A 72,089-nucleotide genomic window follows, 5' to 3' on the forward strand; every position below is an offset into this window, starting at 1 on the left:
GTTCTCTCTGCATATTAGCCACATTATGACACATTATTCCTGGTTTTCTTTGCTGTTTTTTGGCTCTGATGTTCCTACTTGCATCATTTAATGAGAAACATTGAACAGAGGATTTATTGTGACATTATTCATACTAAGAAAAGGAAATAGATGATGAGGAAATTAATAACTCTTCTGTGAAAAACTGAAATGACAAAAATCTAATGGAGACATTTTCACAGTTGTTTGTAACTGTTTACCTTATCAGTCAGTAGGTGAGTCATTGCACCAGAACCTCTCTTACTCTTTATTTACTCCAGATAAATATTTGCAACATGCAAGTAGTTGTTTGTATTACTGGGTCTCATCCTTGGAATTTTCCAGAGATGTTCTCTGATTCCATGACACCTGTGTGGGCTAGGGGTGTATATTATATCTTCTGCTTTAACAAGAGTTTCCTACATGCTATAGTCACTTGGAACTTTACAACATCTTTATAAAGACAGTTTCCTTAAACAACGCTAATGCACAAATACATGATGAAAACTCAAAATTACAATTACAGCCTTCTCACTAAATGCAGGCACAGAAACACTTTAATAATTTGAAAAATAAAGAGGAATTACACAAAAAAAATAGGTAAGAAGGCTGAAGATAGGTGTAAAAGTACTGAACACATATGTCGGTTAAATCATGTTAGACTAAGGGAGTAATCTATTTAAATTTTAGATGCCTCCTGAATTTTTCTTCCTGAAGTAAATGCTTCTGTCTCCTGTCTACAGCAGTTTGTAAATAAGCCCCTAAATGTTCTTTGCTTGCTGGCATTTGGTTTGGTCCTTAGGGCAATTTCAGTGGTTTCAAAGTCGATTAGTTTTGCAAGAAACAAAATCTATCTCCATTTGAAGTGTCCTGCAGTGTCTGATGGGGATATTAGTGTGTGAACCTATGGAGTGTATGTCATGCTCAATGCATATCTGACAGACAAGTGACAATACAAGGCTGCTGAGAAATCCTGTGTCATCCCAGAGTGGGTTTTGTACTCTATTAAGGGTCATGTGCCATGACTGTGCTTTTTAAAACCTGAAGACCATGAGGTACAGAATATAATCTACAGAGCACCAAGCCACATCAGAAAGTGTTCTCTCTGCCTCTTTTCTTGTTCAAGAAGGTATTTCTGTTATAGTTTCATGAACTGAGTGAGGTGCTCATGTGGCAGAACTGAAAATAGATTTTTGAGTTCCCTTCCCTTCCCTTCCCTTCCCTTCCCTTCCCTTCCCTTCCCTTCCCTTCCCTTCCCTTCCCACAGCTCCTTTGAATAGTTCAGCACTGAGAATCCTGTCCCCTTGCACACAAACAAGAAGCTATTTCTTCAGGCCCAGAACCTTTGGCTGAGCTCTCTAGCTGTGCTCAAAGTAGTAGACACAACAGCGACATCAGTTTCACTTGACTTCTGCTACAGAAAATGGGATATCCCAGAAAATAGCTCTTTAAAAGAGGTGTCTTGCTGGGATAGTCACGGTGGCCATAGGATTGTTTCCAGTCCTTCCTTACTGTGTCTCACAATCTGTGATGTACAAACTCAGAGTGGGAAGGTAGTTTCAGCAGAAGACACCACAGAATCACTTGGATACAGCATGAACAAGAACAGAAAGAAGGGTCTGCTCAAGAGATCTGTATATTCAATGGTGGTTCAAGCAATGATATGTTTGATTTACGTGAGACAGAAATAAGGACTAGCTTAGAGGCTGGACTTCAACTTTCCTTGACCTTGTCTCATGCAATGTCCTCGTGAACACCCCGAACAAGATTTATCTAAAAGGTAATCACTCTAAAGTTGTTCTGAACTCATAATGTTCTAAAAACATCCTCAAGCAGGAGTTATCTCAAGCAAGTGGATTATTTCAAGCAAGACTTTGCAAGAGTCATTTGTGCATGTGATTCTATTCAGCACTTTTTCAGGTTTGGGCTATTTATACACAGTGTACACTTAAGAAATTGAGTATGAAATAGACTCTGGAAGCAGTCTGGGAAATGGTATTAGAATTCAAAACTGACTTGATGAATTGGAGACCACTAAGGCAGTCTGCAGCCATCAATGTGAAACTTTGTAAAGGCGAGTAGTATACATTGCTACAAGAAGCAAATATAAGACCAGTGTATTAAGAAAACTTGAAGTTTTTTATCATTGTAAAAAGAGAAAAATCTCATTCTGGAACATGCTAAAAGGAGAATCATATGTTGATAAATATTTTTTGATATAACTTCTATTTTAATATCTTTTAAATATTGTGCAGCAGTTTGTCAGTGTCTATCACGTTCCTGTTACAGCAAAATGTCACCATTTGAAGTACTTACACTGTAGTTGCAGCTGCAAATCTATAATCCTGTCTTACACAGAAGTCTAGTTGAGGGGTTTTTTAATGTGGTGTATATTTTCAGGAGTAATGTAAAAATATATTGATATAAATGAGGTGAAGGAGCTGACAATCCTTGTCAAGTAAGGAGCCTTGAAGAGAAAATTCCAAATCGAAGCAGACAGTGTGTTCCCTCCTCCTGTTTAATTGCTATTAAGGAATGCATCTGCTTCTCTTCATTAACTGTACTTGACATCTGTATATATGTGATATGTGTTTCACAACTTCCTTCCTGCTTTTCAAGAAGTGCAACAAAATCAAAGGTTTCTGAACAACAGAATTACTGCTTCAACGTCACTTGAAATGTATACAATTGTTTATGGGACAATGGAGGAGAGTGTATACACTATCACTAGTGTCACCTTACAAATAACATATGCCTTTGCTTCTCATCCTCCAAAAGATGTAGTACGTTCATCTCATTTAATCAAGTTATAGAAAAAAAACTATTCAGAAAAATAAATTCTTGGGAGATCAGGGTTTTGTGTTTCCTATACAATGAAATAATAAGGCAGTGAGAGGCACCATCATAACTTAACCCCTGTTGAAGGATATAAAAGGATAGACAAACCCCAGATAGTCCACAGAAAGAAGATACACAGGCTTTGAATATCTAAATTTAAAAGTAAACATATCCGCCTAGTATTGTTAGCAGTATACCTGATATGCATTTGCCCACACTGAACTAAACTAAACTAAACTAAACTAAACAATATTCAACACATCTTTGTCTTCCAAATGTCCATTAATTTCAGCTGTCCAGCTCTCTCAAAAATGAAGTCAGTTTTGGTGTGCTATAAGAGAATCTTTCCAAAATATCCACTGAAGACTGCAGGTATTTATACACATCAGCTATATCCTCCTGAGCCCTCTTTTCTCCAGGGTATGGAGTTCCATTTCTCTCAACCTCTCCTTATCTGTCAAATCCTCCAAAAGTGCTTTTAAGTAATTAGACACCTGAAAGCAAATATTGCCAGTTCTTTGTTGATTGTTTCAAACAAATGCAATCAAATATATTGGAGAGGTCCTGGAGAGGGACTATTTACAAGGGCACATAGTGATAGAAGCAGGGGGGACAGCTTTAAACTGAAACTACAGGTTTAGACTGGATATTAGCAAGAAATTCCTTTACTGTGAGGCTAGTGAGGCACTGGAACAGTTTGCTGAGAGAAATTGTGGCTGTTCCATCCCTCAGAGTTCCGGGCCAGGTTGGATGGGGCTTTGAGCAACCAGGTCTAGTAGTTGCTGTTCCTGCCTAGTACTGTGTCCTTCCAACCCAAACCAGTCTATGAAATTTCTGAATTTCTGAAGCAGGCACCTTTTTTTTTTTTTTTAAATGCAGGCAATAAATGATGATGAACTCGTTATACTTGTACAGTCTAATGGTTCAAACGCTTAGTCTTGCCTTTTTAATTTGTTAACCCTCACTTAGGATCCACCTGCACGACAGCAGACTAACACCAGCTCAGTCTACCTAAGATCTGAGTTGAATAGAAGTTAGTCTGGCTTGCTTTAGAAACACTACAACTATTTCAAGTCTGAGCTTGGAGAACACTGATCTCTGCAGCTCATGGCTTTCTACACTCAGCCTTGCAGACATCCTTAATGCCTTTTCAAATATTTGAGCACTATTTAAGGAATTCCAGAGCATAATAAATCTCTCCAACTATACAAATAAATGATACAAAATGTTTTAAAAGCCTTTGAAGACATGTTTATAAAACTTAACAAAGTCAGTAAAAAAGGGGTGATTTAGATCCACTTAACCTTGAGTTGACATATGCTTAAAAAAAGTCAGAGATACTGATTTTACATTTAAATTTCACTTTTCATTCTGAAACACTCCCAAATACTCTACAAATTCTCAACAGATTTGGGAGGCTCCCACTTTCTAGCATGGAAATGTGGTCACCTCCAGCAGATGACAGAGCAGATGTCTCCATGCAGGGTGTGAAACTGAAGAGTGGAGCAGGATGCTCTGCTAACCCATGCTGCAATTGGCAGGAAGTGAGAGGAACAGAGGAAACAGACTGTAATTATTTAATTTGGAATTTGGCCAAGACACCATGGCTGGCATTCCCGCTCTGTTGTAAGAGTGCCATGAAATATCATTCTAATGCAGGTTTTGCAACTCATTGGGAAGTCTGGAGTAAGGATGCTCAAACCTTGAAGAGTTAGAAAATTTGGTTACTTCTAGCTATAAGGTGTAAGCACTTCAGTTCAGGCAAAAGCATGGTAGAAGCCTCAACAAATCACACATACCATATTTCTGGTATTTTTACCCCCCAGCTATACCTTCTCTAGTTTTTCCAACATCTGTTTTATTGTGACCATTATCTTGACTTATGTAATTTATGTATATTTGTGTAGGTATTTACACACACACAGAAGTAAAAATGCATACATGCGTGGATATGTTAATAGAGTAATTTAAAGGCATTTGACTTGCACATTTATTTTTTCAGTCAACTAAAAATAATTTGTTGAATTCTTGCATAAACTGAGTGCATATGTATACAAACATTAAATGGCCTCACCTATTTGTGACATATTGTTTTTCCTCTGAAGACATTTATAAGTGATATGTTTCAACTTCAGTATGAACAGTTATGAAGATCAAATGCTTCCAAGATACTACATAATGAGTCGAAAATATCAAGAAACTTGCACTGTTCTTTGTCTATTTGTTCTTTAACATGAAATTTGGGCAAACAAACTCAACAAGAGAATTTTAGTAGTTAGTTTGACAGGAAGTGTCTTCATAACTTATGTGGAGGTGCTCAGTGCAGAGTAATAATGTCATGGGTCATTTCACAATCTGTTTCCATCTCCTATAAAAATATAAGTTCTGAATTTTTTTGAAAATTATACTTTCTGTTGTCATTTAATGGCTAAAAAAGTTACAAAATTTGATGCTATGAATTATTTAAATGATAAATTATTAAAAAGACAAAATTATAAAAATATTCTTAACCAATTCTCCTTTGAATTTATGAATACCACTTAATAAATGTTTATACATAATTTCATTACATTTCATAGTTTAGCCATTCAGTGTGAGTAGGGCATGATTTATCAGCATTTCAAACTTTTATTAATATAAACTGATATCCACATAAGAAAACAATAAAAACATTTCCATCAGTGCTCAGCAGTCTTTATTATTCATGCTAATGAACACAAAGTTTAAAAATGCAATAGACAAATCCAGAGGTTAGGCAGATATTCATAGTTTGTATGAGTGACATACATAGCTTACATTACTCATATTATGGCATGAACAAATGTAAGATTGTCTCCAAATACATTAAAACCCCCTTAAAATTCAAAATATGAGATAAAGTGATAAAACACATTACAAGTGGTGTCTTTGTGGTTTTTTTAAAGACAGAGGGCCATATTTTTTTCAGTGATATGGTTTTAAAAAAATTCTTTATTTAATTGAAAGATTTTTCAGATAAAACTAATGAAAAGCACTCTGTATGACACATAACTTATATTACATAATATGAAATATATTTGTTTATGTACAGGTATAAACATATAAATACATATGTATTCTTATCTATGTACTCATATAAAATACAGACCAAAAGTGTATGCACCTGGTCACTGCATGTGTTGAGTATTTGACTCAAATACAGATACAAACCTTTCATGCTGCTTCTATGCTAGTTCCTCAAGACCAGTGGGGCCAAATTTGTAGGATGTGCTACCTGCTGTAGGTGCTTTCCTGGACGGAGCTTCCTGCATCTTTGGCAAGATCCACCTGTTAGCAATTATGATGCTTGTTACGGTTTAATTAAGAAAAAAAAAATTCCAGTTTGCTTGAATTGCTTTGCCATTTCACTTGCAGCTCTAACTAAAACTTATCAAATCCACCAGTTTTGCTTTTGTTAACTTGGCATATTTCTCTCCTGCTCCTGCAAAGGCTGCAGATGTTGAACCCATTTATGTGGTGAAGATGTGAGCTTTCTGGGGATTTGTGATTATTCTTTTCCCTGATAGCTTCAAATGAGAGCCACTGTGTGACTCTCTTGGTTTCACCATTGATGTGTTTCTTCAGGGTAATGTGGTATATGAGTTACTCACACAAACTTTGGGAAATGAAGATCATGAAAAGGCAAAAGGGCAACAAATGCTTCCCCTCATCCCACTCATCAAATGGGCAAAAAAAGTAGAAGCAACTTCTGGAGGATGTGATTTCTGAAGAAGGTCTGGTTACCTTAATTCCTCATTAGTGTGTCCTTTCAGGTTTTACTGGGTTTCAGGATTGGATTCCCACTTTTTTCCAAAGCACTCCTCTAGGGTGGCTACATAAGACGCAAAGTTTTATAGCAACAGTGATGTTGAAGATATCTACTAATGGGTATTATATAGCTATTGCTGTGTCTGGCTACTTGCCACATTGTACTTTAAAATTCCCACAACCAGGACATCCTTGGATTGTCACAATGATTTCACAAAGGTTTAGGATACTGATCACTAAGGTAAAACTGTAATTCCTGAAGGTTTTACTTTTCATTATGGTAGATTTTTCTTATGAATAGTAAGAAAAGGGGAGAGGCGCATGGTGCCTTTTCAGTGCCTGCACAGCTAAATGACAGCTGCAGTTATGGCCTAACTGTAGAAGGCTGTAGGATCTTAAAAAAAAAGTGCAAAAAATGCTTCCTCATAATGAGTGGTTGGTGAAGACCTTGGACCACAGCACAAGGTAAAGGGAAAGGAAGTGAAGAGGCCATTGGAGATACTAAGTAGAACATTTACTTACAAGGGATCTCATCTCCACAGGTGCTTCTGCTCCAGGCACAGGGAACCTGAAAGTATGTGCTAAAGGTCCTGGGACCATGAAAAAAGACAAATCTATGTGGATGCAACAGGCCACCAAGTAAACAGAATGATAAAATAAGTAAATAATAAGTAAACAGAATTAACTATTTGCAACAAAACAGCAGTAGCACCGAACACATTTTGGGATGTACAGATACCACAAGCAAATAAAGTCATATATTTGACCAGTTACAGCATATCTAGTGCAATAGTTTCCCACTTCTTCAAGAAAGGTTAATTAAAATATAGACAAAATTATACACTGTCAGCATACAAAGGGATGATGGTTTTCATGTGGCATATTCCAGCACTGAGTGCATAAACTTCTAAATTAACAAACTAAAAGCTTCTTGCCTGTTATTTGTGATTTCTCAAACACAAGAGAATTTGTGACTATATAAGGGTGTGTAGAGAACAGATTGCGACTGACATTCTGAGCAAAAACAAGCAAAGCAAAGATAGGCATGATTGTTCCAATAAACATCAGACAGTTTTGCAACGCATGTGCAAGTCTGAACACTCTCCAATTTTCAAACAGCTTTATAAAACCATCCCACCCAAAAGCTTTGATATTTAGATTAGGATTGCTTACTTCTTTTGACATCACTGTCACTGTTTAACAATTAAATGGGACCCCCTAGGAGAAAAAAGGTCAGACGCCTTTTTGTAAAGAATCAAAATTACAAATATTTTATTGGTAATTAAGAATGTTTACACTGCTTGATCTACAGAAGTTGATATTTTAAGTGATCACAGAAAATGAAATACAAAATTATTTTACACACCTATACAGAACAATTTTTTAAAGTCCTTTGAACATTATTTCAGTACATACAACATTCTCTTGCTAAGCCAGCTGTGTCTTGATTAAGAGCTGTTTGGGACAGTGAAATGTCACAGCTCACAGCAGATGCTCCACAACCATCAACTACTGCATTTGATTCTCTGAGGTGTAGTACCAGCGTTTCAGTTCAGTTTAGGCAGAATTCAGAGCAGGTGGGGAACTAAAATCTAACTGCTATCTGAAGGCCAAAACACAGAGTTGAGATGTAGTTTCTTACAAGTTGTTTTTTCTACCATGAGCCATTCTGTGTGAACTCTTCAGACCACTGGGACAGATGATTCTTGCTCTGTGACACCGCTCTGGGCAAGCACATCTAACTCCTATAAAGACACCTGTGTCTCTGCAATTGTTCTGCTACCTGTGACCCCATCTGAGGATTAGAAAGCATTGGACTGGATGTCTTACCCCACAAGCTGATTTCACCCTCTTTTTCTATGTTTTCTAATCTACTCCTTAAAAAAAAATAGCATTTAGCTTTTTCTCTTTTTTCATTCGAAGTAGCAAATATCAGATAGGTTCTTTAAAGAGCTATGTTGGGCCCTAATTCTGCTCAAACTGAATTGAATGGTTAAATGTTTATTGATTTCAGTGAATGGGTGAACAAACCTGTACTGAGGATTTCAGAAAACACCTGTGTGGAGTATTAAGAGATTTAATCTCAGAACTGTATAAGAACAGAAGTTTTGAAAATGTTTATTACAGGAAATGAAAGCTTCAATAAAAATACTGCTTTGAATAATACTGAAAAAATGATAAAGAGTGCACTAATATTTATATATGAACCCAAAAAGGGGACAATATATATGGTCTTTATTTGCAAAATCTAAATATCTGACTTAGCAGGACTTAACAAATAATTAGTCCAGGAAAAAATGAATAGTATGTTACACAGTTGCCAATAAAACAGCTATATTTTAAATAAAAATAACATTAATATACATGTACAATATTGTAATGATATAACTTGATGAAAATAACACTGACCAGTATCAAATCTAAGATTTCACTTATTATCCATCCTTAACAAATGAAACGCATTTCACAGAAATAGATGCAGTTAGGGTGACGTGAAGTGATATTCATGGCTTACTGTGAGAAAGTTACCACGAAAATTAAGGTAAAAATGTAAAGAAGGAAACCTAAAATAGATTTACACGTATAAAAGTTCAGCCTTATAGCAGCTGAGTGGATGTGCTGCAGCAAGATGGTAACAGCAACCTTATGGTACACACCACACACGCTTGCACACACACTCACACACAAACACACACGTGCCCATGCCCAATGCATGTGCAGGGGTCCTCCTCAGCTTGATTATACAAGCACCCACTTACCAGCTTTTGCTGGGGGCAACACCAGGAATGGGACTCACCACCCCGTTTTTAGCTGTCTGCAAGGCAGCTGTAGCTTCCTAAAGTCAGAAAGCCATCTAAGGTAACATCAGCTGAACATTTTAATGGAAGCTGTTTTCATCCTGAGCACCTTTAAGGCACTTTAATAAAAAATATGAAGTTAATCAAGACTGGAAAAAAAGATAAAAATCCTTACAGGTGAGATCTGGAAATTTAAAATTAAAAAATTCCTGAGTTTTGATAAATAATTTTATTATAATAAAATACCAAGCCTATTGAAAACATGTCTTTTATAAAAGCATGTTATATGACAATTTTTCTTGATAAACTCACGCCTTAGTGCACGAAATATGTTAATAAGTCTTTGGGGACATCTGCAACAAATTAATAGGAAATGCAAAGTCAAAGAATGACCTGTCATGTACATACAAAACATGCATTGCTCCTGGCAACACACATCATGTTTACTACAGGCATCTTTTTCTGTTCTTGCAGGGTCCTGCCCATATCTTAATACTTTACAATTAATTACATTTCACTACTATTTACAGACGCAGAAACTAATCACACATCTTCTTAGGCCCATAAATATGGAACTACAGAAGTAGAATATATTTTAAAACAGTATGAAGATAAGTATGCTACATAGTACTCTTCTCTAGAAGTACAGTTCATTAATTATTTTCTTTATGAAGATTTAAATAGAAATTAAGATAGAAGTTCAAATTCTCTCTTTTTACCTTGGTTATTTTTTTTTCACCAACTATTTCTAAAAAATTTGCCCCAAGACAGTATTTGGATTGCAAAAACAGTTTTAAATTGTCATAAAAGTATCTCCAGTAGAGAACCATCATGCTCTGGAATGCCCATTTTTTACACAGGATACCATTCGTTTGTTTTCAAATAAAAATAGCTGAAATAATACCTGTTGTCTGTATGTTTCTACTAGAGTTAATTTTTTGCTTCTGGTGTGTTTTTCTCTCCTTTGCTTTCAGTAGACACAAAAACTCATACCCAAAGTGCTGGCAAATGCACTGAGACACACAGTGGCTACAGAAAGGAATTTATAGAGCCCTTGGGAGGTTCCTTTTGACAATAATAGGTAAAAATAATCATCAAAGTAAAATGCACTTTTGGCTTTATTGCAACCTTTAATATTTTCAGTAGCTACCTCTATAATATACCTGATAAAAATCCTACTTTTTAACATTTAGCTTCTATTACAAAGTATTTCATGTTTTGTTTTAAAAAACTCACAATAGTGATGGTGGTTAATTTGCTTTATAGAAGACAATACATTGAGTTATATATAATAATGGCTTTGATCCAATTAACTTGATATTATGCTGCTTAATAATTACTGTGACTTCAGTTCCTACAGTGTTACAGAGAATACAAACTTAATGTACAGGAAGTGGGGATCATTTGGAAGTGCTGATTCAGAAGTATTCAAGTGCTAACAATGACTTGTTCTTTCTATGCTTCTCTTCGTGTGCCGTAAATGATGATTTCACAAACGTCCGTGCTTTTCAATGTGACACAGTTTTAGGGCAATTTTTTTTAATGTTCTTTTTTTTGTGCAAATTCAAAACTAGATTTTTCTGGATGTTGCCGTCTTGTTAAAAGTAATTGCCACTTTTACTTAAAAAGGCACTAGCATTAATGTAAGAGAATATACCTTTTATGCTTGTTTTATGAAGAGCTGTACTTGTTACTGGAGCGGAAATTATCATATCCGTGATCATTAGCTTTGAACTTTAAACAGGACTGCCTTTCCTCCAGGGACAACAGATCTTTGGATTGGCACCAGCAACACAAGCATGACTGTTAAAATAAAAGAAATAAACGTTTTACATCACTCTGTTTTTGCACACGTGGCAAAATGCACTGAAAAGCTGCCCTTTCTCAGGGGCAGAGTAGGAAATGGCAAATGTGCAAGCTGCTGCTCTGGGATTAGAGCACAAAGCACAGAAATGGGGTTCAGCTCTGAGCTGCTCAAATGGCTTCATCAGCAACCTTACTGCTGGAGTACAGGAAGAGTTATACTGAGTAGTTATATACAGTAACAAACACACACACACACACACCCCTTCAAATCTGGTCTGCAATTCTAAATGCACCTGAAAATAAAATTATGACTCCTTGTCCTTTCTCTGATAATCTTACTTGGGGAAAAAAAAAAAAAAAGTATTCTTATCTATGCTTTCTAAGCAAGGTGCTGCTTTTTAGCTCATTGTTCTGAGGTGGAAAAAAGAGAAGTTAGAAGAAGGGTGAAAACCTACATACAATTCATACATTTACTAGATGTACTGCAGACCTTTTTCCATGGTCCTGTCTGGCCTTTGGGTGCTGGAAGTGCCTTCCTCACACCCACTTACTTCCATGCTCAGGATGCCGGAGATCTTTTACATGCTTTCAGCTCCAGTGACTCTTTCAGGCAGCCAGCAGCATAGACAGGGAAAACAAGACCAACACTAAAACCTCTGCAACCTGTGCTGTCACAATTATGTGGGAAACATACATTAACATTACCAGATATAGAACTGACTAGCTACTGACTGAAAGATGTTTCCATCTTGCTAGTAAGGAATTTAAACAGCCAGGCAATAACCCTAGTGGTGGCCAATGGTTAAATGCTTGGGGAGAAAAGAAAAATCTAACAACTTGCCATAGGCAATGTAAGGACTCCAATACAGTGTATAAAGATAGTAAGGGTTCACAAAAAAAGCCCAACTCTTCATATCTTCCAAGCAGACATGAAGGCTGAAGGACTGATGGGCTGCCAGCCACATGCATTCCAGAGCCTGAAATCCTGTGTGGAGAATTAGTGTCCAGCTCTATTCTCTCAGACCAAGCCAGGACTACAAACAGGTCTGTCTCATAAAATGCTGGCACTGCAAAGGGACAAGTACAGATTTGCACCTTCTGCCTCATATGGCTGATTGAAGTGCTCAGTCAGGATGAGGGAGCCCAGGGTCAGCACCCTCCCTGTCAGGATGCAGAGGATTTGGCTACGTGAATCTCTGCAGCACAGACTGAGTCTGCTTCGTCAGTGCTCTGGAAGTAGCTGGGTGCCAGCTTCAGTCAGGAAGTGATGTAGCGCTGATTAGCATGGTCCCCAGAGGGTTCATTGTACACTCTGCTCTTTTGCTTTCTCTTTTTGTTACCACCAAACCTTAGTTTCTTCCTACGGAGCTTCAGCAGGAGAGGGAGGAAACATTTACCATAACCCAATTAAAATTTAAAGTAAGATTTAATGACTGTTTAAAACACTTTGTGCATGTTAAGGAATGAATTTTACTACTGACATAATCTTTTAACCAGAGGAGCAACTCTCAGCAGCCACTTACCTTAAAGCAGTTTTGGAATCTTTTGCTCACCAAATACAGAGCTATTGGATTGATGCAGGAGTTCAGTGAAGCCATGTTAATACCGATATAGTCCATCACAAGAAAAAAGCTGTGTGGAAATTAAAGTGAGACACTTCTCATTTGCTTTGAAAAGGCTTAATAGAGGTTTACAACTATGGAAATTGGACTCGGTTTCACAAATCAAGACTAGCTATTAAATGTAATTTTAATGGGGCTTAAATCAACAGGATTAACTCATGCAGGTAACAGTTATACTCAACAATAAAGTCTGAATGGTCTGAAAACCATTCTCACGAAAGTAGTTTTAGGAGATCAACCATCTTAACTTTTGGAAGATGTTCACGAGGTCTTTTTGCACAAATTGAATCCTAGCTGCTCTGTTGAAAGGAAAACGGGGACAGAAATCCCCTTCTATTCTCATAGCACCACATGACAGAAGAACAGTCCCAAAAAGGTCAGGAGAAAGATGGGGAAAAGCAAAGGAATTCCTCACAATTTTCTTTCTCTGCTAGTGGAGAGATGAAGAAGCAGGGACAACTCTAGACATACAAAGTAAGCTTGTTCAATAGGAAATCCAAACATTCTTATGGAGAATGCCCACAATATACAGACATTTATTTTGCATTCTCACCTTAGCAGTTCACATCTGTTGGGGTCCTTCTGATCATAAATAGTGAGTTTCAAGATTCTGCTTAAGTGAAGTGGGAGCCAACACAAGGCAAAAACAAGTACCAGACAGAACACAGTTTTGGCCACCTCACGTCTCTGAGAAAGAAAATTGTACAAAACATTGTTACAGTTCCTCTCTCTCCCTCTGGATTGTTGTTGTCTTCTAATATCCAAAAGTTTAACAAATAAGATAAAAAAGCCTATCACAATAGGAGTTAGGAAAACATCAAATAGCTTATTTTCTTGGAATTATGTGCTTGATCTTTTCTATTGTTCTAGATGTCTCGCACTGATTTGATATATCTCTTCTTTCAAGAAGTATGAGTAATAATATGAAAAATAGAGATCATGAAAACACTAGTTTAAGCAATAATTTAAATTAAAATTAAGAACATATTTGTCTCCCAGATCACTTTCAAATACCAGCTTGTTTTCTATTGCATTTCCTTATGCTTTGATCTCACATCTTATTTTAATTGCCCCAAGAGATTCCAATTACAGCTCTAACCAGGTAAGAGGAAAGGAGCACAAATACACATTATAGAACAATCATAGTTTAACTCTAGTGAAGTCTGATGTTTGTGTCTGGGGCACTAGTGCCTCAGAATGTCTGCTGGAATATGTTGTCCTAACATATACTGCTAACCTCACTAGGGTTCAGCAAGAATTTTCTTCAAAATAATTAACAGTTTTATAGCACCACCTTCTAGACTAGAGCATGACTTCAGTTGGCATTACAAAATAGCCAACTCTCATTATAGCAAAGAAGAAATAAAACCTATAAAAACTGAAACGTTAAAACCAAACAAGAATGAAACAATTTTTTTATTTTCAGTTGAAATCTTAGGTTCCTGAGGGTTATGATATATACATATGTATATGAATTCAGCAGCACCACTGCTGGGAAAGTTCTCTTTGCTTCTAACGCTTCTAAGTCATACAGAATGATGTGGCAGGAAAATCAATAAAGTTATTAGTTAGCCCATCTACAGTTACAGAGTAGCCAGGGATAAATTTTTACCTGTTTTAAGTGGTCATTTAAAGCAATTTGCATCCCGCTTTTCTTTCGTAACATCTCACAAGTCATGAGAGTATAGAAAAATGCTGTGATAGCCAGTGGCAAACAGAAGTAAAAACTGAACAGCCACCAGTCTTTAGCTTGCTTGTAAAACTGTAAAGAAAAAGCAAAGCAAAAACATGGTTAGGAATTAAATGCTGAGCATTTTGCTAAGTGTGCTGTAACCAATTGGTCAGCTTGTTCTGAAAAGCATTTCCATCAGGTGTACATTACAGGTGAGAAAACAGGACAAGACAGGACAAGAAGTATGTTCAAAACCCACAAAAAGTCAAAAATTTCTGAATGGTCTTCTTTGAACCAGTATGCTTCAGAAATGTCAGATTTCATTTGAACATTATATTCATGTCACATACACCTGTGCACATTACAATGCACACAACACTGTGAAGATCCAAGGAACTCTCCCAGAGATTTTATCAATGTTAGTGACTTACCATCATAAAGGATGTTTTCTGCGTGGGGTGAAGCAAGCAGATTCTAAGATACCTTCCTCTGTACTCCATTGTAATCATGTCAAATGCAATAGCTTCTGGAACAGCCAGTATCACTGATATGACCCAGATGAGGACAATTTCCACAGCAGTCCACTTTGGCACTCCAATTCCTTTAATGCGACTCCAGGAAGCGACTGCTCGGTACCTGAAGCGACAGCACACATTTACAAATTCAAAATATGACAAAACTCACCCAGTTTAAGTGGGTTAAAGTCATCTTATTTGCATTGTATCAGCTGAGTGGAAAGGTGAATTTGAGCCAATACTTGTATAGGAAACAAATTAGAGACTCCAATGACAAATGGGTCTCACCTGTCTATACTGAGGGCGCACAAACTCAGCACTGTGATGCCCACCGACGCCTTTTGAATGAAGGGCACTAATTTGCACATTTCAACACCAAAGGGCCAGTCCTCTGCAAGTAGCTGTGAAAAGAAAACAACAATTATTTTTTAAAAAAGTCATTCCCAGTGCTGAAACATGGAGTTCTGTCTCGACTGTTTTCCTTTTCCACCAGGTCTTGTCCTGTGAAGATAGGCTGAATGGGGCTTGTTCAGACTGGAGAAGAGAAGGTGCTGGGGTGACCTTGTAGCAACTTTTCAGTGCCTAAAGGGGGCCTGAAAGAAGGCTGGAGTGGGACTTTTTACAAGGGCATTTAGTCATAGAACAAAGGGGGACTGGCTTTAAACTGAGATATTGTGAATGCCCGACCTCTGGAAGTGTTCCAGGCCAGGTTGGAGAGGGCATTGAGCCACCTGGTCCACTGAAAGGTGTCCCTGCCCATGCCATGCCATGGGGGTTGGAACTAGACAACCTCTAACGTTCAAGTTAAACCATTTTAGGATTCTATGCAAAACTTAGTCAAGAAGAACCTTTTCACAAGGGAGCCCTTGAGGTGTATGTCCTAAAAACTAGACAGTAGCAGTGTAGTCACTCCCTGGTGGGACGAGGGTATCACTTAAGTCTTAGTCCTGCCTCTTTAAGCCCTGCAAACTCCACTCCTTTTGCTTCTAACTTCATCACCCCAGTGTTTATGGGAAAAAAATACAGAGCTGGTGAGGATATTCCTCATCTTTGAATTGTCTTTATCTGCCTTGAGTGTTCACTGCTTTACTTACACATTCCAAATAACACATTTCTTGATCAGAAATACAGAAAATTACTTGAGGCTGATCAGAACAGGGACAAAGCCATAAGTGCATATCTGGGCTGGGGTTTATTTGAAGCTTAGTGTCTAGACTCCATCAGCTGAGAAGTCAGGCAACGCAGGAGGGAAATGTACCTCCCCCACTTTTTAGCTGGCCATCTGATGACAAATGAAAGGACACTCAAGGAGCACAGACAGAAAGTTTGATCTAAATGTTTTGCAGCAGGTAAAAATGTCAGATGAATCTCTCACTAATGGTCTTTATTGACCAGTTCATTCACCAACATTTTGTATAATTATATCAAAAGGACTATCTGCACATTCAGCATACCTCTAAGTACTAAGAAACAGAGAAAACAGCACAAGGCATTTAGGATGGCTCACTTACACTTTGAATCACACACTTTAATGGAAATCTTGTCACATTCCCAGCTGCACATTTTATCTGATTTAGGGGAAAAGATTTACTGGACACAGAAAGCACCTTACTCACACAGCTGATTCTATGAACAGCCAAACATCTGTAGCCTCAGTTTAGCAACATTTAGCCTTTGAACTCTGCTGTGAGCTTCTTTGATGGTCAAATACACCAGAGCAGCAGCCAAATCTTCCAGTTTTCATTAAAACAACATTCTCCACAACAAGGGTTTTGCCAAGAAATAGACGCAATTGTTATATAGAAGAGTAAACTTTTGGAGTTTCTGTAATTAGTTTGATTATCTAAGCCCATCTCTGTTTTTCATAACTTTCTTCAAATGAGGTCTTTGGAATCTGTTGCAGATACAGGGCTACAAAATGGAAAAGGAGAAGGAAGAATGAGGACTACCCAAAAGAGCCTGGAAAATCTTTCCCTTGGCTTCAAACAAGGGTCTCTTCAAACAACTAATTTAAGAGGGTTGTAAGAACGGAAGAGTATCTCATCATACTGCGTGGATGTTTCTGGGAACCAGAGAGGCTATGAAGTCTCTAAGGAGGGTTCTGGAAAGGCTGGATTGATGGGCCAAGACCAAGTGTATGAGGTTCAACAAGACTTGGGTCACAACATCCCCATGCAGTGCTACAGGCAGGAAGAGTGGTGAGGAAGTGGCTGGAAAGATCTGTCAGAAAAGGACCTGGGAGTGCTAGCAACACCTGGCCGAACATAAGCCATCAGTGTTCTCAGGTGGCCAAGAAGGCCAATGGCATCCTGGCCTGTATCAGAAGGACCACAGCAGTGCTTGTCCTGATATTTGGCACTGGTGAGGCCAGACCCCAAGTGCTGTGTCCAATTCTGGGCTCCTCACTACAAGAAAGACATTGAGGTTGGGGTGCTGGAGTCTGTTCAGAGAAGGATAAGAAAGCTGGTGAAGGGTCTGGAGAATAAGTTGCAAGATGAGCAGCTGAGGGAGCTGGGATTAGTCTGGAGAAGAGGAGACCTTGTTGTTCTCTATCACTGCCTGAAAGGAGGCTGTAATAAAGTGGGGTTTGGCCTCTTCTCCAAGTAAGAAACCACAGGACAAGAGGAAATGGCCTCAAGTTGCACCAGGGAAGGTTTAGACTGGATATTAGGAAAAACTTCACTGAAAGGGCTGTCAGGCATTTGAACAGGCTGCTCAGGGAAGAGTGCAAAAAAAGATGTACATGTGGCTCTTGGGGACATGGTTTAGGGATGAACAAAGTGGTGGCAAGGCTGATAGTTAGGCTTGATGATCTTAAGAAATCTTTGCCAACCTTAACTATTCCATGATTCTATAATGGAAGGTAGCCACAGAGTTGCCTGCTTACTTTGGTTTGGTTCAGCAAGGTCTTTATGCAAACATACATTCCATCTAAGGGTAAACACAAGGTCCATGAGAGTTTTTTAAAGAGTCCTGATATAAGTTAAATATAATTTTATTTGAGCACGAAGGAAGTTAAGAACATTTCATGACCATGGGCTTTTGGAAATCTCTATGAAGTGCCCACCAGTATTTTCAGATACCAGAATATCTCCAAATACCTGCTTTAGCTCTGTGCTGTAATGGAATCTTTTAAAGAACAGCAGCAGACAAACTGAAACATGGCCCAGCTTTCTATTTCTTCAATGATCTACTTAAGTAAGACCATAAATACAATACCTCTGCAGAAATGAAGTAGAGAAATAAATTCTAAGGATTTATGTTTCTTGAGAATTTTATGGAAAGTAATGAAGCAGAGGAAGTAGGGATGAGGTTGTAATAACCACACAGTATCTTTTGCTTATGTGATGTGGGAAAATAACACAGTCTGTAATTAAAGTATTTTCAGTAAAGCCTCTCCCTGAAACGACTTCTGAATTTCTGTAAGGGGGTGACAGTAACAATTCACTATTAAAACTGTAATGTGAATAATTACATGTATTCTAAATTTATACCCTACAGAATTGAATTACAATTGGACTGATTTATATCAATCAGGTAGTGAACCTCCAGCCTTTCACATCTATTTGCCACAGAGATCAAGGACTGGGTAGCAAGTACATTGTATACCTATGGTACCTACTGTACATTGTACATGAGTGTATACTAGGCTAGAGAGAACTCATTAAAAAAGCATTTTGAAGTAAAATATTATTTTCTTTGTAACAGAAATGCAGAAATTTGGTCAAATTTCTATTGGCAGGATCTGTCGAAAACTTTTATTTACATCTAGCCGGTGTGTAGACATTCCCTGTCTCTCTTCCCTAAAATCACAGCAGCTCAGCCACATGTTGTAGATTTTGCTGAACTAATACTTATCGCTCAGGTGCAAACAGTCACACCTGTGCTCCAAACTGACTGGATTTCAGCCAGCTCCAGTTTGGGATTATAGAGGCGTGGCACATAACTGAATGCAGTCTGCTGAGAGAAAGGGTGCATTAGCTTCGGTTTATCATAACATGAAAACATTACTTTCATTCAGCCAGCTTATATCAGGGCAGAATGGACATGCAGCTGTCTGCACTGGATTGCAAAAACATGTGCTTTATGTCTTGCAGCTGATGTATTGTGAAATTTGAGCATTTTAATGCATGAGTCACAAGTTTCTCTATCATGGTATTGCAAGTGGTTAATGATACAAGCTTTACACCAAAAGGCTGAAAACATTAAGAAAGTAAAAGGAAAAAAAAAAAGTTTTGATTGCTGAACTATGTCTCCTTGATGCTTCTGTTTGTTCTCTGTATTGCTATCCCCTTCAAATATGGCCTTGAAGTACAGTGAAGATCCAATATAAAGTATTTGGGAACATCACCTTTATGGACAATGATAATTCTTTGTAAATACAGAAGTAGCCTATTGCAATTTTGTATGAGTAAAATTATTCTCTTATGTGTCACAATAGGATAGCTGTAAGAAGATTTTCATTTTACAAATGACAAATGACTTGGAGCCATGAGAGGAGATACTGCCAAGTGCCAGCAAAGAGAAAAATAATGTTGTGTTTTCATAATTAAGATGCCAAGAGTAGCCTACCACTGGCTGTATTCTGAGTGACCTTTACAATGTTTTACAGTCACTTATTTTACACAGGCAAAGTTTAAATTGCTGAGCAGCAGAGATGTGTTTAAGATGAAATAGATCAAAATGAAAGGGAAGACATTGCAATGAATGAAGTGAAATCATACTTAAAAGAACCAATACATCTGATGCACGCCTAGCCAACGCTTTCTCAGACTGGACAGATCTGAGCCTAAACTGATGTGCAAGATGCAGAGCTATGAAAGAAGCCCCAAGAGATGCTGTGACTCACAGAAACACCTGCGAATCACAGTTCCCACTCTGCTTTCTCTTAGTTGTGCAAGAACTGAGAGATGTTCTCAATCTGCTGCTGGAACAAGCCAGGCTGAGAGCACGATGTGCTGCTCTAGGGCTCAGCTGCTGTGGTCCCCAGGAAGAAGGCTGATACCTGGCTCCAACCCACCGCTGCTCACGGGCTGCAGTCGGGCAGGAAAAGCAGCAAAGCGTGCGAATATTCCCACCAGTGTTCCAGTCCCGAGCAGTGAACGCACACGGGAAACGCAGAGCAGGAATTCGCGCTTCTGCCAAGCCGTGCATTCACGGCAAGTGTCGTTCGCAGGACACTGGACTTGATTTTCATCATTATAAACAGCAGGCACAAGAGAAACCAGACATGCAGCTCTACACCTAATTCACACACAACAGTTTTTCAATGTATCTCTGAAATGACTGGTAGATTTTCACCTGATTTTATTTTTCTTTTGACACAAGGACGTCATACAGATATTTTACTGAAACAAGCATTTTTTGAAACAGAAAATTTGTCCAGGAAATTAAGGTTATGGTCAGGGATAAGTCAGACAACATTACAAACTTATTACTATTTAGTAATAATTACATCAAAGTCAGGATCTCCCCTACAGACAAGAAAATATGTTTCCTGCTTTCAAGTGTAGCCTGGAATGCTTTACTGATCTATCCAATAAACTGCATAAAATCTTAATATGAGCCACTCAACTGTTTTATTTTCTTGTATCTTTATTACAACTCCTGCTAGAAACTTAATAAAAAACATTAACATAATGTAATTTTATAGAGTCATCTTGAAAATGACAGAAACCTCATATGTACTGTTGAATTTAAAAATTTCTGCAGTTTCACAACTCCAGTGGAAAGACTGCATCAAAAGTAACCACTGAGAAAGCCATGCTGCTGTCAGATTGGGATGCATTAATACTGGGTAGAAGAAGCCAAAACAGGTCAAACCTTGCTTTGAAATTTGCCACGTGCATCTTTTGTACATGTGAATGTATACACAACAAATATATATAGAAAAAAACTACTTTCAATTTACAAATCTATACTAGCATCATCTAACTTCAGTTTGGAGATCCACCATGAAAACTATGTATGTGTACTTTTAACAGCATTCAGACATTTCCACTACTCCATATACTTGACTTCAGAATGGATTGTTCCCATCTAAATACAGAACAAAGTTATCCCTCTCCGCCACTGCCTGTAGAGTCCAGACAGGTTCCTCCACTGGAAAACTGAGATCTTTCTTAAGTACCAATAACCTGCACTTGTTCACCATAAAGGGCTCTTAAGCAAAACAGACTTCGAGCTTAATAGGGTCAGAAATCAATAAACTTTGTGTAAGAAATTCTGAGATGAACTTTGCAAGACCTCAAGTAAGTGGTTCAGACCTTGAAAGAAAAGAAATAATGCATTTCTTCCAATAAAATGGCCACTACCTTTAACATGAAAAGAACCAGTAACTAAGAATTCTAATATGGAAGAGTAAGAATTCTTTGTAAAGAGAAGAACCTTGATTACAAAGTTAGAAAAAGGTTGGCTTTATCATAATGCATCGCCTACAGGCACTTCCATTGCAAGAGTTAGTAAGTTCATCACAAATAAATTTCCACAGAAATCTTCTTCAGAGCCTTTTTCAGAGAATAGCTGGATTAAAAAAAGAGCCAATTTGTGTCTGCATGGTATAGAGAGTCCCTAATCTGGTCTTTCTTGTATTTCCAGTGCTTGATAATGCCATGTTATGTTAACCATAATTTTTATGTAATCCCTAAATAAAGTTAATGAAAATAAATCAGTGCCTACAAAGCTGACTCTGACCCTTGATTAGTGGCTTGGATGAGGAACAGATTTTTTTCCTTCCCTTGAAATTTTTTTCTCCACTCTTCCATTGAGCTCTGAGAAAAAGGAACCTATGACAGTATTGCCAGGTAGATATTCTTCCTCAGACATTTGCTGGTAGTCAAGAGTTCAAAACACCCCACAATAACGTGCAGAGCCTAGATTGCTCCCCTTGTTAAAAGTCTGCTGGGATAAAATAAACTTGATTTCATATACAGGAGTAAATATCACAAAATAAGAGCGAAAGATGTTTTTTGTGCATCACAAGAGAAAGCATTTTAGTACGTGACTTTAAGCCTATGAGAGGCAAAGCTAGTGTAAGTTTGGAATTTCCAGTCCTGACGTTTTGGTGTCTTAGACACGGGACTTAACAACTTTATCTACTTGGGAAAGTCGGCATAAACTGTCCAGAACTGCAGACCTGTATTGTCAGGTGCACAAGCTGCCACTGTCTTGTCTTCCAAAGTTTAAGTGCAGAGAAGAACATAAAAAGCTCACTGACCACCTTCTCTATCCTTCTGCTCCTTAATTGCTGTTTGCGGCCTCAAATTAACAAGGACTTACTCTGTTTAATGGAGCCACACAGGATCACCTGCTCTTCCAATTAGCAGCAATTTTGCGAAGTTTCTACACTGCCAAAACATTACATACTGCAGAATCACTGTCTCAGACTTTCCTTTGCTTCCTCTTCTGCAGCTCAAGATCCAGGCAAAGCCAGACCATTTACCAGGACTCAGAATTCAGGTTCTACATGCTGGAACTAAACGCCCTTCAAGCCCTCATTTCATAGCCAGTTTCCTGACTGTGTGACAGGTTCTGATATTTTCCATTTTCCACTGAACATATTGCATTATGTTCAAATTTAGGAATGGATTGGACTAATTGGCATCTGATGCATTGGAGTGCATTTGCCTCCCTATCCAGGTAACGCCTGTTTTTCTTTAGATACCCTTAGTTTAGGAGATGTCAATTTTCATTTGTGCACTTTTTCAGCTACTTATGTATTCACTTAAATAGTCACAGGGGACATCTTTTGCAGTTATCCCTTTTAATACCTAATAAAAAGCTTCTTCTAGTGCAGCTTTTGAATAGTCTTCCACAGGTCTGTCTGGAAAGCATTCACAGACACTTTCACACTTTCTAGGGCAAGTGTTGAGGAAAGAACTGCTGGCATTTTATTAACATGAAAAATTCTCTCACACTGTTTCACGCAGCTGCCTTACTGACAATGTAGCGGCAAATTCTGAATCTGGATCAGTTTCATGCAGTCTTAAATTGTTTCAAACTGCAAGTTACAATTCCTAAATATACTTGATTTACTGAGGGAGCCTTTGCTTCTCGTACAGCTGAGTGATCAAAGCCAGTTTTTTATTGCATTACTGTATGTATTCTCCCTGCTGCTCTGGAATGAAATGGGATGTAGAGTTGATTAAAAGTTATCAACTCAAACTGCCCTCAAAATATTGATTAAATAAACATAGTATCTAGTAGGTGCTTTCCCCTTGTTTTTTTAAACTTGCATTTATTCCAAAATTCTGTTTCAAAATTGCAAATATTTCACTATTATTATAAGTGATAATATAAAGTGATTATGGGCTCTTCCGTAAGATGAGTAGCAGTGAGGGAGACTTAGCACCTGAGAGCTATTGCACTGCTCCTAGTGTTATCAATAGCACAATAAAAATCCCAGACTTGCACCTGGTGTAATATTTATTGGTTAGCAGTCTGACCCTTTATTCCTCCTGTTCCAACCTACTCATGATGATACACTTGGTGTGGTGACATTCAATAAAGATAAGAACTTCAGGTATATTACTGCATATTAAGATTAATTTTGAAATTATCACTGACATTGCAAAGTCTCATACTGAACAGCTGTTATTGATTTAATATGCTTGATTTTTCTGAGAACAGATGAAAAGAATCTTCTGTTCAGTACATTTTTTTACAAAAACACATTTTTAAAGCAGTTATTTCATTTTCTAAATTCCACCTTTATTCAAAAGAGCACACTCCTCTCTCAAGAATTAAGAGAGTGTATAATAGAAAAACCACTGAAACTTCAAATCTGAGAACTATCATGTAATCCAAATTACCTGGATCACGAATTTAACACAATTATGACATTCCCTACTTTGTAATACTTAAATACTTTAAAAGGATAAAGAAAGAAGATTCTCTCATCTCAGCAGCTGGATAATTATTATGGATTCAAAATCTGTCCCTTCAACGTGGCTTTCTAAAAGTACAACAACCCCTAGTGTACAATTATGCATACAAAGTGAAGAGGTGATAGATGAAGACTCTTCTGTTCACTTTATGAAGTCACTGATGGGTACTCAGGGATCCAAACTGCAAACTTTCAAAGCAGAAAGAGCTCTATTTCCAGCATACCTTCAAATAGTGCTAGATAACAACTAGAGGCTGGATTCAACTGCCCAACTAATTCCTTAGGACAAATGGATTGCATAAGGTGATTAGAGAAGACAGGGGTTGTACTCCCTCCATGGCAAGTCTTATCAAGTCAAAACACAGACTACTGAAGGTGTAAGAGGAGCAGGTGTGGCTCATTCCCTCTCGGCTGCCCATGCTGCAACACGGGCAAAGGGTGAAAGGGTTCACAGCTCACGAAAGCATCGTGCCTCCCAACCAAGAGGTCTATAAAACCGCTCAGCTGAACGATCTTAGTTCCTCCTAGAAAAGCCCCGGTGCCAAAAGGGACTTCTGTCCCCCAAAAGGGACAAAAGACCTATGTAAATTCTCATGACCAAGCTTGCCGCAGCTGAGCACAAGTGACCAAGTGGTACCCACAGGAGAGGGTTTTCTGTGCCTCCCCTCCATTCCTCGACCAGCCCACTGAACATTTATCTATTGCATTTACTTCTTTATCCCTGCGACAGCACCTGTTTCCAGGTGATTTTCAGAGCTTGGCCACCTCCATTCTGCCCCATTCCCAGCCTGGAACGCTGAGAGGGGTGGGATTGAGGCACAGAGAGGGTACCATCTGCGACCACATCTGACCAGAACACCACCCTCCGACAGGGTTTTGTCGTGAGCTGAAGTCCACGGGTGTCTCCCAGCCAAGAAGGGACGCGTCTCCCGGCGGCAGGGACGGGCAAGGAGCACCGAGGAGTGAGCGCCACAGCGCCGCGCCCGCTCCCGAATCCATCCCCGGTCTCTCCTTACCTTGTAGACGTTGATGGGGATGTCGATGATGATGTGGAGCAGGTCGCCCAAGGCCAAGCTGGCGATGAGAATGTTGGGGCCGTTCCTCATGCACTTGTTCTTGTAGATGATGCGCAGCAGCGTGGAGTTGCCGATGATGCCCAGGACGAAGACCAGGCAGGACACGACCGTGTTGATGTACTTGAAAGTCTCCTTGATCTCCGTCTGCCCCGTGCACATGGGGGGCGAGGCGGAGCGCGGCCGCCCTCCAGCCGGCCCCGCGCCCTTGGGCAGCGCGGCCGGGCGGGACGCGTTGTGCTCGGCGCCGCGCAGCGCGGGGGTCGCGGCCGTCGGGGGCGCGGCGGCCGCGCTCTGCCTGCCCGGGCCCGGCCGGAGCAGCGAGCCGTCGTCCTCGGCGGCGGCAGCGCGGCAGCTGAAGAGCAGCAGGAGGAGGAGGAGGGCGGGCATGGCTGTGCGGCACGGCAGATTGCCGCCGTCAGCGCCGACCTGCGCGGAGAGAGGGGACAGCGCGTCAGCCAGGGGGACACCGCGCCCCGCCGCTCGCTGCCCCGGGGCCGGGGCGCTCCTGTCCCCGGGCGGTGCTGGAGCTGCGGGCGGCTCGGCCGGCAGAGCAGCGCCGCGGCCAGCAGCCTCTCTGGCCGGACCTGCTCGGTGCCGCCCCGCTCGTCTCCCCCTCACCTCGGCGAGCGGAGCCGAGCCGATCCTCCCCGCCCGCCGGCCAGGCAAGGCGAGAGCGCTCCGCTGGCTGTCGCCGCGCTCCGCTCCCCGGCTGCGTGTCCCCGCCCGGGCCCGGCTGCCGCCGCTCGCCAGCGATGGGCGCTCCGCTCGGGAAGGCGGCAGGGACGGGCGCTGGCGGCAGAGCCCGGTGTCCGTCAGCCGCTCTCCAGACCCCGTGGCCAAAGTCGCGCCGGCGGTGCAGGGCCCCCCCTTTTCTAAAACATTCAACCGCATCTGGCCCATCAGTCACAGCCAGACCCCACCCGCGTCCTCCGCCCCCAGCGCAGCCCGGCCCAGCCCCCCCGCCCGCCGGCCCTGCGGAGCCTCCCATCCCCGCTGTCAGGAGTGCCCCCCGGCCGAAGGGCTCCCAGCCTCGGTACCGACCGGGCAAAGTGCCCTGCGACCTCTCCCTTGTCTTGTACCAGGCTGACTTGGCGGGCTTTGAAACAATTTTTCAGGAGGGTTGTTACAAGAGGTATGGGCGTTGCTGGAGGACAATTGGGAAGAAGAGGACACTTCCCCGCTGTCCTGTCCGAAGCTCACTCCCAGTAGCTGGGTACGGGGTTCTCCCTGCTGCAGAAACCCCCTTGCACAGCCCGAGGGGCGCACACGCTGAAGAAGCTGCCTGCACAATGTCTGCGAGTTTAGTGCCACGTTTTAAAGCGCTTCACAAACCCTTTCTTACATCAGAAATAGTATTTTGGCTGCTCGGAAGTTGCAGTTCGGTTATCTGGTTGGTTGCCGCTTTGGGCAGCCTTAGCAAAGCGTCTGATCTCAGCGAACTCGTTCCACTCGTTGCACCCTTCAGTGAAGCGTAAGGAAAGGAGGAAAGAGATTTGTACAGGATTTTGTGGAGACTAAGAACAGTCTCTGCAGGCTGGAGACAACTGCATGTCTAACAAAAGCTAGTTGAATTTAAAACTGTTTGTCAGCATCTCTGCGTACATCTCCCTGATATTCTGTTTTCTTAAATCATTCTGGATGCTAAGTCTTGAATATATACATGCTTTGTTACAGAAGCAACCTGCTCACCTGCATTATTGACAAACCCATATGGGAAAACACTGGAAACCACATGCTTTTTTTCAAAAATTGGTGATCTCATTTATCTAATCTTTCCAGCATCTCCTGCTAACATACCCTTGCGCTACTGGAGCAGACAGCCTTTTCTTGTCCTCATTTAGCTTCCTTTTCACATCTCCATCTTTGTTTCAAAGACTTCTCTATTAATAACCTTTCCCATTCAATCATTCTTGATCAGTTTCCTCATTTATGTCACAGTGATTTTTTCCGCATTTTAAATTACAGTATTTGTGGAATAAAGCCATCAAAGTCACTTCTAAACTGTACAAGGGTACCTGGAGGCTGATTGCACTCCAGCTGGAAGACTGATCTTTCTAAGTTCACACTTTTCCAGACTGTGTTGTGCAACATGATTCATTTTTAAATCAGCCATGGCTGGTTCCTCTCCCAAACATAAAAGCATGAACATTGAATTCAATATTATATTCTGAGCCCTGGGGATTTAAACACTCTTTTCAGTTTTCAGGTCTGCATTTCCTCAATTTCCAATTCCACAATCCATAAGTGAACAATGTTTCACTAAATGCAATATTGATTCAGAAACTCTTGCCAGTTAACACAGCATTAACTTTAATCTCAAAATGCTTTTTTACTTGCAAGTTTCCAGATAAGTCTCAAAGGCTTCTATGCTAATCCAGACAATCGAGCAGTATATCGTGACTACAGTGAGATATATGTTTGCTAATATTTTTATTATCACAGCTTCATAAGATGTTTGGTATTAGTGGCATCTCCATTGCCACCACTTACTCCAGCTCCAGAAGTTTTAGTGACAGCAATTTAATTTCTGAAATGTTTGATGTTACTATATACAAACTTAGTATATACAGAACTTTGGGCAGCTGCTGATACCCGAAGCACATTAATCTTTAATATTGCACAAAATGAGTCCACATGACAAAGCATCTAAGTGGCTTCTGGCTGCAACTAGCTAAATTTGCCACCCTTTTTTGTTTCTAATATTTTTTCAGATATTGAGGAGTTAAACCCAGCATATACTCTGGATTAAGTCTGCTTTAATTAATGAAAATTAAAGGAAAACATATTTTCACATAAATTTATGTGAGGATAAAGATAATACTGTATTATATACCAAGATCATATCAGGTATCTTGGCAAATTAACTGTAATTTGAATGAAGATCAACTACCAAGGTTAATTTAGACTGCAACAAGAGAAAAGATCTGTAAATGTAATAAACTTATGCCCTTTAAGTGGCCTCTGCTAATTAAGCTATGAAAGAAATTACTTACTGATCTGTATGGAGTACATTATAGAAAATTATGTAAGCTGCTGCTAATGTGTTTGGTCTTTTTTGTTTGTTTTTTTGTTTTTTTCTGGGTAGCAGAAATACTCCTTTTCCTATGGAAAGTTGAATTTTGTACAAAGCAGGAAAAGCTGGATCCTCCAGACTGACTGTTACTCATTTTATTGTATTCTGCACTTCCACTCCATTTCATCCCAACAGATATTAGCAATTATATGAATTAGCAGTCACTGTTTTAGTTATAAGTCAGATGCAACATTTCTATCAATGACTGATAATTTTGTACTTTTTTTTTTCTAATTTAGAATACCATTTACAGAGAAACAAAGATTGGATGACTTGTAACCATTACCAGGATGATTTTTAACAACAGAAGACTTTAAAGACTATTATGTTACATGTAATGTAAATCACGAGAAGTGGTCACAATTATGGCATCAGAAAGTCCTTTAATTAATAAGCTTATGTGACACACTGCAGGACTGTATATTTTAATTCATATAAGACTTTATTGAATCAATGAGAAATTTGTTATGAGTTTGCAGGTACTTTTGCAAATCCCATTAACTTTCTGTTTATGTTGGTCAGCAGCTAAAGCAGCCTCAGAAGTCTGCCCCATCGGGCCTGCTTTTCTTTTTATTGTGTCTGGTGGAAATTTGCCCACTAACTGGGGCAAGTCTGGGATGAATAGAAAGAATAGCTGTCTCAGTGTGAGCCACTCATTAGATGCATGAGTTCAATTAAAGTCAGAAAATACTCCTCTGTGTTACAGAAGTTACTATAGAAACATTACCAATGGCAATTTTGAAAGAATAAAAGTACTTTGAGAAATTAAGATATTAAGATACTGCAGTTTTGTAACTGCATATATTCATGTACAGGACATTATCTGTCTCATTTTTTTTCTTAGTCTAAACTGACGTAAAAATGTGGAATTCTTTTTAGTATGATGTGTAGCTATGCTTTGTCTTTTTCTACAAAGCTAAGCAACTTCCATAAATAATAGTGTTGGCTGTCAATTGCAGTGTATTGACATAATACTTAAGTCTTGAAACAATGAAACAAAATTTATCATAAAAAGTTACAATAAAACCTTATCAGTAGATAGCACCAATGAAACATGAAGTTTGGATGCAGATACCTGTTTTAATGTAGATTACATTGTATATGATTGCAAGATCAAAACAGTGAAAGACAATCAAATTTGTACTCAGAAGAAAACATCTGTTTTCAGACATTTTCATAGTCTTTTTAATAAGAGTTTGGGGATTTTTTAAATGGTATTAAGTTCAAGCCTTTAAGTCAGACTGGTTGATAACTGAAATTTTTCTTCCCATCTAACTCTAAAATTAAAACCAATATGCCACTTATTAAATTTATTCCCCTCATTCTTCCTATTCAGCAGCAGGAAAGGAAATCACAAGGTAAATTACAGTTCTGAAACTGATACAGCAGCATGTAATTAAACTGATGTGTAAAACACACTGAATCATTGTCTATTAAGGGAAAAGTTACTAAAATGGGTTTGGGGAAGTGGCTACAGGTTTGAAAAGAAAGCATTTCTGAATTTTTTGGAAATTATTAAAAACTTTTTTTCTTGCTTGTTTGATTTTTTTTCCCCCCTATGATACTTCAATAGAATAAAGGTGGACAAGTTTACTTTTTAATTCTAGCTGTAATATAATTTGGATCAGAATTGCCCAGGAAGCCTAGGTAAGATTAGTTGTTTAAAAAAAGTACGTTTCAGCTGCTGTGTAATGTATGTATGCATTTATACAAGGGAGGTGAAAACTGGCCATACATTGTTTATGCTGTACACAGAGATTACTCCAGGCAGGCTTTTCAAGTCTGGATTAAATTAATTTCCAGACAAAATGCCTGACTTCAGCAAGAAGTGCTGTTATTCACGCATCCATGCTTTTCTGCAAGCGTGGCCATGTAATACAAATGCTGTGTTCATCTGGATAGACAAAATCTACCACCACATTCTGGCTTTAGAATGTACTCATAAGCTGCACACCAATAAAATAATTCAGTTAGGAATCCTCAGAACAAGGAAATCCATGCTGTGAATTAAAAGACTGATTTCATGTGCCAGAGAGCTGGCTGTCCACAGGCTTCTTGTTTACTTCATGCTTGGCTCTGCACAGGATGGTTCCACCTAGCTACAAAATCAAATCTATTGCTGTCAGCCAGGCCTAAGTGATGATGAAAGCTGGTTCTTGCCAAAAGGCACTGGGGCTCCTTCCAGGCAGTAACTTGCACTTTCTAACAACTAAAATAGTCCCTGGCATCCTCTGTTTTCATTGGAGAGGGAGACACTTCCATTTCTAAGGTGAGGGCTCTTCCCTTGAGGGGACTTAATGATCTTAAGGGTCTTTTCCAACCTGAGTGATTCCATGACTCTGCAACTTTTACCAAACTGCACTGACAGACTCAGGGAAATAAGCAAGAGATAATGTTTGGATGCCATATATCCAAGAGGTAGAAGTAATGTTTATATGGTTGACTGGAAGCTACTCAAATGCTCAGAGATCTTGAAAAGTCTTTCTACAATTTCTGTCATGACCTTGGGCTCTAAGATTTTCTCTTACAGGACATAAAAAGATCTCATGTGTGTAAGTAGGTCCTTACTGATCAGACTTTTGAAGAAGCTCTTCACTTTTATTTCAAACAAATGCTGGATTGAGAATGAAAATAGTGCTTGGACATTTTCTCAGTTTTGGGTGCTGGCCATGGAAATATCTTTGTAGCTCATCAGCTCTCAATTCAGAGAGCATCAGAGCACTGTCTTCTGCAGGTCAGCAAAGACTGACACTGGCTATTATCTTTTGGAAGCTCCTAATGCTGCTGGTTCTACTGGAAACCACATTTTTGGCAGGAGGTGTTTGGGAGGCCCAGATCTAATGAATTGAAACCACACTCTTTCAAATCAGTGCAGCTGCTTGATGACATGGCTACTTTAACTACATTTTCCAAAGTGTTTTGTGAAGGATTTGTATTCTATGTAGACATTCTGTATTTACTACAGATGCATGTCTTCTCAAGACATGAACAAAACCAGCCTTTAATATATTGAAAACAGGCATTATTGTTACCTTGTGCAATTTTGGAACAAAATCTAGCTTCTAGCATTTCAAAATGCTGTAATGGGGTAGTGTCTTCTCCTTGGTAGGAGAAGACACTGTGGTAAAGACTCAAATTGTTAATATCCAGTTTTACATAGATCTATATTTAGTGCTAGAAGATTGTACACTGTCAGCCAAGGCAATACAGGAATTCTGTCTTCAGATGCTGTTTTATTTGTAGAAGGTGGCCTCTGGAAGAAGCCTCAACATCTGACTTTTTATTGATTGTACCAAGATTTTCTTTTAACAGTCTGAGGAATCTGGTCTGAAAGACCTAAGAGGGTGCTTTTATTTAGGTGTATGGTCACCATTAAATAATCTAACATAACCCCTACAGGTATTGACTTGCAACCTCTAGGTCCCCCGTAAAAGACAAAACACTCTGTTGCTATATGATGAACTCTTCTCTTAGTTTGCTGTCTTTTTTTTTCTCCCGTGTGCTTTGGAGTTGTTTTGCTCTGTTTTTCTGGAATCCATTTTGATTTCTAAATCACTGTGGTTCTGTGTGACATTTTCTCCTGCTGTCTTTGGTCCTTCAGTTCAGCAGGTTTGGTAGCCACAGACACTACCACCAGAATCACATAAGGGTTGAGGCTGGAAAGGACTTGTGAAGGTCATCTTTGTGTCTCTTTGCTGCTGTCTTCCCAGCCACACTGTATCTCTTTTGGACTGAGGAGACCAGACTTCTGGTACCCAGAAGACTTCTGGGTCCAGACTTCTGGTACCCAGCTGGCACAAGTCTGAATTTGGTCCTGTCAATCCCCTTGCAGCCCTTAACAGGGCATTATCTTGCTTGTTTCTGAGTTCACAGATCTACAATAACATTTTGTAGATGCTCTAGAAGCCCGGTCATGTATTTGCTCTTAGACCAAGCCACCATTCCCTGAAGTGGACTTCTTTGCTCCTAACAGGAATCTATTTTTTTATCTCCAGGAAATGGAGTATTCTTGTTTCAAGAGGAACCCTCCAAAGCTACTTCCTGCTCAAAAATACATTTTGATTTCTCCAGGGAAATGTTCTCCCTAACCTGTTTTTAGCTCTCTCCCATCCTTGACCTTGAGGTACCATTTTGTTGCGACCTCCCCTTCATGACCCTTCTTACTCTGTTTTGCTAGAGAAGTGTACTTGTATCTCTTTCTTTTTAGCTTCCAGGCCAATGAAATCATATTCCCCTCTGTCATTCAGAAATTAACTCCTTAAACTCTTTCAATCGCTTTTTTAAACTGGACACTTTCTGCCATTAATTTTTTTTTAAAGTAAATACCCTGTTATGGCAGAATATCAGTGCACACTTCATTTTCCCCTAGTTCTCATGGAGTACAAATGTAGTCTTCAACGTCCAGCTCTATCTCTGTTCCATTGTTTACTCTTCTCCACAGCTACTTTCTTCACTTTTCCCTGATCTTTTTGTTATTGTTTTTTGATTACTTTATTTTTTTTTTCAAATTATTATTATATTTTTATCACCCTGTCATTGAGATTCTGCTGCTGGCATATCTCTTCCTGTTATACCTGATATACTCTCTGAAACCTTGACCACATCTGTTGAAATCTTCCCACAGAAGAACTTGAACTTTACTGGAGGACACAGCCACAGAATCCTATTTCTTCTCAAGGCAACCCCCTGATTTCTTCTCCAGCTCTCCTGCTTCAAAGCTTCTGAAGATGACATGAATGTATTATCCTGAAAGACCTTCATGTTACAGATCCTCAGCCAAACAGCATGACTCAGATATCTGTTCTGACAAAACTGATATTCAAATATTATTGCTATTAACCTAACTTTCTTCATAGGTGAAATTGGCTAACTTTTTTTTTTTTTTTACTGTTTCATTTTTTACCTCTGGCAAGTTGATCTTGCTCCCATTCTGTCTGCTGATACCTTCTCTCCTTCATAATGCCAGTATTTTCCAAGATATGTATTTATAGTCTTTTTTTACTGTAACTGAATAAGTTGTAATTCTGTAGTAGGTGGGCAGAATAAAATGTGTTTAATTCTGTGCTGAAATTTCAGCTTCGGGTTTCAGGAAGACTATTCAAACAGATGAGGAGTTCTTAGAAAGCCTATTACAAACTTAGCTGTGGTCCACATGAATCTATCTTGCTAAAGGATCTTTTTAACCTAGGAATAAATTCTTTAGGGTTTTTGACCTGCAGGTAATGATGATGTCCTTAAAATAAATAAATATTCAGCTTCTTGAAAATGACAAGTAAATATTGTGTTTTCCAAGATTCTTCTGCATCATTCTCACCATTCCAAGTCCTTACTGTTAATTTCTCATTCTCAGTCTCCTGGTGACCCAGAAATCCTACTCTAGCACATCTTTGTCTTCCTGTGCTCACTAATCTGCACAATGTATAAAATAATTTTACTCCCATGGCCTGTGTTCCTCTTTTCTGCTGTGGCTGATATTCGTATACAATTGTCTTCTAGAATGGGACCATGTAAAAAGTGTAAAGTAACTGAACAGAAATTCACAGTACTGTGTTACCTCATGTTAGCTGGCATGTGCAATCAGTTTGGGTTAGCACATGCAGCCCTGGGCACTTTTTGAAAAAACTTTAACCTTCTAGAACTCAGTCTATGTCCATGTCTACTTTTTTTTTGTTTGTTTGTTTTGTTTTTAGTCAGGAGTGAAATTGTGCAATAACTATCTTGTACTTGGTTCTTCACAATTTCTTTTTCTGGCCAGCTGTTAAGGAGGAAAATTGACTGAAAAAAAGCAAGTGCAAGTATTGCATCTTCCAAAAGGGTCATTCTAATTTGGGCAAAATGTCAAAGAGGATTTCAATATATCTTAGCCATTTCCCCTATTTCTGTTCATAGTCAGCAGAACGAGCTAGCTTCTATTATGTTAAAAATAAAGTACCAAAGTTGTATTTTTAGGTTAAATATAAAAGAATGATAACCCATTAGCCCATGTTCTCATACAGATTCCTTGCTCACCTACTCTTATGACGTGAATGAGCATAATTCCTTTGTCTATCTTTAAACACAGAACGCTCTTCAAAGAAGACACTTTATTTTAGCGTGAATTTCCTGGTTAAATACAAATTAATCCTTCAGAAATGATTGCTGTGCATTTAGATTGATGCAAACCTTTCTTTGGATCACTTGACTGAAAACATTTCTTTCATAAAAATCTGTGTTATGCCAGAAGTCCAGATGCAAAGAGCAAAAAGCCATGAGAATTGGGGCAAAAATAAGATGCCATAACATTTAAGAATGCAACTGTAATTCTCTCTGCTTTTGATAACTTTTGTAGTAACATCCAGTTTGCCAAAAGTATCTTATCAGTACAAATGTTAAAATGTTATCCTTATTTAAAATGTTAAAATATTAAATGTTAAAATACTTATCAGAACAAATGTTAAAATTAATTCCTACTAAATTTGAATTATTTTTATGTACTGATAATGCAAATAAGCAGATTTACTGCTGCTTGTTGATGGCATAAGGCAGTTGGGGTTAGTTAGCACTGTAATGCTTCAGGCCAATAATGAGCCTACCAATGTATCTCTGTGCTTGCCCTCAATATTAATAAAAGATATGCTCCACTCCTTTTCTCATAATTCCTTTTTCAACTGCTATTTTAAGTGAACCTTTTGCCCCTTTTAATATTTTAAACCCCAGCAGGCTCAATAGGTGAAAGATGAAATGGGTATATATATTTCTTGCATCTGGAATGAAAGGGAAGGGAACAGCCAGAGAGTCAGATTCCTTCCCTAATTCTTCATGTTAACTCTAAATGTGTAATCAGTGGTTCCTACCACATATCAGCAGCTGAGTAATCACAGAATCACGGAATATGCTGAGCTGGAAGAGACCCATGAGTATCATTGAGTCCAACTTCTGGTCCTTGCACAGGACCATTCCCAAGAGTTCCAGCATGTGCCTGAGAACATTGTCCAAATGCTTCTTGAACTCTGTCAGGTTTGGTGCTGTGACCACTTCCAGGTGGTCTGGAAAGCCTGTTCCAGTGCCCAAACACCCTCTGGGCGAAGAAACTTTTTCTAACACCCAACCTAAACCTCCCTTGACACAACTTCAAGCCATTCCCTTGGATCTTGATGAATATGTTCCTAAGAATGTACACCAACCATCATTTCTGAGGGCTTAATGTTTGCTACCCCCTTGGTAGGTGACTTGCTTTGTGAGCATGCCAGCCCATTGAACACCATGAACAATTATGGGCCTAAACGCTACTGTTCAACAGCAAATTTTGGGAAACAAGAAAGTGTAATTTCACATATTTCTAATTAGCTGATGGATGGGTGAGTTAAATTCGCCACTCCTGACAGAACCCCAACATAGCAGTGTGATTATGACTGTGCCAGCTGGACAACTAGATAATGCCTGGGTGTGTTATGGATGGGATGATGCATGATTCAGATTGTTCCAATAAAGAATCTGGACACAGCCACTTTTGTTTTTGGTGGTTATGGATTGGGATGCATTGTGAAGAAGAGGGTTAGATGTGGGCAAGTAAGTTGCAGCATGCCTGGGTTCCTGGCTAATCCTATTTACAGACATATCCTGCAATTTCCAGGGAAGCCTTGAAGACAGAGTTACAGTGGACCCTGGAGTTGCCTTCTGCCAGCAAGGAATGACATGCAGCTTGTGAGTCACTGCCCCAATGTAAGCAGAGAAAGCTCTCACAGAGTCAGAGCAGGATCCACTTGTAATGCAGAGAGCAGAGAAGATGAGCAGCTGATGGAAAAGGGTCATCTGGCAAAACAATGGAGCATTGCAGTCTGAATTGTAAGGGAATTGCAGCTGTGGAACAGGGAAAAAAAAGCTAGGTGGAGACCTAAGTAGTCTAATGAGTCTCTGCAGCTTGGCCATAGTATGTCTAAACAGCACTGTGTTAATTCTCCAAGAGTAGGAGTCAAATAAAACCTTCATCAATGACTAGACAATGGCAGAGCAGAGGTTTTCTGGATAAATGGAGCTCTATTTTTCCTGATCTCCTTGTTTACCCACAAAAAGCGTGCTGGAGGCTGTACTCTGCATTAAAGTAATTTCCAAGCTAGGCATCTGTGTGATAGATGCTAAACCTGAAGCAGCTTTTGTAAGATTTCTTTGCATGAATAAAATCAGTTGTCTCTGGGGGTGATTAATTTCATCTGGACTTATGGGTATAAGATTGCTCAGAGGATTTGTCTTCTGCGTAATCTATTATTCTCTCTCCTTTGGGTCTGGTGAGAGTATAGTGATTAATTCAGATTTAATTTTCAATCTTTTAGCTGTTTAAAACTAAATAAGGTGAAGCTTAGTGTCTGAGTTTTAGCTCAAAGAAGGTTTAGGATAGGATAAATAAGTTAAAAATAAAAGGTGTTTCCTACATCTGTTTATTGAGTTTATTGGGATTTCTTAAATTTGTTTGTGTCTTGTCACATAAATTTTAGATACACTCAAGGACAAATGATGTCATGTTGTCTTTTCTATCATTCATTCCTCATCTTAACATCTGTTTCCTAACCAATTATTTCTCCACATGTAACATTAGTCACCACTTAAGCCACCACTAAATTTGGATCACCTTTTCTAGACAATGGTTGGGTGCATAACCCATACAGTTTCCATTTCTAAAATCACAGTTAGAGTAACATATACTTTGATTAAAATGGGTTAATATTAATGATCAGGATTAAACATTTCCTTTATCTCTATTTTTGGCTTAAGGAATTAGCCATAAGCTCAGACCAAAACAAACTTTTCCTTGGCATTGATTCAGATGTTTTTAACCTAATCCTTCTCTTTGGGAAATCAATAATAGCACTCCCATTGGTCTTCTGGAGGGACAGACAGGGTCATTAATAATAAATATATTTTGTGAATTCAATTATCTTAATAGCAGTGATACCAAAATAAATAAATTCACATCAGTCATTTATTTGTCTGGACAAAATCCAGGTGTAATAAATATGTCATGAGCAAAGGACATAGGCTACCCTATATTACTGAAGAGACTTTCAAGTTCTAATTTTTTGCACTTAAAAATGAAAAACAATGTTTTCTGATAAATGGAAATTTTTCATATGAATCATCAAGATTATTAAATTTTTTAAGACTATCTGAAACTCTAAAAACAATTTCTGTGCAGAAAATAAGTTGACTGAATTTGATGGCCTAGGCTTTGTTGAATATGCACAAATAGGAATCGAATACAGGTTTTGACCTAAGAGCTTCATATTCTCATACAAGATATTTGATAAATGTGAGTGTCAAGATTTGAACTGGTTTAGTTCCAACTAATGTATGAACTTAACTGAGTCATTTTTGTTTGGAGTTTATTTTTCCCTGAACTCATATATTTGATGGGAAATGATATGTCATTTCCCATCAAATATATGGACAGTCAGCATATGCGGACTGTGATTTTGATCTATTGACAAGCAAGGAAACTTAGAGCAATTATGCATTTGGTTTAGATGTCTCTTTCATCATATGTTACAACAAAACTAAGAAGTATGAAAATGTGAGCTCATGCACTGTTCTGCCTCTGCCAATCTGTTTGTTAGAATAGACCCTGACCTGATTTAACTAGAAATAGTTACACACATAGGTCACACCAGTGAAGTTCAATGGGTAGAATTTGTCTAAGACAAATAATTTTCCCTTCCCTTCCCTTCCCTTCCCTTCCCTTCCCTTCCCTTCCCTTCCCTTCCCTTCCCTTCCCTTCCCTTCCCTTCCCTTACCTTCCCCTTCTCCTTCCCCTTCCCCTTCCTCCTTTCCTGTAAATCCTGAGAGAAAATTACCCACTGGCATATGCTAGAGTAGGAAAAAAATTTGCTTAAGGTTTTGCTGTGACTAGTTCACTTTAGCAGAGTAGTGGTAGAAAGAAGGGAAAGATATCAGGAAGGAAATGATGAATAGGTATTTTTGCAAAGCTTGACACATCACCACTTCAGATGGGCTGAAAACTTAAAAGAAAAAAAAAACAGTTATAACAGCACATTGTGTTTATTTTTTAATTTTAAAAAAGAGTGGATAATGTTTCACTTTTCCACTGCAATTTCTGCCATCACTTAGATTGTTGGTTATCTTGATTTATTACAAGTCTCTCTAACTCTGTGCTTTTCTTAAAAAAAAAAAAAATAAAAATAAAAGAAAAAAAAAAGAAAAAAAATTAAACTCTACATCAGTGCTTGTGAATGTCCCCAGATACGATAACCTTAGGCATATGTTGTAGGTTTTCATCTCAAGCAACCGATTCCCAAAGTACAATGACAGGAATTCAAGTTAGTAAGTAACAGGGCCTTTATTTCCCCAGAGATATAAGTGTGGAAGTCAAGGGAAATACAATGACGTTGTTAATGTTTTATTTATAACTTTTGGTAGTCCCACCCTTGGCTACATTGTCTGAACTGCTCTGTTATTTTCATAAAAAGAACACAGGCAATTTCTATTTTATGCAGATGATTTATTTCTACATGTGTGAGAAGGAAAAACCCATTTTTATTGGCTGTTTGTGATCTATTAAAATAATCTTGTAATAATAATTTATGCCTTAAAACACTGATTAGGTGAGCTAGATTAATTGGATAAATTTGGAAGGTGTAAGATTCTGGGCATTCCTTTTCATCTCACAAAAGACTTTAATCATTACTTCTGTGCTGATGAATACTCTAAAGTTGCAAAGGTGTTAGGGACTTCAAGAAGCATTTATAGGATTTTGCTTGCTTTAGCATAACTGATTGCCAATTGTTCAGTAAAATTCCTGGTACTTTATAAAAGAACTTCTTTTGTAAAAAAGAAGTGAGATTATGGGAAGCACAGTTAGACCCACAATTCATAATGCCTTTTCCAAAATCAAACCAATTAAATCTGTTTAACACCAGTTTTAAATGGTTACAGGGCATCATTTGCTGAAGAATTAGATATGCATATGTCAGTATATTTTAAGAAATTACAACATTCATGTATTTTTGGCATTGTCACAGTTAGGAAGTATTTGAAAGAAACTCATGCCATGAGGTTGTCACGAAACACAACTTATTAAGTTCAAACAACATTTAAATATTTGGACATCTGTTGGTTTATCCAAGCTTTCCAAAATTTGCCCATGATTTTCTGTATGAAAACACTTCATTAAGTACTTAGCCAGTTACCAAGTCTGAAGTTAATGCGACCTGACAGAAACATCACAAATGTTTGTTATGTGGTTTTAAATGACCAACCAAAGTAATCTAAAATCAATTAATTGCAAATTTTGTGAATTGGATGCAAATGAAGTAAACTGTTATTTGGAAAAGTAACAGAACAGGGTTTTGCCTTTCAGGTGTTCTGCAGATCAAGCAAGATATTTCACTTACAACACTGCTTAAAATAAAGGAGGTCTTTATTTTGAGGTTCCATCTCAAAGAGTGCCTAAGAACTCTGGTGAAATGAACTCATGCCAATATTATGAGCTACGGCTGTCTCCTGAACTGATACATGAATGAAGTCCTGGAAGACCTTGAATAGTATCAGAGGATGAATACTTAAAAGATACCTGGGAAGCTGAAAAAGAGTGTCTAAGTTATTTTAGATCATGCAGCTAGAGACTTCAGACATTCCTACCTATATCCAGGACTGAATACAGGAAGATCCTGTCTGAGAAGCAGTTGAAGAACAACCTTAATTAAGGAGCTTCTTGAGAGCTGTGGACCAAAAAGGAAGACTATATGCTATAGAGTGAAGAACTATTTGGACTTTTCCTCATGAGGCAATAAAGAACCCTGAAGGAAATAGAATTTGGCTTTACCGGAGAATGAAGCTGTTAAGGGGAAAAGGGATTCTGAAAGAGCTGCTGCATCTGACAGTAGGTAAATCTCACTGCTACAGAGACCTGATGTGGCCATATTTCAGACATATTTGACGGGATTCACTCTTAGTGGCTTTGGTAAGCTTTCCAGGCTGTTTAGTAGAAATCACAAAGACAGAAGTGCAATATAAATGTGGTAGGTATTTTATATTTTATGTGAGTTTTGTTCATATTATCATGCAGAAGTCCAAGCAGCATCTTCATGCACTCTCAGTTATGAGAAAAAGCAAATGTACAACTGAATTTTAGCAGGCTCATGTAGCAAAATGGATGGTAAACAGGATAAGCTGAAGAGCTATGACAATATGTAGCCTTAGATATCTTTTCTTACTAAATATTTGAATGTAGGTGAATTTCTTATTCTGTCCCAGCATTTTTATTTTTCATTCTCAGCCAGTTTCATATCATCCTTCCTTTTTTTTTACATTGAAGATTACACTACCAGAGAATGACAGAAAAGCTGATGTTTGGAATGGGACCTCTGCAGATCACCTGGTCCACTCCTTTGCTAAGCAGGACCACGTACAGCTGGATGTCCAGGACCAGGTCCAGATGATTAAATATCTCCAGAGTTAGAGATTCCACAATCTCCCTGAGCAACCTGAGCCAGGGCTCAGTCACCCTTACAGTAAAAAAGTGTGTGCTGATACTCAGACAGAACCGGTAAAGATGCAGGGAATGATCTGGATTGCATTCTTGCAATGTTTGGAGGCAGGTAAGGAGAAGCCTGTGACATGATGCAATCTCATTGTATATGGTTGTGTAGTTTTCCTGTGTGCTGAAGATAAGGCTGAGAATAAGATTTCTACCCTTCACAGAAACTAGAAAATGAAAGGCTTTTTTAGGTACTTTAGCAGAAGGAAATTGCTGTCTGAACTAGAATTAAATTGAGTCTCAGTTTATGCAGATGTGTCGACGGAATGGAGTAGATGGGAATTATACTGATCCTGGTAAAATACATTTATACTGTCACTGCAGAGATAAAACATAAAACTTTAATAGGTACCTTTTGCCACATGTTGCTGGGCCTGTGCAGCAATAATCAATTTGCTGTCAGAGGAAAAGTCATACAATGACAAATGGTATGTTTGGAAGACCTGATAGATCTTTTTTAACCCTGTGAGATCACTGCTTTTTGCCTAACACATTCATAGAAACCTTTTCTTCCACTACCAAGAGTGCCAGTGTTCCCTTACCTTTTTGCTCTTAAAATCACGCTAAAATGGAACAACAGCTGTCTAAGGGCCTTGATTATCCACCACACTACTGATGAGCTTTTAAGTGTAATATTTGATTAGTTTGCTACAAACACACTATGTGTCAGTAGTTTCTTTCTGTTTCTACTTCTGAATTTCTAAATACATTTGATTCAGTTATGCTTTCTTTTTGTACTAAGTATTTATTTTTCCATTGGCTGGGACTGAAATGCAGAAAATAACAGAAGAATTTTGAGCCCAAAATAATTAGATATGGATAATTTCTGAAGCAAGAAAAGCATGCTAGAATATGTCCTATGTAAAATGCTGGTGATGCCCTGTGCTCCATACTTTACCTTTCAAAAGTGATTTGGGTTCTTTGTGAGACCCCCAGGGTCTTTAGACAATTTATCATTACCCAGGTGTAACCTTAAGAATATTTTCCTGTCTCTCCAATAACAGCAGAGAGAAAGTACTTCCTTTATCTTCCATAACAAATCCTGAATGCTTGCTTGTTCCAGAAGTGCAGTGTACATTAACTTTAGAGATTCCATACAAGTTTTTTTCCATGTTAAAGTATCATACAGGCAGACTTGATCTGCCAATACGCTGATCACTTTTCCTGACCCAGTAGGGTGGTTAAACAAATACTCCAGTGGATTCTGGCTTGAATTTCCCTTGACTAAGGACACTCCTAGGGTAGGGCTAAGTCCTCACTTTACTGATGAGCCCATATCAAGGCATATAAACAAGTGGTGCTGTCTTAGCCAAAGAACAATGAGACAAGCAAAAGAACAAATGAGCAGCCAGTAAACTGATCCAAAATGTCCCTCATCAGTGTGAAATACTGAGTACCCTAGTGTTTTTAATTATATATCACTTACTGTTTTGAATAAACAAGCCCCAAAAGATAGTGATAATCCAAAACCAGACCACACGAGTGTTTGGAACAATTTTTGTGACAAGCTGTAATTTGTTCCAGGAGAGAAAAAATAATAAATCATTCTTAATTTGCGTTGTTTTGATTTGTCCCTCTTGACATCATTCCTTTTAAGATGCTTGAGTATAATCCTTCCTTGTTTTTTCTGCCCATACTAGTCAAGGGCACTTTGAAGGGACCACTAAGGGAAGATGAAGCTTCTGTAAGGGGCTGATTGTCTGGTGAAAGTCAAGACCATGTCATGGCTGGAGAGCAAAACAATGATGTTTTTATCCAACTTTCCTTCAAGACTTTAAAGAATAATTGATAGGAACTTGCCAGGACAGTCCTGAGCCAAACTGCATGAGGTTTTTGTGCTTTAGCCTGTCATGCACATTGCTTTTGTTATTGCGCTGAATGAGCAGAGTTTACTGGCTACTGACTGCTCATAAACCAGGGCAAAACAGACAAATCTGGGGCTTGGTGGAACTGTCTGCTATGTTTCTTAAAAAGGTAAAGCTGACTCATATGTCATAACCTTACTTTAAAAAATCCTACGTCCTGCTAGTGGATAAAAGCAGTTAGGCATTTCTCAAGAAAGTGATTTTTATTAGAAAACTGTAGTCAAAATCAAAAATCTTTTGAGAAATGTGCTGCATTAGATAAAGATTTTAAAGAAACCATTTCTCAAGGCAAAACAGAACCATTTTTGGCATAGGTTTTGGCATGCAGCATGAACATTTTTGTTTTGTCCAAGATATTTAAACAAGGTCAATTCATCAGCATTTATCTTGCTCCTTTGAAATTACTACTTTGAAAGAACTCCTAACTTTGGGAGGCTGGGTCTGATAGGAGCTGTTTTCCTAGGGCTGTGTGACCAGTTCTATCCTTATTTTGTTGGTAAATGCCATAAAAAGAAATGAAATAAGGAAAAAGAGGAAAAGAACTGGTGTAGGTACATTGAGAACTAGATCACAGCACAGGAATTATGTAGGTAATAGAGAGTTTAAGCTGAAATGAAATGCATACAAATAAAACTACACTCCGGTACCACACAACTTGAAACAGTCAAATGCCATTAAACAGTCACTCTGTGACTTCCATGTTTCCAGCTACACCCAGGTTTGCTCTGCTTTGAGCAGGGCTGAGTGTCTGAGACTGAGTTGCAATCTGGATAGTGAATATTCCTCTGCCTGTGTTCCCTGATAGGCCCAGTACACCAAACGTATTCTGGGCATGTATAACACACACTGACATGTTTGGCTGACACTTTTTTTTTTTTTAATGACAGCCCAGGGCTTTATAATTATGCTTTTTACACAACAATTCAATGGGCTTTGGCACCATCTGCCAGGACTTTTGCTGTGTTTAATTTCATGCAATCAGAGTAAACTGGAAACAGGGATGGGAAATTTTGCCTCTTCTCACACTGTTTCTGACCATTTAACTAGACCATCATACTCCTCAGCATGCTTTCGTTTCTGGACTGAATATTTGTCTGCACAGAGTAGAAGCATTTTTGTTATAGATCACTTTTTTTTTGTAGGAGTCCAAGTAGCAGAAAGAAAAATTTAATCTTGGAAGAGCAGCACTCTGAATGCACACAGGCACAACAACACAGCAGGTACCTTGATTCATTCTCTGCTTTGTTACCTAGCTTAGAGCCCATTTTAATAATGACCAAAACACAAAACTGGCATGCCAATTCCAAAATGTATTTTCCCTGCCCAAAGCTGGGAAATTTTTGTAAGGAAATTGTAAGACCTTGTCCAAAGCAGAGGGCAACTAATTGCCAAATGCTGAACTCTTTTAACCGGTGTTTTTCAAAAGAAATGTCATATTTCTGGTTTAAATATATTTTTTACATTTATTATTACAGTTCAGAAGATCTCAGATTGTTTTAGCCTGTCAGCTTAAGGCAATTATTCTTTTTAAATGGTGACTGCTGGGATAGCAATTTGAAAACAGTCACAAAAAAGAAATGTTTTGTACCTGTCAGAACTGACTGTGATTGTTTGTTTAGGGTTTTTTTTCTGGTTTGTTTTGTATTTTTAATTTAAAATTGTCTCACAGTTTGCCAAGTCTTGCTTTAAGATGCACTACACTATTATTATTATTACTATTATTACTATAATACACTACTATTACTATTCTTATTATTCCAAACAAGCCTAGACTCACCAGAGAAAACAAAGCTGGACCTAAGTTTTTTTTTTTTTTTCTTTTGTGTGTTTAGTAACTTCACAGCCTTGTGAATCTAAAAGTGCTTTCAGCAAAAGTATTAAGAAAAGGTTGCTGGCATGTTCTTTTCTATGTTAAGGAAGATGTGATGTGTAGAGCAGGAAGGAATGAGAAAGAGAAAAAAGGGAGGCAGGCAGAGAAGGGTGAAAGCCCCAAGGGAGTGCAGGAACATAATATGGAGTATAGTTTTACATATGGTTATAGTAGAGACATGTTCATTTGTGATGTGAAAGTCTAAAAAGGAACATCTGAAAGCTCTGCAGTATTTGTGATGCCAGGTTTAAGTGTATTTCAAACACATACTGAATTGAACAACCTTTAAAAGCAATGTTCCCACAAAAATTATGTTCTCAGCCACATGTGCAGAAGATGTGATTGTTCAGAACTCAAGAATCATCCAGTGGAAGGCCACCAGAATGCTCAGGAGGACAAGCACATTTGCACATTGGGAAGAGCCTGAGGGACAGGGGCTTGTTCAGCCTGGATAGGGGATAGCTGGGGCGGGATCTAACAGGGTGCTCATCAGGAGACAGAGATGTGCTCTTTAAGGAGATGCATGGCAGGTGAACAAGGAACTGCAGTGGTACATTGGAACAGAAGAGCTACAAAATCATACAAAGCAAAAATAAACCAATACCCAGATTCCTTGAGGACTGTCAAGCAGTGTAGCAGGTTGCCCAGAGAGGCTGTGCTGTCTCTGTCAGGTTTTCAAACCCCACAGTACCCAGCCCTGAGCAACCTGATCTGACCTCAGAGCTACCCCTGCACAGAGCAGCAGCTTGGACTAGAGACCTGCCAAGCTCCCTTTCCACCTGAATAATGCTGTGATCATGTTACACTATGGCTGCTTCCCAAATGGCAATGCCACGGATACAGGTGAAATATGGTTTTGTACATTTAATGAGAAAGTTGTCTGAGAGTGTGACTAACTGTTAAACTAAATGGAAACTGAGATACTGTGTCAGGTGTGATTTCTAGGACTTCCTTCCTCCTTTTCTCAGTTGGTGTTTTCTAACTTGCAAACAGACACATCCAGTGGCTGGAATCTACACATCACAGATTACAACTTCTCCTACAATAAACCCTCAGAAGAGCTTGACAGACAAAGGCAATTGTGCCACTTGACCTGAGCAGCAGCCCCAGCTGCTCTATGATCTAGTATGGATTTAGCCTCTGGGCATCATCCTTCACTGCATGGCAGCAGGCTCAGGGCAAGGGCATGCATAGGTGGGCTCTTCACCCAAGTGGCAGGGATATGAGCATGGGATATTCTGAGAGTGAAGCATGTTCCCATGCTGCTTTTAAGATGCTTATTTTAAACACAGCTATTGCACCAAGAGCTGAAATCCTTGACAGCACTTTATTAGCTTTTTAAAAATCAGGAAAAAGTACAGGCTTACAGGAAAAAAAGATGACCATATCCTCAGACATTTGTGAAATCAAGCCATTGCATTTTACCAATCTCTGGTTAGTTGTCTCTCAGACTACTCTGGGAAAGCATATGCTGCTAAGTTAACACTGTGGAATACCTATACAGTATATTTTCTGTGGAAGAACAGAATATGCACAAAAGAAATCTGTAATTGTCAACATTTTTTATGAGCAGGGCCCCTTTATGGCCTCATTTGCCTCTATGTAACCTTTGATTGCCTAACTAACTTTAATTGCTGGCTCTATTTGAAGTCCTGCTGGGCTGGAGAGTTAAGTAACAAATGTAGTAGCTGTCTCCCAGTAAATAAATAATCTCTCTCATGCTCTAGGTTACTTGAGTTTCTGCTGACTATATGTAGGCATATTTTATTTGATTTCTTGAGAATTTTTTTAATCTATGTAGGTAATTTGATCCACTTATTTATTCAAAGCAACTAAAGCTGTTATGCATGATTTGAGACAAACAGAATTAAGTCCTTGTTATTTTCCATCACTTTAAGCAAAACAATATAAGTGCCATAGTTTTAAGAGTCATATGTTTGCAAGCCATTCCCTGGTAACAGAAGTGCTCATATCATCATAATGTCTCATGTGTCATTTGTGTACTCTCAAGGTTTTCTTTGGAATAGAATGGCACACAAAAGAAGCAAATATTAATTTTTTTTTTTTTTTTATAACAGCAGCATCCTTGTCAAATATAATGGATGAGCAATTACCATTTCATTTAGTCTGACTATGGAACCAGACATAGTCAGGAATGTGAGGTTAAAGAGACTTCTATGTGTTTCCACGTCTTGCTAAAGAAAGAAAGTCTCTCTAGGTTCATCAGCCATTGTCTTTACATCTTCTATGTGGATTTTTGTATCCTGTAAACCCTGATTCAGATCAGAATTTAGCTTTGGGCTAATAGTGCAACTTTATCTTCCTGACTGTTGCTTATGAACTTCTGGTTTTCCTCTTAATACAGCGGTAAAATATAGATGTAGCATTCTTCAAAATAAAGTGAAAGTAAAAAACAAAAAAACCCTATTCCTCCTAGAAAATGTTTTAAAAAATTTTCTTCCACTACAATTTCTAAACGCTCTGAAATATATTTAAAAAGAGAAAAAAAAAAAAGAATTATTGAATCCTTGTACACTTTTTTCAGGAGCATTATACTATTACATACTACTGCAGTAAACTCCATTTAACTACTCATCTGAGCTGGGCTTATATTGCTTTGCTCAAGCTGTGCTAAGCAGCCCAGAGAACTCCACAGAGAATCAGTAGAATAATTTCATCTACATGCAAGAAAGTCAGTGAATGTGCTGTAACTCTCTTCCCTGGGTGTCTTGGAATGTTATTGCTTGGCACAGCTTAAAAATACCACTCGAAAAAGAAAAAAAGAAGTGTGATTTAGGGCCAGATTCACTGACACATTCCAGTTGCTTTGTGCTTGTCTGGTGATAGAAAACAGCAGTAAACTAACAAGCTAAAGTGGATTTATGATTGCTTTGCATATCTGACAGGGCATGGGGCTATTACAGCATACCAGAGGGAGTGCTCTCTTCCTTAGTGATGGGCTGGAGATAAAGAGAAAGGGTGTTTGTTCTTGCTTATAACAGAATTTCTGGTGATACGAAATAACGTCATAAATCCAGTCATATATTCATGGTATTTTAGTATTGATTAAATGGTCTTTGCCTGCTAATTGTTGGCAGATACTAAGACAGCAGAAGTGTCCCTTTAAGACTAAAATGGCAATGAACCCACTGATACAAGAAATATTTGAAAGCTTTTTTTAAGCAAAGATTGTGCGTGCATCACGTAGTAAACTGCACGTGGTATGGGCTTCATATCCTTCCTGTTCACATAACTCTAGCTGATCCAGCCTAACTGAGAAAGTCCATTGCTATCAAGAAGGAAGCAGAGCAAATACATTTGAGTGTGTCTGTCTGACATGTGACATAAAAGGTTTCACTGAGCCCCAGCAGTGTGAATTGCCCAGCGGAGGGCCTTTGTCATCTCAGCTGAGGAATGCCTTAGGCGTTCAATTGGCCTTGGCATCTCTGACACCGTGATAAGTGTGCGCAAATATTTCACCAGGCACCAATTATTTAGAAAATGAAGCACTTGTATGTTTTGCCAGGCAATGACTTTGGTGTGCGTGCTCTAACAAACCCTGTCGGAATTCCCTCATTAAGGTTTTTCTCCCCTGCATTTGGAGTGTTTTCCTTGAGACAGTGTCAGTACTAATTGAGAATCACAGATTTATATATTAAGAATTTTATACTCTGTAATATGGCTTTTGTGTGATGCTTGCATAGTGCCCTATGAAACAATCACGTTGTAGGGCCCTGTCGAGTTATGGAGAGCTATTCTTCTGGCAGCTGGATGGAGTGAATCTTTCAGCTGGGAAGGAATTGCATTGAAATATGAGTAAAAGGGTCTGTAAGGAAAGACTAAGTCATTCTGTGAGTGGCCAAACTGAACTTGCCATGTGAGGAGCCACATGTACCCAGAAAAGGTGTGAGCATGAATGACACCTGTGTAAGAATGATGCTGTGTAAGAGCTGCAATTAAAGCAAGAAGGAAAAGAGGGCGTGACTGCAGGCTCAGCTGTATTTGCTTGGGTCACACTTCTTTCTCTGCCTACACACGGCAGGCACAAGGATATATTTCTGACATTGGTGCAATAATTCACATAATTCATGGATGGATAGCATGCCTAGCTCTTCTCCTCTAACATGTTCAAGCAAGTGCTATGCACATGAGCCAGTATCTCCAGATGAAGTGGAGAAAAGTTGTACTTTTCTGATGGCTATCTCCACTAGTAACTAAAATCAAATCAACTTTAAACCCTGAGACTCCAGTATGAGGACAGCTATCCTTAGAAAGGCCTCAGATTGCGGTTTTTCTGGCATTTTACAAGGAAGTATAATTCAACATTTAAAAAGCTAATTCTCAAATTATTCCTTGAAAACAGTGCAAACTTAAAGTTTAGTTGACAAGTATTATTTAATCAACTGTTCTTAGAGGAAAATATAAATACCTCCTATCTCTAATGAAAATATAAATAGAAATAGCTCAACATTGTGAAATAGCTGAATGGTATGATGTACATAAACATCCATGGCATTTTTCGGCCTGTTTTTCAAGACCTCCTCTGTTTGTCAGAATGCTCAGGGTGATATATCAGCAGTCTGAATGAGAATAGATTGCTGTTGCAGATAATAAAATTTCATTATGGTCGAACTTTAATCTGAGATAAACTTGAATGTCTCTGATGGGAAAGTCAGTGACCACCAAAGCAGCCTGGCCACCCAAGCCAGGGTTGATGTGGTTACAGATACTTTGTTGAAAGCCAGATGTAATGAAATAAATTCTTAATTCTCCTTGTGTCAGATAAGCTTGTTGGGAAAAATATTTTCAGACTCAGATATTTAACAGATATTCTACACATTTTCCAGATACGCTATCTGTTGTGGTCTCTTTTTTCATCTTCCTCCCTCTTTACTCTTGTAAACACATGTATCTTTACATGGTTTCCATCATTTATGCATCAGTCTTGCCTTTCCTATTCAATGATTTGTCACCACATCAACTTTGTCAATGTGTCCGTAATGTGTAATGGACAACTGAGTGCAAAGTAGCTACTAAAGATGATATTGGTGGCCAATAGCATAATTCTGCCTGCAATGTAAGTGCAGCATGTGCTGGTTTTTATGAGAAATGTGTTCCAATGCTGCATATTAGCAAGGGTTGCAAACAAAGCAGGGCTGCAGCTCAAAGCTATGGCTATTTCAAATCTGGTCCCAAATCTGGGAAGTCACGTATTGCTTTGTTCCCATTAAACATATGATATTTCATCTGTAGTAGAAAAGCATAAGATAAATTGCTGTCTGGATCCTTGGAGGAAGAAGGACTAAGTGGTTCATGAAAGCAGTTAATCTCTGCATGTCAAAACCTGGCTGGAATAGACTTCAGATTCCAAACATAATGTGCAATTGTGACCCAAATACCTGGAAGACCTATTGCTTTAAATTAAGATGTTCAAAAGGAATGTGGCCAAGGCATGCATTAATGAGTTTTCTGGGTGAGAATCAGAATGGGGAAGATGATGGGCCAGTCATAGCTATCTCATCTGAAGTGGATAATCCTGACTAACTGAGGCTGTTTATGTGTGTGAGGATTACTGGAAAGAATAAAGGCTTCTAGGATCATGCTCAGCTCTGGTTTCGAGTCAGCATTGACCATGCCACATATTTTGACTGACAATCCAACCACTTTTTGCTGGAACAAAAATTACTTTAGCATGATGTGTTGGGTATCAAACATTTAAAAACTGTAAATTAGGATCCATGAGACCGACTAGAAATCAAAGGCATAAACCCCCAAAATGTTAATTTTTAAAAAATTTTGTGTTTCATGTGCCTGCTTTATTTTGAGTTTAGAATGTAACCAAAACACCACAGTTTTCTATGCCTTCTTTTTGCTTGAGAAGGGCTAAACATTTCCTTGAGAATACCACCACAAGGCATGCAACTAGCTCTTTATGAGCAGGACCAGGTTCTGTAAATGCAGTCACTGGAAGATGGTGTTGGAAGTTATGGCCTGGATAACGTGTGGGGAGAAGTGGCTTGAAAATGGGTAGGTGATCTGCAGGACCAGGATTCTCTCTTCCTTCTTCTCAGTTTAAGGCACAGGACTGAGACTTGCTCAGCCCATATGTTCCAGGCCATAGAGATAAAGAAGTTTACCCAAGCTCTCACTGAGTAAACCACATCATTCTGGGAACTTTTTTTGTTCCCCTGAACCTCCCAGTACTTAGCCGGGGGCAAATTAACTCGCACCACACATAGCCTAGTGCTTCACTTAATCATGCAATTCAGACCATGGAGGAAGAGAACACAGGAAACCTTTATTTTTCCACAGAACTGATACAGTACAGGCAGAGCTGCACAATAATGCTTCATTTACTGCCTTTCTCTTGTTATTTACCTCTTGGTGACCTAGCAGAAGCAGAGGTCACTTAGCTGTGTGGTTGCTCTGAGTTCTGAAAAACTGTAGGAGACTGCCAGCTTTTCATTGTTTGCCCACAGTTTATCATGGCTCTGCAATATGAATCTCTGCAGTGTTCTGAGACAGGGAGAGATTGTCTAGAGGAACTGCCATTGCCCTCCCTCATCATCATACAGATTGGCTCTTTTCACGTCTGTAGCTACATAAGGGAAGACGTAAATGATAAAAAAATCTTCCAGGGCAGATTGACACAATGCAAAATAGTTACAGAGTTTCTGCCTACCTCAAAATCACTATAACACTGACTCATTAATCCTGATCGGAGGTTTGTCATGATATCTGTGAGATGTATTGGTTCAGAACATTTTTTTCATATTATCCTCTGAAAAGTGTGCCTCAGAAAAAATGTTAAAGTTTTTTCTTCGTGAAGTCTTCCATAGGAAGTTACTATCTTTTGTGGGTTTTCTGAGGGCATGGATAATTAAGCCAGGCTGACTAAGAAATCATATTCATGTTTCAGTTTTCTTCCTTGCCAGAGTGTGTTTATCTGTGGATGGCATTTACTGTACATTATCATCCATCTCTTATTTGTTCTGGCTGTTTCTCAAAGGGCACCTGATGAGTCAGGCTGGTTTTTTATTCTAGTGGGCCCTTCACCTACTAGAGACAAGAATCTTTAAAAAATTCAAAGAAAAATCTCTGTGTTTTGGTTTGTTTGTTTGTTTGTTTGGGGTTTTTTTGGTTTTGGTTTTGTTTTTTTTTCTCCCCCCCACCATTTTGTGTTTTATTTTACATTTGTAACTTCTCCATTTGGATTTCTGTTTCAGAACACATTTGTGTTTTGCAGTCTCTATTTCCACGAAATAGCTACCGCAGTCTTAAACATGACGCAAGTGAAGTTTACATTGCCAAGAATTTAACTTCCCGAGAACCCCTGGATCTTGGCCACAAGGCTGAGTATGTGCTTCTGCTTAGTGGGAACTAAGCAAGCGTCTCCACTGAGACGCCGTTTAGACTGAGGTGCCGTTTAGGAGATATTTGTCTCCAGGTATTGTTCCCTGTGTGGGCGTGCCATGCTTGACTCCCCACATGCCACAGGTCCTCACATGTTCCCCAGGAATCCTCCCAGCTCAGAGGTCCTTTGCAGACACTTGTGCACTCCAGGACATGTAAAATGCATCCTCAGTTCCTTGTTACCTAATGGTCACTGTGGCAGGCTGCCATTCAGGTATTGCATTGGGATAAAAGAACAGCAAAAGATTCTCAGGATCTTCTGATGGTGAACTCAGTAAAATACAGTGAAATATTTTTATTTATTCTCTTACAATACCACTACTTCACATTTAACAATACCACTAATTTCACACTGATTGCTGCTGGATGTATACTCATGTCCTGTGCCAGCAAAATTATTAGACCCTAAGTAGCCTCATTCATCATGTTCTTCTTAACCTAAGTCCTTTTCCAGGTTGACATGAAAACATCTGGTTCTCTGCATGATTGACACATAAACGTCTGGTCCTTTGCATGGCTGAACACTGAATTTGGCTGGAACCTTTAACAGAGCTCCACTGATTTAAATGTACATAGGATTCAAAATCACCTTGGAATAATTTTCATCATGATCCTTTTATTCAAACTCTCACATAAGTTCTTATTTAGTCTCAACAATCTCACTTGGAAGATGATTCTTTTGGAAGTATATATTTCTTAGATCTGTGTCCTGCTCATTTTAAATACATTGAACTTTATTCACTTCTCAGACATATAAACATATAATTAATGTGAATGCATTGCCTTCCCTAATCTTTTTTTGGAAGAATTCTGGGACAAGCAAGTGCAAAATCTGACCTTCTGGTGATTGATTCTATGGTATTCAATCTCAAGCTTGCAAAAGTGAAAAATAAAAGAATAAAAAATAATAAAGAGTTATAATGCTAGATATGTTTCAGGTGAAAATGACTTCAAATTAAAATCATCTTGCTTAAAGCCTAAATGTTAATTAAGCCATTTATTTTTATTTGGCAGAAGGACAAAGGTAAGACAGCCCAGTCTTTAAAGGTTTTGGCTGTGTTATGTGAGTATACAACAGTATAAAACATTGTGTAAACTAGTTATTTGCAACAGACCAAATATTTATTTGCCTGTCATGTAAGCATTTGTCTGGTTTTTGGGGCACATTAGATAGAACAAATGAGAGATAAAGACTACTCATGATAGGAAAGAAATGGAAATAATTTTTACATTTGCATTTTATAACTTGTACACAATGCAACAAGGGCTCAAGAGTGTTTCTGTGGTTTTTGCATGTCTTTTAAAGCTATTTTTCTCAGTACCATTCTCTATGATTATAAAGCAGAGTGGGCTGACTTCCCTGATTTCCAAGTTTTCACAGCATTGCAGTGGTGATACTCATGTCCAGCCTTCTATCAACAATTCAGATGCACTGGAAACTCTGATATTAGTAATGACTTGGTTTAATTTCAACTCCATGTTCAATTGCCCAAATGTAGGTGCCTACTTTATAAAAATCCACTTGAAATGAGACCTCCCACTATAACCAGTCAAGTCCATAGCTGCAGTGTTGAGGTTTTCAGCACATCTAACATAAGAGGTGGTTGTTTGCTGATAGGGGATTAATGTAATTTTAGACTCAGAGAGGTATAAAACTGCAGCCTCAGAGGAGCATGAGTATCTCAGATGTCCTCACATACTTTTCCTGACTTGTAAAAGTTTCTGGAATACCTGAAGGTGTCTCAGATGTCATACTTATGTTTAGCCAAATGAATTTCCCTCAGGATATCTACTCTAGGATGAGTCCAGCAGCTGTCCAGATCACACCTGACACAAGGTTTAAGCAGTTACTTAAATAACTGTATTTGGTACCATTTCAGACTGCCTAGGGTCAGTCTCCCTTGTGGTCTCCAGTGGATTTAATGGAAAATCACAGGTCATCAGATGTGTACAGATATTTTAGCATCCTGGGAATGTTAAATAGGACTTGATGCTTCTGTTCATGGAAAAATATTATGTCTGTGTGTTGGCCAAGGCCTTGGCAGAGTTGTCCAGAGTATTCTACTTGTCCTTTTCCTGTTACTTAGAAGGGTCTAGGTGCCATGTACATCCTCATATCTCTCAGCCTTGTCATAGCTGGGATCTTAGCTATCCTTGGATGTTATAGAAGATACCAAACTTCATGTTCAGGCAATGTCTACAATGTGAGATTAGATTCATGGTTCACAGGTGCAGTGTGAAATTCACCTTATTTTGCATGCTTGAATATGCAACACAATCCTACCCAAATACATGTTGATATCAATTGTATGATGCTATGGGATGTACAAACAGCTGTAAATCTCCCAACGTACAGCATCAATGATACCTTCTGTGTATATCTTTACTGAGAGTTAGTCAAGGTGTTCTTGGTAAAGAATACTTAATATTGTGTTGTATGTCATGTTTGTAACAGTATTGCTAAGCACTTCTTAGCTTCTTTATATTATTATTAGCTGGTGGAGCAGAACAGGAAATTAATTATTAGAATCCTTATTTCAATCCATTGAAAGGCATCCTGCTTTTCAATGACTCATCTCAGTACACATTCTTTTCTGCATTTTGCCCCATGGCTCTTCTGCTGTTCCCTGTGCGTTTTGTTTTGACTTGGCAATTCTCAAGAAGCACTGTTCCCAGTAAAACAAGTAGTGCAATAGGACTCACTGCTTACTCTGAGACGGTTTATAAAAAAATAGGTAATGAATCCAAATATTTACATAATGGGATTTGCATGACTAACTTGTTGAACTTCTGGCTGCACCTGAAGAACAAGTTTTTTTAATGTGATACGATTACAAATTTTAAGCCAAAGCATTTTCTCTGGTACATAAGAGTAGGTCCTAATGAAACCTGTGGGAGCAATGTACATGCATCCAAGTGTAAAATCTGACTCCAGAATTTGGTAATTACTTTCTCATTTTAATGGCATGTCTGGAAATTTGATTCCATCATGGCAATGGGTCCTCATTTTACTTTCTTCTCGCATCCTCTTTATGGAGTTCTCCTTTTTATATTGCTATAGAAAAGATTCTGAAAAGGGGTCAGTGATTCCTAAGAAAATTGAGTCATTGGATTTAACTTTAGCAAGAGTTTGGAGAACACAGATTACAGCAATTAGGGAGCATATATAGGCAAAACCGAAATTATTCTGTGAATATAAATTATTTAACTGAGCACCAGGCATAAATAAGACTTTATATCATTGTTGCTGGGTTGAAATCTCCTGTTTTTTCTTACTCCTGTGGGGCATTATTTCTATTTCATGCTCTGACTGGTCTCAACATTAAGTGCCTGAATTATTAAGCACTCCTAATGTGTAACTACACAACTGAAAGATCAGAAAGGAAATATTATTTGGTACACTGGCAAACTCTTGTCTAAAAGCTTTGGATTATTCATTATATAAAATGATTTATTTTGTTTTTAAAAGAGCACTCAGCAATATATTTTTGTGTGCTCCAGTATACTTGTATTAAATCTGTAAATAAGTTAGGATGTACATACTCTGTAATTTGAATTCGTATGTGTACACTCATCTGCCCATGTTCTCCCATCAGTTCACACATATGGACATGTACAAAGAATAAATATACGCATAAGTATATAATGCATGTATTGCGTATGTTATGCATTGAACAAATAAACTTATTATATAGGTGATTTGACCTACCTTGCCTGCTTTGAATGGCACTGAAATTAAACATCTAATCTAAAGTGAGAATCTAGGCTTCTTTATAGTCAGTGGAAAAGTTATTTGCAGAAGTTTTGTCCAAGATTACTTGCAAGAGTTGTCCTATTGATGTTTTTTACTGATCAAGAGAGCTTTCTTCATGTCTAACACCTGCCATGAACCTAGATAGAGCAAGCTGAGAAGGATCCTGTTCAAATATACTTAATAAATTATAAAAAGAGACCATTCTATTATTTTAATTTTAAAAAATGGTAAACATCCAACTTCAATGCAATAATATTTTTCTTTTCAAAGATTATTTTGGTCTTACATGGATTACTGCAGTTGTTTGGTGCTCAGCTTGACTGTGCCTCTTATTTCTTCATAAAATGAAGGATTAGCAGATGCACTGGTGGGAACAACAGAAGCTGCCAGAATTTCTCTCTGTTGGAGTAGTTGAGTTAGTATTGGCTACAATATGAATTTTGTTTTTCATTCTCTAGCTCAGTCACAGGCCAGACGTTCACCAGCTCTAGAGTTAAGAATAAAAATTATCTTCATTGCACTGTCTGTTTTTTTAAGAGATTGACACTGACATGGGTAATTTGACCTTTTCATGATAACTGTCTCTTAGAATTCAGAGTTGGCATAGGTGTCTCTAGACTCTTCTATGCTTGAGGAATAATATAAGCAAATTCATGTAAAGGAGAAGCCAGGTAATTTTGTCACCTTCCCAGACTAAAAGCAAAGACAAAACAACCCTTCGTGTGTTATGAAATCTCCTAGTTCAAGTGTGTTAAAAAGTTCTATTAGCATTCAGCACAGACACTGCTGAAGGAGTAAATTATTAAAATAATGTTTTTACTTGACATCAAAAATCATTCATTTAAGAGCTGCAACATGATATTTTTCCCTTAGTCCCCAGCTTTCCATGAATTACAGGGAATTTATTAACGTCTGATTAGTCATTGTTTCAAAGGAGGAATAATATGTGTTGGTGGTATGCAATATTGAGTATCTAGTGAGATCCTCACTCTTTTCTATTGTGGGTACTATAAAACATTTGTCTGAGCAGACTGACTGAATACTGAAACTGACTCTTTAAAAAGTAGCAACAGAAAAAAATAAAAACATTTTTTTAGTCTGGTTTGATTTCATATTTACATTAATAGAGTAACAAATCAGAGTCCATTTATTTGTTCCCATTTCTGCAGGAACTATTATGTAGTTATTTTAGATTTTCTGTGTTCTAGTCTGCCCTTCAAAGGAGAGGGATAATCTCTTATACCTCATGAATGCATAAACTTAAAAGAGCTGCTGACTTCTTTTGATATTTTTATCTATCTTTACATTTCTTTTCATCAAGTAAAGCTTGAGCCTCCAACTAATGGCTTCATTGCCTAAATTGTCTGTGAAAAGATAATCTTTCTGGTGCACATCATGCAAGGGCATGCAGAGTTTTTTGGGGTTCTGTGGTCCTCACAAACATTTGAACTTGCAAAGAGTTTCTCATTTTGATTTGTGATGTGTCAGGTCCAGTGTTAAAGATTTTGCTAGCCAATATGGTTATATTTTCTGGATTCCAAGAGGAACGTTACAGATATATGACTTGTTTGAGCAGAAGTTAGAGATATCTTGGAATTTTTCCAATATCATTTGCTGGATTTCTAAATGTGAAAGAAAAAATATCAATATTTTAAGACTATAAATATAAGGAGAGAAAAATGATAATGTTAGGAAAGTGATATAAGACACAGATGGTCAGCGGACCTTTTCCACCATCCTCTTATTTCATCATCTTGTGAGGCTCATTTTCAGGGAAACCACTGATGGTTAACATGAAAGAAACAATCGTTAGTGCTGCATACATATTAGTAATCTAAAAACACACATACAGTCTTCAAATACATTTATTTGTATGTGGTTGCATGTTTATATATTTGTATACATATTTGTAGTCATCTCACTGATGCAAACATGACTTAAGTTTTTTGGTTTTTTTAGTTATTTAGTGCCTGTGCACACCAGGCATTGACTTGAAGGAAGTTATCATGAAGCAGGTGGTTCTCTGAGGTCTTTTAACTGGGATGGATTCACTTCTCAAAAAATCTCAGCCCAGTCCTGGAGAGTGAAGGTGAACCAGCTCCATGCAAACACCCTTGTGCAAGAATGACTCTTGGTCACTATCATCCAGACGGATACAACTGGAGCAGGTGATGGGGGTTTGGATCAGATGATCTCCAGAGTTCCTTTCTAACCTCAACCATTTGCTGATTCTGTGAAGTGATAGTTTACATTCTGCACTGACAATTACCAGCTAGAATACTTTTTACCTAGAAATCAGAGGGTATTGATTATTATCCATATAGAACCTTCAGAATTATAAAGGAATTTTCAAGCAAAAGCTATATTATGTCATATGATTTCATTTTAATTATATTAAAATGCTCTGTAATCAATATTATATGATATGAAATGCTGAATTCTATACTAAGTATTTCAGAGACTGATTTTAGCAAATCAAGTATAAAAATCTAGATTTTTATCTAGAATCTAGTGGAGGAGATTCCAAAGGCTCCTGAAGAGAGCTAGGAGGCTCTTTGAAACACTCATAAAGGGAAGAGTAAGTCTTCATTAAATACTGGTTCTTCATTCATCCTAGATATCTCTGTGTTCCTAAACTCAGTTTAAGATATCAGTGTGAAAATTACAATTGTCATAGTGTATTACTACTAATATCTGTAGACTTAGATAGTTCTGTTTGAAACCAGTAGTCAGTTTTTAGCTGCAGTTCAGCAGAACAATGATAGGAATATCACTGGAAAAACTATGAATCGCTTAGTAGGAAAGGGAAAGAGGAAATATGAAATTTAAAACCAATAGTTATCTCAGCAAAAGAGAAAAACACACTGGCATAGGAATCTGGGAGTTAGTCTTTTAAAAGATATGTGAGTGTTTTTATATCAAACTATGAAATATGTGTCTAATTTGAAATCACATCCTGCCCCGTTCAACCTTGACCTTGAATGTTTCCAGGGATGGGGAATCTACTACCTCTCTGGGCAACCTGTTCCAGTGTTTCACCACTCTGTTTTTAATTGTTAAAAAATTTCTTTCTTATATGTAATCTAAATTGACCCTCCATCAGTCTAAAACCATTTTCCCAGCTCCTATTGCAGAGGCTCTGTTATGAAACATACAAAAAAATTAAAATTATACCTGCCTGAAGCCCAAAAACCAAACCAAACCAAAACAATCTAAGTTGCAACTTCAGTACTGCTGACCATTTGAGGCATGTCTAGACCATGTAATGATCACACAGGGATTTCTGCTTCGGTTCTGAATGTCTTGGTAGCTCTCCCTGACAGCCCAGTTCAAAAGGAAGCTGGTAGCTTAAGTCCTGGATGCAGAATGCATGACATTGTCCCCGGGCCAGCCAAAGCTGTGGACTCTGCAGTTAATTATCTCTGCAGATCATCTGGCTGGCATAGCCCATAGTGTTTTCAGTCCTGACACTTCTTGGTCAGAGTTTGCACAATATGAAACTCTCCTTCAGGAATTTTTACTATCATTGCTATTCTTATTAGTAAGAGAATCTGGTGCTCTGAATTTTTTGCCAGATATTATACAAAGTATGAAGCACTTTGCAAGCCAAAAACAGTGCATGTGAATTATTTAGGAAAACTTAAAAATTTTTTTTTCTTTTTTTCTTTTTTCTTTTTTTTAGATCTTTGTTTAGCATTACTGGAATGTTTTACTTCACTAAAGCTTTCATTCCCTCAGAATTGAGGAAATTGATGAAACGTGGTCCAGAAATATGACTGATTATATTTTGTTCTTTTATGTCATGAATTAAGGTTGTACAATCTTTTACTTAGTTTTTCATTCTTGAAGTATTTCAAGATAGTACTTTTGCCAGTTACCCGATAAGAACTTAGATTATTTAGTGGCTGAAGGAATTGATAAAAATGTGAACTATAGATATATGTGCCTTGAACTCTTTGCAGTTACAAAGGCAACACTAATAAAAACAATCTGAATTGAAAACCTTTTTCTTGTTTGTCCTTGATTTGCCAGCACTTAAATGAATGTGCAGTGATCAGGGGTACATGTAAAGGCCGTAGACTGACTGAACACTCTGGCAAGAGAGTATGGAAAAGGAAATGCCAAAATAACATCAGCACAGAAAAAAAGTGACAGGAGAATTGATATGTTTTCCTGAATTACTTGCAGGTTTAATAGTGGGTTAGAAAATGTCAAAACACAGGAAGAAGAACCTGTATAAACAAGTGTGTAGTCAATTATCAAGACACGACAGAAGCCTGAAATTAAAGGACAAGTTCCAATGAGCCACCAATATTTAAATGTTTACTTAAAATTTAAATGTTCAAGAAACTATTACATTTAAATTTAGTAGACTTCTATTCAGGAAGGTCCAGGAATCACAGAAGACACATAACCAGATTTAGCTATCTAGCGAGACAGTGTGGGGACAGCAGCACACAGACTTGACAGATGTGTACTGTTTGTTACTAGTTTGGATGTATTTTTCCTGTGGATAAATATATCTTGCATTTTAGTAGTTCATTTCCAAACAGGAATAATAATATGTATTCAAAGGCCAGATGTTTCACAGGGAAAAATCCCCCAAACCCCTCAGATTGTGAAAGCCACTGGAATGCAAAACAGCTGTAGATGATATCTGGTTGGTTTAGGTAGAGATGGAGTACACAGTCACCTGATTTCCATTTCAGCTATTGTCAACAGTCTTTAAAGACTGCTTCATTCTTTATATGACAACTTTCACTAGGTGCCTCCCTGCAAAGATGTAATATCTCTAAGATGCTTAAAGGAAGTCAGAGTTTACTGCTTAAAAGTTCTTGAGGGATGGCCTTTAAACACTGCCAACAAATGAACTGTGATCCAGGAATAGGTATACAGGTAACTGAACTCTGATAATGTTCTAAAATGCTAGTACTGTTGTATGGAAAGGGTGTGTAATAATTAAGAAGTCTGAACAGTAGTAAAGGAATTAGATAACCTTTGACTTGATTTAGTCTGAGCAGGGTATTGAGGCCTCATCTCCAAAATGCTGGAGAGTGTCCTGATTAACAGGCCATTAGGTATAGCAGGTGACCCCTTCTTGAAGGGGGATTACGTTGCTAAAGTAAATATACATTGTCATTTGGTAGCCTAGTGCTACGAGGAGAGAATGTCCTTATTGATGTTTCTTTGTTCCTTGGTATTTTGGGCAGTGGCTTATAACATGGGGAATTTTTTTTCTCTCTAGGTAGAGTTCCAGAAATATTCACCACATTGAAAAAAAATAGAAATTACAGTCCTCTGACAGGCTGCTATTATGAGGATGAGAAAGAGGCACCTACATTGAATATTTCGGCTCTCTGAAGAAGCAGAGGCTTAATTGAAGTGGAGGCAACATCATCATATAGAAGTGCCTGTATTGAGGCAAAAGAACTCTCTGAAGAAGCAGAGGCTTAATTGGAGGCAACATCATCATATAGAAGTGCCTGTATTGAGGCAAAAGAAATACCTCTATTGGGAAAGCAGCTTTGCTTTATGCTGATCTTCATATGTACTTTAAAATCTCCAACAACTATTATAGGAAATTTGGACAGGTGTGTTAGGTGACCTGGATCATTCTCTGAAGAGAACTGAAGTTAACTATTATGAAACTGGGCAGGATGGCTTCCACATGCAATTTAACCTGCAGCAGACTGAGGAGTGGGCAAATGTCTAAGACATTCAAAAGAATTGGTATGGACTGCAGCACGGAATTCTGGTACTCCTTATTCCCACTGTCATCATAATGTTCCCTCAAAATCCTCTGAAGAACACCAGTCTGAGCATATGTTTCTTTGCTTAGGTCTCAGCTCTGGATTTTCAGCCTTTGATTACAGCTTCCACAGGAACTCCTATTATTTGTGTGTCTTGGTTGAGTCCTTAAGGCTGCCAGGCTTTTCACGGTTAGAATCCAAACGTATACTGTCCACCTATATGAGCAAACTTGACCTTATTCCATGCTACCTAAATAGGCAGTGCAGGTGGGGCAATGTGAGTTTTATTGTGTTATTACTTTCCAATTAAAGGGCTGGGTGAGTCTAAGCTTCTTCTAAAAATGAACTACTATCAGAACTTTACTATCTTCTCAGACTAAAGCTTTGACAGGTTACACGATCAGCTTTTGGCTTGGTTGTTTAACTAATTCATTAATTTTGATCTCTTTAGGAAATGCTAGAAAACCCTCCAAATCTGTCTCAACAGAATCCACTCCTGGAGGAGCAGTTACTAGATGGAAGCCCAGCAAGTTTGACTTTCTTTTCTTACTAATTACAGTTCTATTTGTTTGTATATAGAACTTCTGTGCTATCCTAATAAGGGAATGCCTCTCAGTCTTACTACTTCTATGTTTAGGTTGAATTTCCTAACTAATTTCTTTTTCAAAAGTACATTTCAGTGAGAAATATGTCTTGTGGATTTGATTTAATATTAGGCATTATGCTATTAAAGCTCTTAATTTTGTATGTTTTTTGCAATGTTCAGCCATGTGTTTTCAGCAGCAATTCATAAAGCAATGCAGAATTTGTGAGTCTTCGTGTATTAACACATTTGTAAGGTAAAACGAAAAAGCAATAACAAGGATCAATAGACTTGTTATCTATCAGAAGAGAAAACTTCTGGCAAATTTGTTTTCTCATTTCTGAATATAGACAGAATGAAACAAAACTTTTCAAGTAGAAACTGGACTCTATTTCCAGGAAATATGAATCTGTTCTATTTCTTACAGAAAAGTTGTTCTTTTGGGTGACAATGAGACCCTAAACCTTGTATCAAATTGAATATAAAACAAGAAAATTTAAACATCATCAAAAATTTGTGTCTGTTTTAGTAATGATGTAAACATATAAATTAGACATTCAGAGTATTAACTGTACTGAAATAAATAACAAATACTTTGACTTGAGTATGAGACAGGACTTAACCTGCTTATAATCTGGTCAAAAAATAGATGCCTGTGATAAACTGCAGACAACCTTGGATTCATATTTCATTCAGCTGAGTGCAAAAAGAACATGATTTTCAAGAAAAATATATGGAAGAAAGTAACAGTCAAGAGTGTGGAAGATAAGGAAACTTTCCATCTATGCAGACTTATTAGCCATTTTTTTCTCCTCCCTTCCTTTATTTTCCACTCTCTTAAATAATACTGAATTTTCCTGCCCAGTGCTTGCCAGGTTCACCATGAATCCGCTGATCAGTTTGTTCCTTAGCTGTACTACACATAGTTTACACCGTTTATTATACTATTGCTGATAAGAAAAGTTTTCTGAAAGAGGTTACAAGACACTCAGTTACCCAGAATTGATTGCTCTAGATCTATTTAATCATAAGTAGGAGCACCAGACTTTTATTAATAGTGCCATCTGAACTTTAACTTACTTGACCAACATCTGTGTACTAAAGGTCAGAGTCAGGGCAGAAGCTACAATGTGGTATTGCAAATGCTATTTAGGAGGTTTCTGGCTCCGAGTTCTCTGCACTGCTGGAAGATTCCCTCTCAGTTCTGTTTGAGACATCTTCAGGTGTACAATGCCAAATTTAGCATTAATATGAAGAATGTGCTGAATTCCTGTTCAAGAGATTACATTCTCCCATCAGTCCATTTTGCAGAAAATAGTCAAAGACAATGATTTAAAGAGCATTCCTGAGAACTGGCAGGCAATAAATTAGCACCTAATTATTTTGCCAGCCTGAAAATTTGCAGTTCTCAGTGTGCTAGAACAATACCAAGTCACCACATGGATCTTAAATTGGATTAATTGTATAATGATTTTATGAAGAGACAAAGCTTATTAATCCTTTCACTGAATCAGGGGAGTCAAGTACCTCACTCTATTCCCATAATATTTGAGATTATCCTAACAGACCGTTAAAGCAAAAGCACTTTTTAAAATGTGAGTTAGGTTTGGAGGAAGATTTTATAGCACAGCATGAATATTGTTTTTTCTGCGTGATATTTTGCACCTCTGGGCTTGTTGTGCACCAAGAAAAACTTGTTCTCTTATGGTAAGTCTGGCAAAACTGAAACAATATAAAAAGAATATAAAATGGAAGAGCCTAAACTAGGATCTGGACAATGCATGACTTTTATGTCACAGTTATTGCAATTTACACTATTTGGAGATTATGAATGCATTTATTTAGAGGTTTATTTCTGATTGTATGGTTGGCATAGACAATCCTGAGGAAAGCAACTTATTTCAGGGATTTATTATTCACACATTTCAATATTTCAATTTTTATAACTTTGAATTTCAATGAATTAAAAAATTATGGGGTTTTTTTCCAAGTTAAAAAGGGACACATTTTGATCATTACTTCATCTATCTGAAACACTGTTGTTAAGTAAGTTTTCAACCAAAGTATATCTGAGCAGAGATCATGCTTTTGAAACGTCTCCTTCAGGCTCCTCTTTGCACCCAAACTACCAGCCTGGTATGTGATACTGGGGATTTGCTTGGTAAGTGTTTAACAATCATCAGCCATTATGTTTGCTTGGTGAACAGTGCATTTAGTTAAAAACCCCCACTGCTTAGTTTAACCCTTCTCTGGATCTTGGCTGGCCTGGGACCAGGTCTGCATAAAAAGAGTGTTTTACAATTTAACTTGCAGATCTAAATCTTTTTCATTCAGTTTTTAAAAATAAATTTATTTAGTTCATTACAGTAGATTAGAGCTTGTCAAAGTAATTGTATTCTTTTCTCTATTTACCCTTTCTCCCTTTGATAGGAGAAACTTGATTGAACAGAATGATGGTATATATCATCACTGTTACATACTATTAACCCCAAAGCCTGAGGCAAAGTCAAAGAAATAAAATGCACTAGCACATTAATCATTTGGCATTAAAAACAGGGAAGAAACAGTAAAACATTACCTATTCTCAGTCACAGGACAGTCACAATCCTTAGTTATACAAGAATTTGACCAACTGATTTTTACAAGATACCTTTTCACACATTCCTAATCATAATACAAAGATAACTTCAATATTGGCATTTTTATTATTTTCTGAATAGTAGTTTTTATCTCCAAATTTGTTGTAGTAGGAAATGACATCTAGGAGACAGCTTAGGTGTTCTCCATTTTCTTTATAATATCAAATATTTAAAGTAATTATTGTTTCAATAAATCATTGACCTAAATGCAAATAAGAAGTTTTATCCAGATGTTTTCAAATATGCATGTTTCTTTCTTTAGAAGACTTCTAAGTCGTGGCACCCAGTGTTCTGCATTTAGTACCTTTGACTTATATTCAATTAAACATGGCTTAAAAAGAATCACTGTCATGAATGATCATAAACATGGCTTAATGAGAATCATATTTCCTTTAAAAGAAATCAGTTGTGAAAGTAAAATGCAGTTAACAGAATAGACTTCATGCACTTTATCATACATCTGATAAAGAAAATGTGGTTCAAAATAAAAAGAAAACGTGATTCCAACAGGAAAAAGCAACACAACTAAATGAGGAGTCTTTTCCATTTAAAATTTTAACCTCTCAAAATAAATAAAAAAACAGAAAACTTTTTTTTTTTTTTTTTTTTTTAATGAAACTGATGAAAATGTCTACCTGTAATGGAATTTTGGGGATTAGCTATCTTGTAGCCTGGTGTTTATGATATTCTACTGAAGACACTTGACTAGGACTTCATGCAAGATTTCCAACAGAAGTTTTCTAACCACAAAACTGTAGATTCAGATTTTTGTTTTATGTGACACAAGGGACTTTTTAAACTTGTGTAAACAGGGAAAACAAAAACCAACAAAAGAAATCAAATGCTTTTTATCTTTTTTATTTTTATATCTTAAGGAATATATTTCAGAGGTAAGGTATCTAAACTGAAGCCACACCAACGAGTCAGTAAAAATAGGGGTTTATACCTACACTGGTGACACCCTAATCCATGGTTTATGTTTGGATGGGTACATCTTTTCTGCATCTTTCTTAGACTTAAAAATACATTTTTCTAAACCTCTCCAACTCTGTGCAGGAGGGGAGAGCAAAAAGGTGTTCCAAGATCAAAGCTTTTTGAATGACAAAACATTTTCTTTTTCAAAAGAACATTTAACATTGTACTAAAATGAAATATAATTAAAAGTAATTTGATACTTAAAAAAATGTTATTATGTAAAAAACAGAATACAAAAAAACCCCTAAACCCAAACATGAGCAACAGTTTTTTTCTTGGAGTTGAAAGAATTTGCCTGAAAATACCAAGTTTAAACCCTCAATATCTGGGAAGATCTTGGGCAGCGTTAAATATATCCCCTTTCTTGGTTACAAGAAGACCTGCAGAATGTCACTGACTAGAGTCACAGTCTCATGAAACTGGCTCCTGTTTCTTTTGCTATCAATTTCAATCCAAGTTTTCGCACCTACAAAGGTGAACTTGGCCTCTCATACAAGGCTTTGCTTTTTCCTGGAAAAAAACCCCTCCTTTTACACTTAGAAAGAGCTATGGCAGGATTATTTAGTCTCTGCTCTTATAATTAAATTCCAGCTTCCTGTACTTACATTTGCCTGTGTCTGCAGCTGATGGGATTTCTATGGTTTTACAATTCTCTGGCCTTCATAGCTTAGAAAACAGAAGTTTAAGATATCAAATGTACTTGGACTTGTCTCTGCTTTTTGAATAGGCAGATGTCCTTTAGGTACCTGTGCCTACATTTTGTATCTGGCAAGTATTAATAGTGTAGGCAAGTTGCAAACTCTGCCACTGCTCTTAGAACTGGTTAAGAAAACACATATTACTGGACAGCTGTTACTAATATATCAGAAAAAAATTAAATATTAGTTGTAATTTCTTGGCAAGCATGAAAGGACTGAACTGAAGAAAATGGGTAACTTGTTTTATGGTGATGCTGTACAGAAGATGGTAGGCTTACTCAGAATGAACACTTATTAAAGTGACTATTAAATTGTGAGGAATCTAGGCCATTTTACATCTAAATAAGAATGTCTGAAAAAAAAAACCAAAACCTTGAATTCCCTTGAGTGCAGTAGATTGTGCCTTTAAACTTTTTAATTTGAATTTATCTGCAAGTCCTCCTGTGACCAGCTAAAGAGGTGAATTAATGACATGTGAATTACTGAAATGGGCCCTGACAGGGGGTTTTGGTGTAGCCCTCTTTGGTACAGACTTGACCCAAATACATTTTAAGCTCCTGCTGATAAGAAACCAGTTATTTAGCACTAAGTTTCAAGACAGTGCCTGGTAGTTAGGGAACCTTTCTGTGTGTTTCATTTTACATATAAAGCTCACATTGTCTTTAGAATAGAGTGTCAAAAAGAGGGTTTGTCTCATGACTCCTTGACATCTCTTGTTCCCTTCTGCCCTGTACCAGTTTCTGTGCTGTGTATGTTTAATCGAGCACTGTTCTCTGAACAGCAATTAAAGCCCAATTTGACTTGTTGCTGAGCAAGATGATAAGAGCTCTGGCTGTCAGCACGGTCAAAGATCAACCTTTACCCCATACAGAGCTTACTGCAGCTTCATAATTTATTCTGCTGAAAGCTCCTCTGAGAACATGGCAGACTCTGCAGCTGTTGGTGGGCATCCCCTCCCCAGTCGATGTGGAGAAAAGACAAAAATGCTGTTATACTATAGCTGTTCCTGGAGTTCTTAGTCCTAATGACAAAACAAGTGTTTCATTTTTTAATTTTTTTTTTTCCAGGATTTAGGCTGGTATAAAATATCATGTAAGGGTGTTTAAAAGTTTTTATGTGCAGTCAAGGAAATCAAAGAAACATCACTTCTGCTAAAGCCTACATTGGAAGATGCTGCTTTCTCTCAATTTCATATAAGTTAAATAGGATCTGAAAGACCATTTACATGTAAAAATTCAATTAGTCTGTGGCACTTCTTTATGGCACTAAGAGTGAAAAAGAAATAAAGCATCTGTGTGCAAAGAATGTCTGCAGTATAATGTGCAGTCAATAACTGTGAATTGTCTAGTCATTCCTAGCAAAATGCCTTGAGTCTAGAATTCTCCATAAATAAAGGAGCTGTAGAATCCATCACAGATGGAAAAACTATATTAAGTCATCAGTGGCACATGCTGAAGTTGCCTTTTGCTGCAGCTTTTCCAGAACTTTGCCCTAACACATTCTACTATGTTAGTCATTAAACTTTAGCCATTCTTCTCAAGACACAGTCCCAGAATATAAAATATTCACTCTAACCAAGAGCTGGTAACTTCCTACTAACAATCTGAATGTTTATTTTCATTGCTTTCCTGAGCACTGATGCAAATATGTCAAGCCTCCCTGGTTATACTTGAGTCATTTTCTGTGGATGACTGAAGTTCAGGCCATGCCTTCTCAAGCTTTGCCTGTTTATGTGTTATTTCTGAGGAACCTTGTGATACAATTCTGAGTAACTGCATCTGCACCAAAAGAAATACTAAACTAGAGAAAACAGAATGGTTACTCAAAGTTTGTGCTACTATCCAAAAACAAAGAATTTGGCTTTCACTGAGTCAAATTCTCCAATAAACATTTACTTATTGTTCATTTTTTTGTTTGTTTTCCAGTCAAAACAGCAGCAGAGCATCAAAACTGAAGGAACCAGATTAATAATTTCTGCATTTAAGTATTCATAGCTGTTCACATTGCAGATTTTATTGGTTTCACCATTGATTTAAAGAAAAGCAAAATTATGCTATAGGTCAAGATTGTTATATGACTTAGAGAACACAATTTTCTTATGAGAATTAAGTTTCAGTCTAGCTTTAACATTTTGTTTGTGCACACATCTTAATACGCATTAGTTCATGTTTTCCTTTTCACTCTTGACAGTTAAAATATTAGTGCCAGCAGCAGTAGAGCATTGCAAACTAAGTCTTTCCTTCCTTCCTTCCTTTTGGCCTGATGCAATTTATACTAGACAGTGCAGTGCCAAATAAATACAACTAAAGGAAGAATGAATAAGAAGAAGTGGGTTTTTATTTTCTGGCTAAACTTAAGTGTCCTTTTACATATGCTGGAGCCATTGGTATTTACTACAAAGGAAAACAGAACCTGTGGGCATTTTCATTGTAGTAAAAATAGGTACTACATAGTAGGAGAAAAAAATATTTCTGCCTGTCTTTTGCATCTGGTATATAAAAGAAGTTCAATAAAGAGCAAACTTGAGCTTCAAAGCTGAAATTTCCAGAAAAACTAGCTTCCTGGTTTTAACATTAATTTGAAATAGAATGCTTAAATATAAAGGACTGTTGCCCTTTTTCCTTTAATATAGAAAATCTGAGCTTTCTGGAGTTTTTTATGTGTAACTGCTTAGCATAAAGTCTTAAAAATGGATTCTTCATCTTGCATAGTTTTGTTTGTTGTAATGCTTCATTTATACCTTTTTTGTTGTTTTGTTGTTTTTTTTTTGTTTGTTTGTTTTTTTTTTTTTTGACATTGCCATTATGGGATTTCAAAGAAGATGTATAATTTGTTCTTCAATATTGGCCTGTAAAAGTTTCAGTTTTCCTGGAGTAGGGCTTTTACCCAGTAGTTTGAGCCAGATTTTCCATTTCTGTGTGATTTGGTCAAATTACCTATGTCCTTGCTGTCTACCCCTTTATGTTGATTATCTGCCACAGAATTCCATCACCCTCAAAGGCTGTGCTGCTTTTGTCCAGGGTTTAGTTTCAAACAACCATGTCAGTGTGAAAATTATTGTGCCTCATTCCAATTAAATGCTTTAGTTATAGAAACATATTTTATGACATATTTTTCATGTTTTCAGGTATGCTAATCAGCTCCCTGTGCCATTAGGATTCAATGCTGCACACAGAGAAAAAGCTTTATTTCTTCTACTGAAAAGTAGTTATGAGTTTCATAAAGCTGTTATTCATGGTCAAGCCCTGTGCAAACGGAGACAGAAGAGAAGAAACCTCTTTGTTGGGGCTATGCATCATGGGCAGGGGAATTTTCCCCCAAGCAGTCCTCTAATAATTTTGCTCAGATTGTGGGCATTTCTGTGTAAGCAGGTTGCAGGCTACACAGTGAGTCTCTAATGCCTGAAACAATGTGAGGTCAGTCATGTCCCTGCACATAAAGTAGGCATGAGACAGTGAAGAGCATTCAAAAAAAAAATTGTGGGCTGTTTTTAGTGATTAACATGGAGAACATATAAAGAAATAATACCCTATATAGATGGTTTAAATATTGCTATGAATGGAAGATAATGGCCCCAGTATGCCACAGTATTTGAACATATGCAATTGAACATGGGGACATATTTAATTCTTCATCAGAGTTTAATTGCTCTGTCACACTTGTTCTGTGAATTAAAGACCTTTGTAAGTTGTTGTGCAGCTAAATATATCCTTCAACTCTACTTTTTATGAAGTAAAGTTTTATAAACATTTTCAAAAGTGATAATAAACTTAATTTGAATGATGGGTTTTGGCACAGCAGAATTCCAGAAACCATGGAATAGATTTTATCTTAATATATAAATTATAGATAAAGTAAATCCACAAGTAGATTGTATAGGTATTAAAACTGTTAAAAATTGGGATTTAACATAGTTTTGGCCAATAAAATAATCAAATTGGTTTTGTATATTGACAATTACAAATTTATTTTTTTAATTAAAAAATGTTCTTAGAAAAAATGATTACTGCTTAAATACTGCAGATTAGAGAACTCTCTCAAGTGTTTATTACATTGGTCAAGATTTGGGTTTAAATAGTATTCCTGCTTTTCTCAATATGATGTGCAAAAATGATCCTGGTATTGAATCTTCAATAGTATTACTGTAAAATATTCTTACTGGATAATATTTCTCAAAATAATCCTAATAAGAAAGTAATAACTATTGTCTGCAAATTCTGCTATTATTTTTGTTGCTATTTGACACATTCATTCACTTGTCTAGAACTACACAGATAAAGATCTCATGTTTATTTCTATTTTTCAGGATTAAATTAGCTGAGGATGAAATTATGCCCCCTTTTCCTTCACTGTTTGGCATTTAGAAGATATCTATCTACTTGATTTTTATCTTGATGCTTTTCAGTAAATTATGGTGAAATTCAGGAAGATTGACATTGGAAGAAAGCAGATGAAGCAAAATATGTCATGGTTTCACACTGCCCAACCCTTCAGACTATTTACCCCTTAACATCATCAAAAATGCTGCCTGTAGTAGCTTTTGATTGTTCTATTATAATCTTATACCTGAAGCTGAGCACATACCTGATGTGTTTTCTTTCTTAAACTGTTATAGAAAAAGTTCTGTAATTGGCCTCTTTCAAAGACTGGATATTAGAAAGGAGTCTAATGAGACAGACAATTTTTTTTTTTCTAATTATCTGGCCTCGGCTGATATGTGATAATACCTTCATTTTCATGTTTTGATTTTTGAACATCAGTATTTGTGTGGAACTATGAAGTCAGAAGGGTGTATGAGGTTTGGTTGATTTTTTTTTTTTTTTTGGTTAGACTTCAGTTTTTCATGTGAAAAATTGGATCACGAAAAGGAAACACCTGCCTTTGTCTTGAACACTCACGCTTCTTCAGCTCTGCAACATTGTTCCACCATTTCCACATTTCCAGCTTGCAGAACACCCAGCTGCACTCCAAGGTCAGGACTTTGCTTGGAATCAGAACACAGCTTGTTGTTTAAAGTAATTAGGAGATGGATGGGCAGCCACACCAACATCTAACATCACATAAAAGAAAAATGACAGCATATGTGGAAATGTCACTTCAATAGGATGAAGAAAGAGCTGTAAGCAGATATATTCAATTTCAAATGCATTGTTTATAGACATGCAAACCAGGATGCCCTGAGTTTTTTTCACAATTAAATGATAGAGAGTAAATCATCATCAGCTGGTCAAAATTTCTCTGGAAAGTTATTACTGTAGATAAGACAATAACTCTATTATATGTGTTTCCAGAAGCACTTTACAAAGGGAAGCTATTATTTTTCCAACAGGTAAAAGAAGCTTCTCTTTGCACGCAGTAATCTACATTAGGTGAAGAGGTATCAAAAATTACATGGAATTAGTAGAGAACAAATTTTGACATAGTATCAGAGAGAAAAAAAAAAAAAAAAAACAACCCCAAAACACAACAACTGATTTAAAGAAAATGTCTACCTTAGAGTTTCATGCTGCTGCCCAGTTATCTGAATGCCTGAAACATAAAATCAACAAGAAAAGCAAAGTCCCTTGAAAGTTTCCTGGTGATCCTGTCACAACCACACAACCTGCTCGGGCAGGTTTATTCTTTCTGTTTTCCTTTTCTGGGGCATTGATGTGAAAAACTTTCTTAAACATTGAAGAATGAAAGGACTTTGTGCAGATTCCTGTATTACAGGTTCACCCTTAAGCAAAATAATTCTGTTTTTTGGAAAGTTTCACCACAATAAACTAATCATTCAGCCAATCAAATTTTACAGAAACTTTACGTTTTAGTCAACATATTTTCCATTGTAAAAAATATGGGTAAAATATTCTATGTAATAGTTAGTTGACCTCTGGTTCAGAATTATGTATATAGAGCACAGAGTTTTTATGTACTTTTAAAATCACA

At 37.8% G+C, this 72,089-nt stretch overlaps 1 protein-coding gene across 1 annotated transcript; it reads right to left on the reverse strand.

The window, feature by feature from the left end:
• Positions 1-9,650: 9,650 nt before the first annotated feature.
• EDNRB (endothelin receptor type B) lies at positions 9,651-25,922 on the reverse strand. The gene is made up of 8 exons (XM_041471243.1): positions 25,634-25,922; positions 24,956-25,441; positions 15,344-15,456; positions 14,972-15,176; positions 14,481-14,630; positions 13,422-13,555; positions 12,770-12,878; positions 9,651-11,243 (listed from the first exon to the last, which is right to left on the reverse strand). The coding sequence occupies exons 1-8, from the start codon at positions 25,913-25,915 to the stop codon at positions 11,112-11,114; spliced, it is 1,611 nt and encodes a 536-aa protein (XP_041327177.1). The 5' UTR covers positions 25,916-25,922; the 3' UTR covers positions 9,651-11,111.
• Positions 25,923-72,089: the final 46,167 nt, after the last annotated feature.

Source organism: Pyrgilauda ruficollis, unplaced genomic scaffold, assembly GCF_017590135.1.
Source record: "Pyrgilauda ruficollis isolate IOZ18807 unplaced genomic scaffold, ASM1759013v1 scaffold26, whole genome shotgun sequence".
Taxonomy (NCBI): domain Eukaryota; kingdom Metazoa; phylum Chordata; class Aves; order Passeriformes; family Passeridae; genus Pyrgilauda; species Pyrgilauda ruficollis.

Bases quoted from the DNA above. Each gene is read 5' to 3' on its own strand.
- EDNRB (XM_041471243.1), bottom strand. From the start codon at position 25,915: ATGGGCCAGATGCGGTTGAATGTTTTAGAAAAGGGGGGGCCCTGCACC. The intron at 15,457-24,955 runs GTAAGGAGAGAC...TTCTTTTCACAG, and splicing joins TCCCCATCAACGTCTACAAG to CTACTTGCAGAGGACTGGCC. The intron at 12,879-13,421 runs GTGAGAATGCAA...ATTTCCACACAG, and splicing joins AACAGATGTGAACTGCTAAG to CTTTTTTCTTGTGATGGACT.